Genomic DNA, 72,089 nt, shown 5'->3' on the forward strand with positions numbered 1-72,089 from the left:
ACAAATAAAAACTCAAAATATAAACAACTACGATAATATACAATTATAATTGCAATGGGATCAAAATTCGTTCTCAGGCAGACTAAGGAACACTTTTCAGTACGAGTCTAATCAAACTGGTCTATGCGATTGCCAATATGTTTGTCCACTTAAACTTTAACGCTCAACTTTCAATTTTTAACTTCGTGATATGCTTAAGGTAATATTATACTATTATACATGTGTGTCCCATTCCAAGGCATACCCCCGCGATCAAGGTAAGCACAACGATTCATCGTAACAAGTGAGTATACTGATGTCATCCTTTAAGATATCCTGACTGTGCAGTCTGCATATAATCTGTTTTATCATGTTTTGATTTCTTAACAATGAACACCCAAATAAATACTAATCAAATCCCGGAAATATAAACAGCACACTCTATCATGCAAGTATCTTCCCTACCACATATTTCACAAGTCCAATCCAGATTTCTGAAATCTTAACTGGGAATAGGTTGAGAAAAGAACATAATAGATTTTTTGCAGAGATGGTATAATATACAGATCAAATGAGTTTTTCTCAATTTGATATAGGTTTCTCGGGGTTTCTTTTGGGCACTAGAGGGCTCTTTCGGGTGCATTAGATCTATAGCGCGACAACGTACAGCTAGGTCAGCATGTATCTGGATGCAGCAGAAGCTGTCGTTGCCTAGCACCTCCAGGTCAGCATATATCTGGATGCAGCAGAGGAGGTACACGACTTTTTTCAGAGAAGATTTCAGAATCAGATCAAAATTGTGTGTATCGGGACAACATACAGACATTCAAATAGAAATGAGCTAATTCCAAGTGACTTTCTTTCCTCGGGTCATGTACAATTTTAGATTTGAACAGAAAAACAACCAAGATATCCCCGGATGATTCAACAATATAAAGACCCGAAACCTCAGATGTTGGCTATCTATCAACGCAAGATTTAAGACCATAAAATCATACGCCGTTGATATGTTACCCACATGATACCTAGTTCGTTATGTTTATATCACTTAGTATCTTTTATCATGTTGAGCGTCAAGCCTATCGACATATCGCAGTAGATCCTAGTCTTTCCAGCTATGGCACCTTACATGTGTTAGTCAAACCCTTTAACACGAACATTTATTTCACTTCCCATATCATGCAATTTATCTTTTTGGCTTTTTCATTTTTCTAATGTTTTTGTATTTTTCTCATTTTCTCCCCCTAAACTCTATATATGTCTCTCTCTCCCCCTAAATTTGTGCATAAATCTTGGATTTTTTGCGCAAATTTACCCTTTACAAGAGAAAGGACACTTTATATACAAGGTTATAAACTAAGAAAAAGAGAGAAAAATGTTTTTGCTTAACCGTTCTGTCATCAGATTGAAGACTAATCAAATTCAAATCAAAGTTCTGAATTTAAACGGTACCTTTTGCTGATCATTTCTTACTTCGTTTATCTCCTCCAAAGGAAACACGTCATCTGTAAAAAAAAATTGAACTTTTTGCAACAGTGAAATGTTACCCGTTTTATCTCTGGAACAACCGCTATCAATATTCCAGAGATTGTCAACAGCTCCTCCTTGGTTGTTCCTGAAAAGTAAGGAGATTAGTAATACATGGGTACCCAGGCCATCATGGTCCTGGGATTTCCTGAAGCATCAAAATAAGACACTTCCTTTATGTCACACCCCCAAAATCCACCTGCGGAGTATCACCGCTTGGGAGCGTGACTGACCAGGATCAAGCCACCAATCATATAGAACATTGTATAAAGTAAAAGTAATTGCAATATAATCCAAACCGAATCCATATGAAAGGTGTTTCCAAAACATAAGTACGTTATCATTGTTTAGCGGAAGCGTATAATCCAATCCCAACATAAGTAAGTACGAAATGTCATAAGTGTTTAATAAGATAATCACGATCCAAGCCCACAACGACCCGCTCCTCCATGTGCAAGCTCCATATACCTAACGACCTGCAAGGCATGTAACAGAGGATCAACAACTAGTTGAGCGAGTTCACAGAAAGTAAATACGTATTAGTAAGTTCGTTTGTAACAGGTGGCTCTACTGGGCCGTTAGTACGTTCTATTGGTGGGGGCTTCCCATGTTGTATAACCACTAGACTACTCGTAACCATAAGTATCCTTCACAACCGAGGATAGTAATAAGCATAAGTATCCTTCACATCCGAGGATAGTAATAAGTATAGGTACCCTTCCCAACCGAGGATAGTAGTGAGTATAAGTATCCTTCACAACCGAGGATATTAGTAAGTATAAGTTCACGTAGGTCTTACGTGAGTATCCTTCACATCCGAGGATAGTAATTTAGTATATGTATCCTTCACAACCGAGGATAGTAATTGATACATGTGTACGTAGACTGCACGTACGTGTCCTGCACAACCGAGGACGATGGTATGGTAGTCTAGTAATAGTGTAAGTACAGTTCTATTCGATCACAATCCATCAATCCCAATTCCCGTGCCCTGGGAATCCCATGCCTTAGTAAGGGTGTGAACTCACCTTGGTTTGCTCGGTATGTTATTGCTTCTAGGGTTTTGTTACTCGTCTAAGTCCGTTACACACGACCTAGGATATATTGCACATGATTCGATGTAAGTGTTTGCATCAAATTAGGGTTTTCAAATCCTTGATATTCGAGTAACTGTGCTTTGTGTGTTTATCGTGTACATGATGATTTCACATAGAATTATCACACATGCAGAATCATACAGTTGCATTCGACTTCATACAATCACATATCGAATCATACAGTCATACGTAGAAACAATCAGTTGCATGCACTTATATACAGAAGCATTCAGAAAGCTTAATTACTGGTGTTTGCCATAATCCACAATCCTTATTTATTTATTCATACGTACAGAATCAATAACTTTAACAACACAACCCACTTAAGTCAGGGTTACACACTTAACGGAAGTAACAGTACTTGGTCATGCATCATGTACAAAGCAGACTACAAGACACCACAATTGTTCGAATCACACGTGCGTACATTAAACATTGGACATCATATACAAAGCATACATAGATCGGGCCACCTTATCACAAGCAATCTCGGACAAGACACATTATATATAAACACTCGGACCCCTATATCGTATAAAAGTCGGATTCCCTTATATCTTTACATAAACTTGGGACTCCATTAACATACAAAGAAGTCGGGCAAGGAAGGCACTATATTAAACACTTAAAAGTCGGGCCACTTATAAGTATACAAACCTCTGATCAAAATAATGTAAACTCGGACCAAAGGGGGGGTTAGGGATTAAATAGTCGGACATGGGGGGGGGGGTTAACAAGGTGGGACAAAGGGGAGTGGGCTGCCCCCTTTCAAAACTCGGACTACACATGTGCTGGTAAAACTCGGACAAGCTTGCAAACTAAGAAAGTCGGACCTCTTTATATTAGAAAGGTCGGACCCCTCTTGTTTTTGTAAAACTCGGACATATGGCCCCCCTTAGACTCGGACCATCATGTCCTCTCACTAAACTCGGACCTTCTTGTTTTTGTAAGTCGGACAAGGTGGGGAAATAAACTCGGATCAGATTACACATTTGCCTATTAAACTCGGACATGCTTCATTACATTAAACTCGGACCCAAGTTCATTATAATAAACTCAGTCCACAATACACTATAATAAACTCGGTTATCTTCACTCTTGAACAAGGTCGGACCATGTGAACTCATTAAAGTCGGATCATGTGTGTTTCTTATACTCGGACTCTTTAATCATTCAATAAACTCGGTCCTTCAATAATCAATCAAACTCGGACATGATAACATTTTATAAATAAACTCGGGCACTTGATGTTTTCATTATAAACTCAGACGTTTTCATTGTAAACTCAGACATATGTTAATCATTAAACTCAGACGTTCAACTATGCACAGAAAGTCAGACAACAACTTAAATCCTACGATCTTTGTGATTCAAGCAGTTACGTATATCATCCTGCAGTTACGTTCTTATAATCAAGCAATCTCAAAACCCTAACTTTATACGTTTGTACAGTGCAATAATCAATCATCAATCTATCATTCAACCTATCTTGCTTCTAAATCATCAAGCAATGATTCCACAATAACTCAAATCATTTTCATGAATCAGAAACAATCAAACATGCAGAGATTATCATATGAGAAACTAGGGTTTTGACACCAATCAATCAATCAACAATTAACATCACACAATGATTAAACAATTACCTTGATTCGATTCTAGATGGATTTGCAATCAACCTTGATTCAAAAGACTTGTGATTCCAAGAATGATAAGAAGATGGTTGTAGAGGAGATTAGGGAATGTGGGTACGTGTTTTGATTCTTGTGATGATTAGTGAATGATTAGTAAAAGAGATTAGGGTTAAGCATGGTTTATTTTCACTAATTACACTATACACCCTGAATTTCCATATTCTACACAAGTACACCATCCCCTAATTATTTCACAATTCCACCACCATGTTCATATATTTACTAATTTCACAATTTACAAACAATCATGCACATTCACACAATTAAAACATATATAATTCCATGTCAATCAATTGCACAAATAAACGACTAGTCACTACATGAACGTGCAATAAATGCGAAATAGAATCTTGGAATTTCGAGTTGTTACATTATCCCCAACTTAAAAGAAATTTCGTCCCGAAATTTGGTACGCACTCACTGAGGAAGCTAGGTAAGTTATATCGTTCACTGGTTTTCCTGGGGTGTCACATCATCCCCCCGTTGATTTGGAATTTCGTCCCGAAATTCAGTAGTAGTAGCTTCAGCCTCAGTAGTGATTGCATTGGCTTCGAATAATTAGGGGTACTTTTCTGTCATCTGGTTTTCGCGTTCCCAGGTGTACTCTGGGCCACGTTTGGAGTTCCAACGAACTCGGACAAGAGGGATTCTCTTGTGTTTGAGGACCTTAACATCCCGGTCCGTGATTTCAACTGGTTCCTCGACGAACTGCAACCGCTCGTCGATAGTAAGTTCCTTAAAAGGAATTATGAGGGTCTCATCTGACAGACACTTCTTCAGATTCGACACATGAAATGCGTTGTGAACTGCACCGAGTTCAGCTGGCAGGTTTAGTCCGTAGGCTACTTGGCCTATTCTTTCAGTGATTTCGAACGGTCCAACGTACCGTGGATTGCGTTTGCCTCTTTTACCAAAACTAACCACACCCTTCCAGGGTGAGACTTTTAATAAAACCCGGTCCCCGACCTAAAATTCCAATGGCTTCCTACGCTTATCCGCGTAGCTTTTCTGGCGATCGCGAGCTGCCGCCATGCGTTGTCGTATCTGTGCAATTCGTTCAGTAGCGTCAACTACCATTTCTGGGCCTGTAATCTAACTATCCCCCACCTCTGCTCAACCGAGAGGTGACCGGCATTTACGTCCGTACAATGCCTCAAATGAAGCGGCTTGAATGCTGGCGTGGTAACTGTTATTGTACGAAAACTCCACTAAAGGAAGGTGCTTTTCCCAGCTGTTGCCGAGATCGATAACACATGCCCGAAGCATGTCTTCGAGAGTTTGGATTGTTCGCTCAGATTGCCCATAGGTCTGAGGATGGTACGCTGTGCTCATGTCTAATCGTGAGCCGAAAGATTTGTGCATCGCTTGCCATAATTCTGACGTGAATCGTGCATCCCGATCCGAAATGATGGAGGTGGGCACCCCCGTGCCTCGAAACAACTTCTTTAAGATAGATGTCTGCGAGAGTGGAGAACTTACCCGTTTCCTTTATAGCCAGGAAGTGTGCAGACTTGGTGAGTCGATCCACGATTTCCCCATATTGTATCATTCCCACCCTGGGATCTAGGTAAGCCCGTAACAAAATCCATGGAAATTTCTTCCCATTTCCACTGTGGTATCCTGGGTTGCTGAAGTAGACCTGCGGGTTTCTGATATTCAACCTTGACTCTCGCACAAGTCAAGCACTTGCCAACATAGGTGGCAATGTGGGCCTTCATGCCAGGCCACCAATAAGTAGTTCTGATGTCGTGGTACATTTTATCTGACCCTGGATGTACTGAGTAGCGAGACTTGTGTGCTTCGCCCATCACAAGCTCTCGTAAACCGCCATAAATTGGGACCCAAATACGCCCCGTTACATAGTAGGCGCCGTCTTCCTTTTGTTCCATTCGTTGCCTTGAACCGCGTAAGGCTTCAGCCATGACATTTTCAGGGTTTTAAAGCTTCTATCTGAGCAGTTCGTATCTGAGCAGGAAGGCTAGACTGAATCGTAAGCTGGAGCGCTCGCACGCGCTTCGGTAAAGTGTCCTTTCGACTGAGGGCGTCAGCCACAACATTGGCCTTGCCTGGATGATACTTGATAGCGCATTCATAATCATTGAGTAGCTCGACCCATCGTCGTTGACGCATGTTCAATTCCTTCTGCTTGAAGATATGCTCGAGACTCCTGTGATCGGTGTAAATAGTGCACTCGGTACCGTACAGGTAGTGTCGCCATATCTTAAGCGCAAAAACAATAGCTCCCAGCTCTAAATCGTGCGTCGTGTAGTTCCGTTCATGAACCTTGAGTTGACGAGAGGCGTAGGCAATAACTTTATCCCGCTGCATCAATACACCACCAAGCCCCTGTATCGATGCGTCACAATAAACCACGAAGTCATCCGTGCCCTTGGGCATAGGTGCGCTGCATAGTCTATCCTTCAGGTACTGAAAAGCAGTTTCCTGCGTACTACCCCATCTGTAAACGACACCTTTCTGTGTCAGCATAATAAGCGGCTGCGCGGTCTTAGAGAAGTCTTTGATAAACCGCCTGTAGTAACCCGCCAAACCCAAGAATTGGCGTATTTCCGTTGGTGTACGCGGTGCAGGCCAGTTCCTGATCGAACTTGTCTAGATAGGGTTTGCACACCCTGCTCATAAAATCCATGAAAACTGCAGGTGCGTTCGTAAACCCGAATGGTATGACAAGAAACTCGTAATGGCCGCAGCGAGCTCTGAATGTTGTCTTGGAGACGTCCTCATCCTGGACTCTCAGCTGATGATAACCAGACCTTAGATCAACCTTGGAGTAGTAACTCGACCTTTGCAACTGGTCGAATAAGTCGTCAATGCGTGAAAGAGGATAACGGTTCTTCACTTTGACCTTGTTCAGTTCACGGTAATCAATTTCACATCCTGAAGGTGCCATCCTTCTTTTTCACCGATAATTGGTATCTAATAGTTCTTGTAGCTCCCCAAGGCGAAGAGATAGGTCGGTTAAATCCCTTATCCAAAATTCCTGGTAGCTGCGTCGATAGTCCTTCCGACTCTAGTGGAGCTAAGCGATACGGTGCTCGAGCTATGGGTGCTGCTCCTGGAGCGAGCTCGATTTGAAATTCGTCCTGATGATGCGGCGGTAGACCAGGTAAATCCTTGCGAGACACCTGAGGAAAGTCGCGTACAACTGAATGGTCTTCCAACTTCTTTTCTTTCGCTGATGTGTCAGTAACGAGAGCCAAAATTGCGGTGTGGCCCTTCCGCAAACCTTTCTGAGCCTTCAAGAAAGAGGTGATGCCAACCACAGCACCACTCCTGTCGTCTTGAACTTCGAGAGGTTCTTGACCTGAACGAGGAATGTGAACAATCTTTTCTTTGCATAGGACTTCTGCTGTGCTCTGGTGATCACTATTCTTGCACTGCTGCTGTGCTTGAGACTGAACGGTAGCCGAACCCTTGCTGGAATACCCATCCCATTTCCGCTTGTTGTCACTAGGAGTAGCGGGGGTAGCAGAAGTGGTAGCGGTAGTAATAGCGCTGATACCACTAGGCAACATGTTCTGTTCCACTGCCTGATCCGTGAGGCGATAAGCAAGATGCTGAATGTCTTGGATATTGTCGTGGTTAGCCGATGAAGCATGGCTCTGAATCTCTGAGGCTAGACCCTTGAGGTAAAATTCGATACGCTTGCTTGAAGGGTCCACCATTGTTGGACACAAGATGGTCAGTTCGTTCGACCGTTTCGTATAAGCATCAATTCCTGACCCCGTCATTTTCAAATGGTAAGGCTCCACTTCCAACTTGTGGATGTCATCACGCGTGCAGTATTCCCTTCTAATGCGTTCTTTGAATTCGTTCCAGGGGTGGCGTTAGCAGCTGCCAACCCTAGGATCTGTACTTGCGCGTTCCACCAAGTCAACGCGATTCCTTCCAAAGTGCCAGTGGCGTACTTGACCCTGCGAGCCTCAGGGCATTCACACATTTCGAACACAGATTCTAGCTTCTCGAACCAATGGAGGAGTCCCACTGCCCCCTCGGTGCCACTGAATGAGCTTGGGCGACAGTCCATGAAGTTCTTGAAAGTGCAGACAGGTTGCTGTGCGTTCTGACCCGTTGCGCGAGAAGAATAGGTCAAGGTTAAGCGCGAGACTTGGGTCACGAGAGTAGAATCTAACATCCTAGGATAGGTCTGTAATAGCAGGTTATACCTCCTGCTTGTGCGGCTGCAAGCGCCGCAGCAACTTATTTGTTAATAAGAGCCGCCAACTGGGCTTGAGTCATGTCAACACGTCCAGACATGATCGAACAGTAAAGGTAGCATAAGTATGAATGGTTCGCTAGTAGGGCGATGACAGAAAAGGGTAGGCACATAGGTGTTCTTAAGCAGTAACAAGTAGTGAGCAAAGTAATGTAAGCATACTACGAGCAAAGTTCTATGCAATTCTAGCATGTAGGCAATAAACATAAACCTTATTACCTAAGATGTCGAGTCTTGCACGTGGAGCGAAGCGTCGTTGTGGATCGTTGAGAGCACTGTTCTGGTTATAGTCTGGTTTTAATAAAAACGTTTTCCCCATATTAAAACCAAGTTCTCTATAACCAATGGCTCTGATACCAATCTGTCACACCCCCAAAATCCACCTGCGGAGTATCACCGCTTGGGAGCGTGACTGACCAGGATCAAGCCACCAATCATATAGAACATTGTATAAAGTAAAAGTAATTGCAATATAATCCAAACCGAATCCATATGAAAGGTGTTTCCAAAACATAAGTACGTTATCATTGTTTAGCGGAAGCGTATAATCCAATCCCAACATAAGTAAGTACGAAATGTCATAAGTGTTTAATAAGATAATCACGATCCAAGCCCACAACGACCCGCTCCTCCATGTGCAAGCTCCATATACCTAACGACCTGCAAGGCATGTAACAGAGGATCAACAACTAGTTGAGCGAGTTCACAGAAAGTAAATACGTATTAGTAAGTTCGTTTGTAACAGGTGGCTCTACTGGGCCGTTAGTACGTTCTATTGGTGGGGGCTTCCCATGTTGTATAACCACTAGACTACTCGTAACCATAAGTATCCTTCACAACCGAGGATAGTAATAAGCATAAGTATCCTTCACATCCGAGGATAGTAATAAGTATAGGTACCCTTCCCAACCGAGGATAGTAGTGAGTATAAGTATCCTTCACAACCGAGGATATTAGTAAGTATAAGTTCACGTATGTCTTACGTGAGTATCCTTCACATCCGAGGATAGTAATTGATACATGTGTACGTAGACTGCACGTACGTGTCCTGCACAACCGAGGACGATGGTATGGTAGTCTAGTAATAGTGTAAGTACAGTTCTATTCGATCACAATCCATCAATCCCAATTCCCGTGCCCTGGGAATCCCATGCCTTAGTAAGGGTGTGAACTCACCTTGGTTTGCTCGGTATGTTATTGCTTCTAGGGTTTTGTTACTCGTCTAAGTCCGTTACACACGACCTAGGATATATTGCACATGATTCGATGTAAGTGTTTGCATCAAATTAGGGTTTTCAAATCCTTGATATTCGAGTAACTGTGCTTTGTGTGTTTATCGTGTACATGATGATTTCACATAGAATTATCACGCATGCAGAATCATACAGTTGCATTCGACTTCATACAATCACATATCAAATCATACAGTCATACGTAGAAACAATCAGTTGCATGCACTTATATACAGAAGCATTCAGAAAGCTTAATTACTGGTGTTTGCCATAATCCACAATCCTTATTTATTTATTCATACGTACAGAATCAATAACTTTAACAACACAACCCACTTAAGTCAGGGTTACACACTTAACGGAACTAACAGTACTTGGTCATGCATCATGTACAAAGCAGACTACAAGACACCACAATTGTTCGAATCACACGTGCGTACATTAAACATTGGACATCATATACAAAGCATACATAGATCGGGCCACCTTATCACAAGCAATCTCGGACAAGACACATTATATATAAACACTCGGACCCCTATATCGTATAAAAGTCGGATTCCCATATATCTTTACATAAACTTGGGACTCCATTAACATACAAAGAAGTCGGGCAAGGAAGGCACTATATTAAACACTTAAAAGAAGGGCCACTTATAAGTATACAAACCTCTGATCAAAATAATGTAAACTCGGACCAAAGGGGGGGTTAGGGATTAAATAGTCGGACATGGGGGGGGGGGGGTTAACAAGGTCGGACAAAGGGGAGTGGGCTGCCCCCTTTCAAAACTCGGACTACACATGTGCTGGTAAAACTCGGACAAGCTTGCAAACTAAGAAAGTCGGACCTCTTTATATTAGAAAGGTCGGACCCCTCTTGTTTTTGTAAAACTCGGACATATGGCCCCCCTTAGACTCGGACCATCATGTCCTCTCACTAAACTCGGACCTTCTTGTTTTTGTAAGTCGGACAAGGTGGGGAAATAAACTCGGATCAGATTACACATTTGCCTATTAAACTCGGACATGCTTCATTACATTAAACTCGGACCCAAGTTCATTATAATAAACTCAGTCCACAATACACTATAATAAACTCGGTTATCTTCACTCTTGAACAAGGTCGGACCATGTGAACTCATTAAAGTCGGATCATGTGTGTTTCTTATACCCGGACTCTTTAATCATTCAATAAACTCGGTCCTTCAATAATCAATCAAACTCGGACATGATAACATTTTATAAATAAACTCGGGCACTTGATGTTTTCATTATAAACTCAGACGTTTTCATTGTAAACTCAGACATATGTTAATCATTAAACTCAGACGTTCAACTATGCACAGAAAGTCAGACAACAACTTAAATCCTACGATCTTTGTGATTCAAGCAGTTACGTATATCATCCTGCAGTTACGTTCTTATAATCAAGCAATCTCAAAACCCTAACTTTATACGTTTGTACAGTGCAATAATCAATCATCAATCTATCATTCAACCTATCTTGCTTCTAAATCATCAAGCAATGATTCCACAACAACTCAAATCATTTTCATGAATCAGAAACAATCAAACATGCAGAGATTATCATATGAGAAACTAGGGTTTTGACACCAAATCAATCAACAATTAACATCACACAATGATTAAACAATTACCTTGATTCGATTCTAGATGGATTTGCAATCAACCTTGATTCAAAAGACTTGTGATTCCAAGAATGATAAGAAGATGGTTGTAGAGGAGATTAGGGAATGTGGGTACGTGTTTTGATTCTTGTGATGATTAGTGAATGATTAGTAAAAGAGATTAGGGTTAAGTATGGTTTATTTTCACTAATTACACTATACACCCTGAATTTCCATATTCTACACAAGTACACCATCCCCTAATTATTTCACAATTCCACCACCATGTTCATATATTTACTAATTTCACAATTTACAAACAATCATGCACATTCACACAATTAAAACATATATAATTCCATGTCAATCAATTGCACAAATAAACGACTAGTCACTACATGAACGTGCAATAAATGCGAAATAGAATCTTGGAATTTCGAGTTGTCACACTTTAGACACAAGTCCCCTTTCGTTTCAAGGATTGGAGACGTTGCTGCTTTGGATTTGGGTTTCCAAAACTGTTTCGGTCTATCAAACGCATTTGTTGCCTTCGGTTGAGCAACTTTAGCTGTTTCAGGTTTGTGAGTTTTGGAAACAGATTTTTGTTTTTGTTCCTGAACAGTTTTGCGTTTGTTTTTGGCAGCGTTCCAATCCCCATCAGAAGGTTTAACTTGGGATTCACATTCTTCATTGCCTTAGGTGATGATACCTTCATCGGCTTGGAATGGTAGTTACCCTTTGGTGTAACCCTCTGATTTTGCATATAATAGGGTACATAGGGACGATGTGTGCAGTTTCTTGCAATGTGACCAACAATGCCGCAATTGAAGCATGTTTGTCTCTTTACGTAGAAGGCATTCTGATCAGCTCGTGTAGCTCTTGCAGGCCCTGAAGGATGAACCGATCCTTTCTTTGCTTGATTTTGTTGCACATTTCTTGCAGACGACGATGAATTTGGATGCCTATACTTGTCGTTTGCAGGGGCCTTCTGTGGTGGAGATTTCATCTGAGTTTTCTTATTTTGTGTAGACTGCACGTCTTGTTTAGAAATCTCACCAGTCTTTCCGAAAGCTTTGTTAGCACAGTCAAATGCATATTTTTCACATTTGCCATTACTGACTGGCTTAACAAAGGTATTTTTCACATCACAGGCCTTTTGAGGACTATTGCTGCCCGTTGAGGACTGTGGAGAGCCTGCTTGTCGATGTTTAGGCTTCTTCTTCCCGCGGCCTTTACCTGCGCGCTTCGGCTCTTGTTGCTTGATCTGAACCTTTTCATCACTAACCGAAGGTTCAGATTGTTCAGCTTGTGCACTTGGAGCCTTGGTCATGTCAATCTTCACTTCTTTGTTCATGTCGTCAGCTTTGACAGAATTGGAGAGTTCTGGTTTATCGGATGAAATACCAGAAACTTTAGCAGAAACTTCAGCTGAAACATTTGACGAATTTTCAGCACAAGGCGGTTCTGCATATGACACTCTTGAGCTGAATTCACTAGAATCAACTGACAGAAATTATCTGGTATGAAGACAGAAATTATCTTTACACAACGCTTGTGCTGAAAAATATGCTGAAAATTATCTGTAATCGATAAATGACACCCTTGTGCTGAAAAATATGCTGAAAATTTTACTACAACGACATAAAAATTTTACTACAACCTCATTTCTTTCTCTACACTCAGGAGTGCAAAAGACAGAAATTATCTCTTCACGTTCTTTAGTAATTTCTCGAGCCAGGGGTTTGTTAAACATAAATGCTGAATTTTGTGATGAGTCAGCATTGCCATAGGATTTGATTAGTGAGATCAGCTCATCTGACTTCATTTTGTAACAGTTGCCGTCGGTTGTCACTATTAGCTGATTAACAATGCGAAACCAACTACAGTTCGCCTGATCTGGAATCCCTTTTATAGCCTCCAGAAGCTTTCTGTTGCTTATGCGAGTAGACAGCACCATTCCTGCCTTCTCCATTTCAGAGAGCAGTTCAGCAAACCGACCTGCAAGAGCTTCTATAGATTCACCGTATAAGTAACTGAATCCTTCGAATTTCTGCTCAAGCATTTCTCTTTTTGAAGACATTTTTTAAAATTTGATCCCCAAAAAATGTGATCCTTTTTAACAATTTCCTCAACACAAGCTCAAAGCGAGAACCCGTGTACTCGCTAACTCAAACCCGTTGAACGCGAAGGAACGAACTCGCTTTCTAAACCGCACCTCAAAACCTGTCAGACCGATATCACAAACAAACTCTTCCCTTTTTAATTTTTTTTTAAATTAATTTGTTTTTTTTTTAAAGAAAAACCTAATTATAATTATTATTATTATAATTAATATTTAGTATATTATTCTTATTATTATTAAAAACAATGATTAGGTAATTATGGAGTTATGATTATGATTATTATTATTATTATTATTATTATTATTATTATTATTATTATTATTATTATTATTATTATTATTATTATTATTATTATTATTATTATTATTAATGACCTAATGATTAGACAATGATGACCTATTGATTAGTAATTATTAATATAATTATTATTAAAACAAAACTAAACGACAAATAAAACCTTGTCGTCTGCTTCGTCCAAATAACCAACAGCAACCCTAATTTCAGACTTAACCGCCACTATAATTTTTCAAAATAAGATCACTGTTGCAGGTGGTGAGGAGGAAGAAGATAGTCGCCGGAAGTAATAAATGATGATGATGACGATGATTTATGATAGCGACGAAGGAAGATGGTTGCCGGAGAAAATGATGGGGAAGACGACAATGAGTTGCAGGTTAGATTCACCGGAGATCGATTTTGGCGAACGGAAGAAAACGGTGAACAACAGATCGTGAACGGAGGATGGTGATGCGGTTGCCGGAGAACTGTGGATTCCGGAGTTCACGATACGATGACGACGGTCGTCCGTGAAGATGAAAAGTGGTGGAGACAAAAGGTTATTGACGATGAACAACAGTGGTTGTTGTTGAACGATGATGGAGACAAAAGGTCTTTTGTCTTCTTCGTTATACCGTCTGCCGGAGATAGTGAAAGACCGGAGTGTCGACAACGGAGGTACAGTTGATCAGCGATGTATGACAGTCGAAGATCGGTATCGAGTCGGAGGTCTACAGAGAGAACGATGGTCAAATGATGATGATAACTAGAGTTGCAGGCGGTGTTCAGACATGAAGAAGGGTGACCGAAGACGGAAGTTAAACAAAGATGGTGATACGGTGATGAAGAAGAAGACGATGGTTGCGACTCAAAAAAAAACGTATGACTCGAAACCGTTGTTGAAACAATGGTTGCGACGCGGAACGGAACAACTCGAGACCTTGAACGATGAAGTGGAAGACTCGAGACCTTGAAGATTATTGTGAGTCAAAACCGTGGTTGCGATTCGGAATCTTGGTTGCTACTCGAGACCGGTTTTTCGAAGATGAATGGAGGTTGCGACTGAGAGATGATGAAAGTATGACGTGGTTACGAACAAGTTACGAATTGTTGCCGTGAACAGTTGCCGTGAACAGATGCCGGAGGTGTGATTGACAATGATAATGGACTCGAAACCTCAAACACGGAGACTCGAAACCGTGATGTAGCTGGTTGCGACTCGAGAACGATGACTCGAGACTCGAGACTGAAGGACTCGAGAACTAAGATGAAAGCAGATGTTGCCAGCTGTTTGTCGGAGAAGATGTTAGGGGAACTCAAAATCAGAACTTGACTCGAGACCTTGCAAGTGATGATGTTGATAGATGAGATTGCGACTCGAGACAGTAGAGATGAAGAATGACTCGAGACCAAAGGGATGGATATTTTCCAAATTTGAAAATTTTAAGCTGGACACGAGAACTGCGAAAGTTGAAAACAGATTTTGAAAATTTCCCCTTTTTTTTAATTTGGAAACAAAAATTCTCAAAAAAAAAAAAAACAACTAAACAACCAGATATTTCGAAAATTTTGGGATTGATTAAATCCTTCTTCAAACTTATCAAAAATTTCAAATCTTAACAACTTTAAGAAAAAATCAAAACACCAAAATATAGTGATTTTTGATAAATTTTCAATGAACACCACGAAGAACTTGAAAAACTCGAAGAACACCAAACCAAAAACAACGAAAATCTTGAATATTTGATACCAAACCGAGCCTAGAATTAGGTTCTAAAGGCTCTGATACCACTTCTAAGTCCCGTATTAACCGGATCTTTCAATTATATCAAACCTAATCTTGTGAGAGTGCGGAATCCAATCACAAGATGATTCAAGATAAATCGAAAAATATGAAAAGCAAGAACACCGAAATAACTTTTAACTCACACACGTTTCAATTACTTTAACAAGCAAAAACGTCTGGTATGAGTACACCACAATCGAATCGCCTCCCTCACTAGCTCTCTAGAATTTCTGTAACAATGGAGGTTCCAACCCTAAAACAAGTTAGAAACTTGTTTATATACATACCTAAGCCCAAGTCCCTACATGGGCTCCCCTTGGGCCTGCTTGGCCCACATGGCCTAAAGCTTGGCCCAAGTGACCTATAAAGGTCCAAAACCTAATATAAACTAACCCGGTAAAGCCCAGTTCGTAACCATAGTCCGTTGTATTAATTTGATGCGTCAGTCTCACACTTTAGGGCCTAACAAGTTCTCTCATGTATGATGCCTTCCTCTTCGCAGAATGCATCAAACTTTCGGTTAAAGTATTCTCCGCCTCTGTCCGAGCGAAGAATTTTAATGTGTTTCTCTCGTTGTTTTTCAACCTCAGCCTTATATATTTTAAATGCCTCAAAAGCTTCGTGTTTTGAATGCAATAAATAAACATATAAGTATCGACTCGAGTCATCGCAGAAAGTGATAAAGTATCTCTTACCCCCACGAGTAAGAACTCCATTCAACTCACAAATATCTGAATGAATTAGTTCTTGTAGTGATATATTGCGTTTATGGACACTTGGAAAAGGTTTCTTTGTAAATTTTGATTTCACACAAGTTTCGCATTTTTCAAAGTTTTTGTCTTTTAATTTTAATAAACCTTTAGTTTGCATTTTTTCAAAGTTTTTAATATTTGTATGAGCTAAACTTATGCCATAAAGAAATTGAACAAGCGATATAATCAGAAGACATAATTTCATTCAATTCAAAACCAATTGCATTACATTCACCAAAACTAGTACTATCACTACCACTATCACTTTCATTCCCAAACCCATCAATCACAGAAACGCCCCCTTCATCCGAGTCTACTTTTTCATCAATCCCATCTTCAGCTAAGTCAAGACGATATATTTCACCCGTGTTCTTTGCTTGACCCACATAGATGTCATTTAGAGAAAACTTCACACGGAGATTCTTGAGAACCAGCTTGTAACCATTTAGATCGAACGTATCAGTAGAAACAAGACCCTTGGTGATACCAGGAACATGCAACACATCGTGAAGGGTAACCACTTGACCATCTTCAAAGTTTAGTCGCATTGTGCCTTTACCACGAACTTCTACACGATGTCCATCAACACATACCACCACTGTTCCTTGAGGAACAGGACCATAAGTAAGAAACGAGCCACGATTCCCACAAACATGAACAGTGGCTCCAGAATCCAAAAACCATCCTCTACATGCCACAATACATGTATATTGAGAAAGCATGTTAACCTCTACAAGACCCACATTGGCCACTAGATTGGTGACTTTCTCAACATCAATAGCACCTGTAGAACCAACCGTAGATCCAGATTTCCTTTGAGAGCACTCTCGTGCATAATGCCCGGTTTCTCCACAAACATGACATTTACCAGACCTCTTTGGTTGATGGTTGGTAGTGTGTTGTGACTTCTTCAATTCCTTTTTCTTTGGTGTTGTAAACTTCTTATTCTTTGATGCCCCTTTTCCTTTTTGACCAGATCCTCCAGCAACATGATTCACACTCGATCCGACTTTCCTTCTTTTGTCCCTGTTGCGCGTTTCCTCCTCAATTCGGAGGTGCTTCAACAGTTTGTCAAAAGAGTAGTCCTCAGACTTGTGCATCATTCTCTTTGAGAAATCTTTCCAACTAGGAGGCGGTTTTGCAATAATAACCCCCACTTGAAATATTTCTGGCAATAGAATAGAAAGTGCGGTCAATTTGTTAACAAGAACTTGGAGTCATGCACTTGCTCCAGGATTGACTTGTCATCGACCATTTGAAAGTCTAAGTACTTGGAGATAAGGTATTTGTTATTACCTTCTTCATGAGCTTTGTACTTATCTTCCAAAGCTTTCCACAATTCTCTAGCACTTTTTACCGACGCATACAAATCATAGAGACGATCCGAAAGAGAATTTTTGATGTGGCCAAGGCAAAGGTCTTCAGCTTCCTTACGAACAAGTCTTTGCTTTGCCAAATCTTGATTCGGGACCTCACCTGGCTCAAGAGGATGGTCTTCAGGGATTTCAGGCAAGTCTTGATCAAGGATATAGTAGAGTTTCGGCACAACTAGCATAAACTTAACCTTGTCCGCGCAACGGGTATAGTTCTGACCATCGAATCTGTTCAACTTGACAAACTCTTGATTCATGAATCTCAGATTGGTTGATGGTAGTTCAGAGTCCATTAGTACTGTTGATTAAACACAAATAAAATCCTTTAAGAATGTTGAAAATATTTCAATCAAACAGTAAATTAATATAAACTTTATTAATTACCGAGTTATCAGCCTAACGAGTTTGTTCCAACTTGAGCAAACTGATTAAAGAAAGGTAGAAGGAGACTGTCCCGTTATCGGACGAATTAAAGAACACAAAATTAAAACCAACCTGGCGATTAAGAAAGGCGATCTTCGAACTGCACCGATGATTCCTGTCCTTAAAGGATTTTACGCGCTCGTATTGTTGTGAGCTGTAGCGTAAACTCCTAGGATTTAATGCAGAACTGATCCGGTATTCCAACAGCAATGGAAACCAGAAAAAACGCAGAAGTTGGAGAAGAAACTGAGAAGGCTGCGAAATTGTGTGTATTGAATGGGTAGCAGGAGGCTTTTATTTATAGGTTGTGATCACACCAACGAATGAGAAAAATGGGGAGTGGGATAACCATCCAGAACCAATTTCGGTTGCTGGAGATATCCCATACGAATTCGAATTACTAGAGATAATAAGATAACCCCACTGTTTCGAATTCATCTCTATCTCCTTATCTCATTCGATCCACAGATCTGATACACCTGAACCGGACCCTAGCTAAAAATAAAAGCTCCTCGCGACGATGCGTACGTGCGAAGTGCGAAGTGCAAAGTGCGCCTCAAACGCGCCCATTCGTGCCTCAAACGCGACCATTCACGAGCTCGCGGCTCGGCTCGGCACGCATGTGGGCTTTATCCACTTCTCAACCCATCTAATACTTTGGTGGCCCATACGGAATAATCCCTTATAAACCACTCAAACTTCACTGCCCTCACCAATGTGGGATGGAGGAAACATACCAACTTGTATGTTCACCTTCAATATTTCCAACAAGTTTCAACAGTACTAACTAAAATTCAAACATGAATTTTATCCGTTTTCAGTTTACATGGAATTTGTTTGAAAATTGATTGATGATTTTTTTTCAATGGCAAAGAACGACGTTCCAACCACCGTGACACCGGCACTGTGGCCAATGTCGACTACTCGACCGCCGCCAGCCCTTGGCTCTCTCATATGCGCGGAAACCCGACATCCACCCGCCCGAAGACACGACAATGGAATAATCAGTAAAACTCGCCTCCCATCCAAGACGAACCTGTGCCACCCGTATTCGCCCTTCACTTGAATGCCGCAGAAAATAATGGGGAGAGTAGGGGTCGAATCTAGGTCATAAGGAACACCAAGTTTTTCCCCAACCACTCCACCACTACCTCATTAGCATTGATTGATGAAATTTAGTTTCGATAGAAGAAACTAAGAATTTTGTTTGAACGTGTTTGCAAACCATCGTATCTCTATCGCATCTCCACCTATCTCTACCGCGGTTGATCTTTAGAAGATTAGGTACAAGTCTGAGGCCAGAAAAGAGAAATCAATGCAACTGAAACCCTAGCTCTTTGAATTGAACGTACGTTAATTTTATGTGCGCATTATGTTTTCATTTAATTGGACAAATATATCCATGTTCCCTAGTTTCTCACTTTTTTGGTGTTACACAATCCAACCCTATATAAGAAAATAAAAAAACTAGAACATTGCTTAGAACATTTGTATAATTGTAAATTTTATTGGGATTTATTTAATACAAAAATCAGATTAATATATTAATCAAAATTTGTATATTAAACGTTAAGCTTTTATCTACTGGTTTAAGATTATACACACACTACAATATTTTTCATAATCTTTAGTTATTTTATATTATAATAAAATCTCCGGTGAAAATATTTGTATAATTATTAATGATTAGTTTTCACTCTTTTTTAAAAAGTTGGTATTGAATCTTCATGGTACAATGTTCCCATGAAGCATGGTGCATTTAATAATAATAGTTTGTTAGCTTATATAAAGGATACTAGGTTATTCCTCGGGTAGATACCCGAATAGGAAAATTTAAATTACAATCAAAAGCAACAATAATATACGGGTTCAATAGTCATCAAAACACTCTTAAATCCTTTTATGAATATGTGTGTTGAGAAATGATATGTTTTTTTTTTTTGAAAAAAAAAATACATTTAAACATGAACCTTGAAATAAAGGAAACGTTCCGTTACTTATGTAGATATTAAATTACATTAAACTGAAAAATGTAGCTCCCAATCATGAATTTCTCAACTGATTCGTGTACATATAAAAATTATTCTAAGGTTCTTAATACACGATATTTTTCTAGCAAAATAAAGATACCTTGGATGTGGATCACCCTTGATAAACTCATATAAACTCAACTTGAATTGTTTTAGTTGCAAAAATATGTAACATATGTCGACCCGAACCTATTTTGTGACTGGTCATTCAACACACCCACTCTGCGGCTCCTGTTGTTCTTTATCTTCGTCATCATCTCCTTTACAACCTCTTCTTCCACATTCTCGGTCTCTATATACTCAAATGCAATTCTACAATAGTTAGTTTTCCTTCTTTAAATTCTCTCTGCGTTAACATTGAACAAAACCCATTATTACTATACTACCATTTTTTAATAAAAAAAGAAATTTAAAAGAATATACCTTGAAGCTATGGATCTCATTCCGAAGCCGATCCTGAATGCTCCTTAGCTCATATAGATAATGATACTCAAAGCTTTCGACATTTTCCTTTGACAACTTTGGTCCCACAAAGTAAATAGCAGGAAGTACAATCGGGCCTAATGCAAACGGCACGCAAACCACAGTAAAAATTTGATTAGTCACATTTAATGAAGAATACGGCTACATCTACATATGATTGTAAGGTAAGTTGCTATGTGCTTATGATCAATAACGAATTAATTTGATAAATAATCAAACTTTATGATTAATATTACGAATCGAACCGAGTAGATAATTTTCTATATTAATACAAAACTAAAAAAAAAGTCATTAGTTAACTTTTTTTATGTAGCTCAAGTGGGTGAAAACATATTTGATAACAATCAAATAAGTGCTAAATGGGTCTTTAAACATAGAACTTCCTAAATTATTTAGAACAATATATAACAAAAACAATGAAAAATATAATTTTTGTTCTGAATTAACTGATCCACCCTCTCTCCTATTATTTTTAGGGTGTCATTTCAAGTCCTAAATAAATTATAAACAAAAACAAAGGCAAAGTTACCGAAGTCGCTTTAGACTGAAGATCAGTAGTAAGGTGGTCTTTAAGAGTAATCACAACAGGGTACTCAGAAGCTATAAAAACATGATTCTTTATAGACTTTAAACGCTTGATCAGTTGAACCGGAGTAGTCAACGTCCTATGAAAACATAACCAAAAATTCATGATCAGCATACATGAATATATGATTAGCACAATAGTCATCAAAATCTCCTTTAAGAGTTTTGATCCATTTGACTTCTTTTTAAAGACTGATTATAATTTTCTTGTTATTGTTTTCAATTACAACAGGAATGGGTGTGGGTGCACAATTGTTCTTTCTTGTGAGCCAACTCCAGGTATAAGTATTGTAAAATGGGTACCAGTACCGAATATAACTGGTACGGTACCGGAATTTACCGGTAAATTAACCAAAATACCGGTATCAAAAAATAGAAAAATGGGTACCTGTATCAAAAATAATAGGTATGGTACGGCACCGGTACCCGGTACCAAATGCTCATCCCTAGCTAACTCCTTATAATTTTGCATGTGTTGTGAGCAAGCCAAACTTAGCCGTTCAAAAGCATTAGTTAGTTTGTATTCATTTACTACTGATAATAGAAATGATTGACTTCATATATTTACCTAAAAGTTGTATACATCAAATTTTTAGATAATCTTATTCACAAAAATGAAACTGTACCTCCTCGAATAGTAAATCACATTACAGAATAAGTATGATAATACCTCAATTGCTATGTTTACTTGAGCTGTGACATATTCATATACTTCAAATAGGCATTCCAAATGATTTTCACTACGAAATCAACTAACCCACAAAAAACCGCCATTAGAGACCTTAATCGATGACCAAAGGAATGGTAAATCGAAATCTTACACAATCAAATATCAAATAAATGGGAGGAAGTGACTCTTCCCCAAGTTGCTTCATAGCTACATTAAAAGAATCATCAAAAAAGGTTAGTATATCCACAAAACAATAAACAAACAGTCTGAAATAGAAAGCCAAACAAACTTTTCTTAAGTTTACAATATCTAACCATCCTATCATCCTCGAAATTAGCTTCAAGTGAACCACCATATGCGGCATAAAACAATCTTATATCAATAGTTAAAAACTCCAAAGGATTCCTTGATGCAAATTCAGAAACAACCTTAATCTCATCAGATTCAAAAATCTCCTTGTTCGCGTCTTAAGTTATTCCCCAGGAGGTTAGAAAAGTCTCCTTTGTTTCTGTAATTTTTTCATGATTATTTTTGTATCAAAGGCTCACATAATCTTCTTCTTATGTTCTCATAAAGTGATAACAGCCTTTGTGATACATCATATAATGTTCTTTTAAAAACACTAATCATAACCCTCTGTTTAAAACAAATATAAAAAAAGTGTGTCAAAATCACAAAGGAGATACCTTAAAAATACGCCACATGTCTAGCCTTATGTTCATTTGTTATACATAATAGAAATAGATAGTAGAGCATCGGAGATTAACCTACATAGCGTTTTAGAAGCGTGGTGTTTCACACTGTTAAAATATTATTTCTTACAATCGCCTGCTAGCTTTGCATTACAAAAAAAAGCTATGCATTCAGGGAATCCATTGCGTTGAGAAAAAGAAACGCATTTGTGGAGTCCGGTAGCGGACATTTGAGTTGTTATCATGGTGAGGCCTTCAACATCTATAAAAATCGTAGTAAGAAGTAGTGAGTTTTTTATGTTGCTACAAATTAGAATTATGTTGCGGCGGGGTTATTCGCGTTAGTCTTTTGCATACCATAAAACAACATTTAATTACCTGCCATAGAGTATTTACACCTATAATATGAAGTATCAAATACCTACCAAAGGATTTATTTCTGCCAGGTTGTATAATTTCGCATTTTTAAGTTGAAGCCGCTCCTGCAAACCACGAAAATGTATATTAAAATGAATATTGAAATCCAAATCATCACTCCATGGGTTCATTAGATGTAAAAGCGTGATAACGTTGGATTAATTAATCAAAGACTCTCGTATATACATCGCATAAAAGAAAAGCAAAATTAGATGAGATCACACATCTTTTTTTACTTCTTTATTATATAATAAACATGAATTTATTTTAGTTATTCAAATATAAATCTAAATCTGATGTTCTTTTCCCCAGAATCAAACACTCGAATAAGGCGAAGTATCTACGTAAGTAAAAGGATGGGTGCAAGGCTAAACGCAATTAGTACAGGTGCACTTAATAAAGGCAAAATGATTAAGGGGCACTTATGTGACAACCCGAAACCTAGAACCTTCGTTGTGTCTTGATGCGATATACTTGTACGTTATGTGATTAGTTGAATGATTAAACTTAATGATAACGTGAACTTTTATGTGCTTTGTTTTGTGTGCATTGTATGTATATATGTATGTGTGTTATTGTGAACCGAGAACCCGACACGAAACAACAAGGAACCCGACTCGAGACCATGAGGTCTCGAGTGACTAGTAATCGGTTTTGGACCTTGGGCCGAGAACCTTTGGCCGGTTAGGCCTTTGGGCCGTGAACCCCACTCGAAACCCACTAAGGGTGCACCATTTGGAACTTGACTATAAATACACCATCCTTAGTTAACTTTGCCATTTTGTTGAAACATTACACCCACACACTCTCCTACTTCTATCTCTCACCTAAACTCTAGAACACAAACACCCCATCATTCTTGGATCTTTGGACTTGGATCGGCTCACACACACACCCGGTTGGAAGCTTTTCACACACCCTCGAAACCCATAACCGGTTAGTGTTCTTAATGCTTTGTTGAATGTTAGTGTGTTCATGTTATGTTTGTAAGATGAGATTATGTGACAATATGTTAAGATGAGTTATACATAATGTTTTGAAAAGAAATCGGTTCATGAATGTTTCTTGTTATTAGTTGAACTATACATAAATATTTGATGATGAAAATGGGTTCATTGTATGTTAAAAAGGGTGGATGATGATATTGGTTGCACTTGGATTAGATCCGAAAAGTTTGGGTGTTTATACTAAGAAAATCGGCTAATGAATATGTTTGTCAAGTAGGATGCATGCTAGTAAAATTGTATCTTGATAGTTGTTCATGATTTTGGGTGAATAAGTGGTTAATATGTTATGAACTTGTTGAATATGTGTTTGAATATGTGAAGAACACTTTGAATGATAGTTAAGAATGTGAAAACCCTTGTGATTTTGATCCATCTTTGACTAGTAACCTGATTAGGAAAACTGTTAGTGGAATGCTATTGGTAGTTTCCTGATTTGGGCCTGATTATAATGTACCATTAATCTGACCATATCTGCATCAACACGTGAACTTGACAACGACAGCTTACCGACTCGCAATCACCCGTTGCGACTCGCAACCACAGCGTTACAACTCGAGACTACGCGGTTGCGACTCGCAACCATAACAGGACAAGCCGAAACCACAGGTTACGAGTCCCGTTGCGACTCGAGACCTTAGCATGATGAACCGAGACTACGGTTGCGACACCGGTTGCGACTCGCAACCATCCATGATCAACACACAGCATGACTTGAGACCATGCTTGCGAGTCCGGTTGCGACTCACTTTTGGGCCTAAGTTAGTGGGCCGAATTTATGTGCTACTGTTGATGTGTTACTTGGGCCTGTTATCACAAGCCCAACTGTTTGGGCCTTACACTTAGACTGTGGATTGTGTTTGAATGTTAACTGTGAACTGTTACTGATTATACGTGATTGCCAAACATACTGAACATTTGTGCACTACTTGGTTCGACTCTGATTATACGTGATAACCGTGATAGGACGTTATTGAATACTTGCGACTTGATTGACTTTCTGTGATTAACTGCCGAGCAAACCGAGGTGAGTTCACACCCTTTACAAAGCATGGGATTCCCTGGGTTGGGAACGGGGTTAAGGAACGTGGGTTCCTCGTCTACCTCGGGTAGGACGTCAGCGGTTCAGGAATGTGATTCCTCGTCCGGATGGACGGATAAACGTACTAGACTAAAACTCTATCACGAAGTCCCTCCTTTTTGTATCGACTAATCGCCGGGCCAATGGCGAGCGGGTCATTAGTTAGATAGCGCTATTTAGGTCTGACAAGCCTCACACCGTGCCGCAGAGGACGGGCGTGAACTAATGGATCTGGGGCACGTCAATGATGATAGACATTGATGTTTTCAGGGCACATAAACATGACTACAGTCAGCAATCGATACGGTAACGAGTCTAGTATACACATGGGGTAGCCCCCACGGCTGGAGAGCCAGATGATGTACATGGGGTAGCCCCCACGGCCGGAGTGCCGGAGTAACTGGGAATGAACTGGTCACGTTTTTAAAACTATGGGGTAACCCCCACGGCAGGATGCCAGATAAAGTAAACTGTTTTCGAAAACAACTAAAACGAACGCCCACCCGTGAACTCACTCAACTAGTTGTTGACTCGTTACTACATGCTTTGCAGGACCATAGGTACTGAGCTGGAGCTTGCATGGAGGAGGATCGTTGTGGGACAGGGATTGTTACATGTTATGTTAAAACTTGAAAACTTTTGGAACTTATGTTATAACTTTGAACTTATGCTTCCGCTTGCAACTTAACTTGTTTGTTTTGAAACACCAATTGTGATGGTTAAACTTTTATAACTACTTATATGTTTGTTCAGTATGATTGGTGGCTGGATCCTGGTCAGTCACGCCCTCGGAGCGGGCGTTATCCGCAGGTGGATTTTGGGGGTGTGACAGATTGGTATCAGAGCCATTGGTTATAGTGAACTTGGTTTTAATAAAGGAGAAACGTTTTTGTTAAAACCAGACTATAACCGGTATAGCGCTCGACGGTCCACAACGACACTTCGCTCCTCATGCAAGGCTCGATGTTCTAGGTAATATGATGTATATTGCCTACTTGTTAGTTGCGTAGTACACTGCTCATGGTATGCTTGATTAGTATAGCTACTGTTGTTTGAACACGTGCGTGCTTACTCTGTCCTACTATCGTGCTTTCGCGAACCTCTCTCACACGTGTTACTCTTGTTATGAAGAACCATGTCTGGACGCGTTAACATGACACAAGCCCAGTTGACGGCTTTGATCAACGAACGAGTTGCCGCAGCGCTCGCAGCTGCACACGCAGGAGGTATATCCTGCAGTCCGAAATTGTTCTAGGATCATTTGGATCCTACTCTCGTGAACCAACCTTTGTGATAATCTCTGTCTTTTCTTTCACCTACCTTAGGTCAGTATGCTCAGGCACCGGTGTGCACTTTTAAGACTTTTATGGACTGTCGACCCGCAACTTTTAGCGGCACTGAAGGAGCGGTAGGTCTCCTACACTGGTTTGAGAAACTGGAGTCTGTGTTCGAAATGTGTGAATGCCCTGAAGCGCGCAGGGTGAAGTATGCTACTGGTACTCTCGAGGGTTTGGCTCTCACGTGGTGGAATGCTCAAGTGCAGATGTTAGGGTTGGTTGCTGCCAACGCCACCCCATGGGAAAACTTCAAGGAAATGATCAGGGAGGAATACTGCAGTCGTGACGACATTCACAAACTGGAAGATGAGTTCTACAATCTTAAGATGTCAGGGTCAGAAATTGAGGCATACACTAAGAGATCGCATGAGCTTGCCTTGTTGTGTCCTACTATGGTGGATCCTCCCTACAAGCGAATTGAACTCTATCTCAAGGGCTTGGTGCCAGAGATCCAAAGTCATGTGACTTCAGCGAGGTTGACTACTATCCAGCAGGTTGTACAGTTGGCTCACCGTCTCACTGACCAAGCGGTGGAGCAGAACAAGTTACCGAAGCGTATAGGTGCTGCAACTACTTCTGGTGCTTCTAGTGGGGATAAACGGAAATGGGATGGAACTTCAAGCAGGGGTTCAACATCAGTGCAAACTCAGTCTCAGCAGAGAAAGACGGACGATCACAAGAGCCCCAGTCAGCAGTCGTCTGGTGGTCAAAGTCATGGTGGATACAAGGGGAATCACCCCAAGTGCAATCGCTGCAGCCTACACCACAGTGGGCCATGCACCAGGGGCAACTGTCATCGATGCAACAAGCCTGGTCATGTTGCAAAGGATTGCAGAAGCGCATACCCCGTCAACCAGAATCGTCAGCAACCTCAGCAGAACCAGCGACAGCAGCAGGGTAACAACAAAGGGTGCTTTCAGTGTGGAGCTGAAGGCCACTTCAAGAAGGATTGTCCCCAACTGAACCAGAACAACAACAATCAGGGGAATGGTAACAATGGGAACAACAACAACAATGGTGCTAGGGGACGTGTGTTCGTGATTGGTCAAGGTGAAGCAAGGAATGATCCCAACGTGGTGACGGGTAAGTTCCTTCTCGACGACTTTTATGTTACAGTCTTATTTGATTCGGGTGCCGATACTAGCTATGTGTCACTAGAAGTTAGTAAGATGCTTAAGCGTATTCCTACACCCCTGAGCAACAAGCACACCGTAGAGCTAGCTAATGGTAAGAGTTTGGAAGCCTCGCACGTAGTCAAGGGTTGCCAGCTTATTCTCGCTAATCAGACCTTCGCTATCGATCTTATTCCTATTGTCTTGGGTAGTTTCGACGTTGTCATTGGGATGGATTGGTTATCCCAACACCGAGCAGAGATTCTTTGCAACGAGAAGATCGTTCGTATTCCTGGTTTAGGTAGTGAACCTCTCATGATTCGTGGCGACAAGAGAAGTGCTGTTGAGAACATCATCTCTCTTCTTAAGGCTCAGAAATGCTTACGAAAGGGCCACACTGCGATTTTGGCTTTAGTTACTGATACCACAGAAAAGGAGAAGAAGTTAGAAGATTTTCCCGTTGTACGCGACTATCCTGAGGTATTCCCTGAGGAATTACCTGGTCTTCCGCCCCATCGCCAAGTCGAGTTTCAGATTGATTTAGCTCCTGGAGCCGCGCCTGTAGCCCGTGCACCTTATCGTTTAGCGCCATCAGAGTTGGAAGAACTCTCCACGCAACTACAAGAACTCTTGGATAAGGGTTTTATTCGTCCTAGCTCATCGCCTTGGGGAGCTCCAGTACTTTTTGTGAAAAAGAAGGATGGTACCTTCAGAATGTGTATCGACTATCGCGAACTCAACAAGGTGACTGTGAAGAATCGTTATCCTCTACCGCGTATTGACGACTTGTTCGACCAGTTGCAGGGGTCGAGCTACTATTCGAAGATCGATTTGAGATCGGGATATCACCAGCTGAGAGTTCGGGAAGAGGATGTCTCTAAGACGGCTTTTAGGACTCGATATGGGCACTATGAGTTTCTGGTCATGCCGTTTGGGCTGACGAACGCACCGGCAGTTTTTATGGATTTGATGAATCGAGTGTGCAAACCGTACCTGGACAAGTTTGTTATAGTCTTCATCGACGACATCCTGATCTATTCTAAGAGTAAAGAAGAGCACGAACAGCATCTACGACTTATTTTGGAACTCCTTCGGAAGGAACAGCTTTACGCAAAATTCTCGAAATGCGACTTCTGGCTTCGTGAAGTCCATTTCCTAGGGCATGTGGTGAACAAGGATGGGATTCACGTTGATCCATCCAAAGTGGAATCTATTAAGAACTGGCCTGCGCCTCGCACACCAAAGGAAATTCGCCAATTTTTGGGATTGGCAGGATATTACAGGAGATTCATTAAGGATTTTTCTAAGATCGCGCAGCCTCTCACCTTACTAACGCAGAAAGGCGTTGTTTATCATTGGGGAAATGCACAAGAGTTAGCTTTTCAGCATCTAAAGGATAGACTTTGCAGTGCACCTATCCTTTCACTGCCAGAAGGCACAGACGATTTTGTGGTTTACTGTGATGCATCAATTCAAGGTCTTGGTTGTGTATTGATGCAACGAGATAAAGTCATAGCTTACGCCTCACGACAACTTAAAGTTCACGAGAAGAACTACACGACACATGATTTAGAGCTGGGAGCGGTTGTTTTCGCACTTAAGTTATGGCGGCATTACCTTTACGGAACCAAGTGCGCCATCTACACCGACCACAGAAGTTTAGAACACATATTCAAACAGAAGGAACTGAATATGCGGCAGCGACGATGGGTCGAGCTGCTGAATGATTACGAGTGCTCTATCAGGTATCACCCGGGCAAGGCCAATGTAGTGGCGGACGCCCTGAGTCGAAAGGACACTACGCCTAAGCGTGTAAGAGCTTTACAACTCACGATACATTCTAGTCTACCTTCGCAAATACGAGCTGCTCAGATAGAAGCACTGAAACCAGAAAACGTTAGAGCAGAAGCTCTACGCGGGTCAAGGCAACGCTTAGAACAGAAGGAAGACGGTGCTTATTATGTAACAGGACGCATTTGGGTCCCACTCTATGGCGATTTACGAGAACTTGTGATGGATGAAGCGCACAAATCTCGCTACTCGGTACACCCTGGTTCGGACAAGATGTACCACGATATTAAAACTACGTATTGGTGGCCTAGCATGAAGGCCCACATAGCAACTTACGTCAGCAAGTGTTTGACTTGTGCGCGAGTCAAGACGGAATATCAGAAACCTTCAGGCCTACTTCAGCAACCAGAGATACCACAATGGAAATGGGAGCAAATTTCCATGGATTTCGTTACTGGCCTACCTAGATCCCAGCGCGGAAACGATACTATCTGGGTGATCGTGGATCGACTCACGAAATCCGCACACTTTTTGGCAATCAAGGAAACAGATAAGTTCTCCACTCTGGCGGAGATATACCTCAAGGAAGTTGTTTCGAGGCACGGGGTGCCCACTTCTATTATCTCTGATCGAGATGCACGTTTTACTTCGGAACTGTGGCAGGCAATGCACAAGTCTTTTGGCTCACGTCTAGATATGAGCACAGCGTATCACCCACAGACGGACGGGCAGTCCGAGCGAACTATTCAGACCTTAGAAGACATGCTTCGTGCATGTGTAATCGACTTTGGCAACAGCTGGGAAAGGCATCTGCCACTCGTGGAATTCTCGTATAATAACAGCTACCACACCAGCATTAAAGCTGCTCCGTTTGAGGCATTGTACGGACGTAAATGCCGGTCACCCCTCTGTTGGGCAGAGGTGGGGGATAGTCAGATCACTGGTCCAGAACATGTGGTAGACACTACTGAGCGGATTGCTCAAATACGACAACGCATGGCGGCCGCTCGTGACCGTCAGAAGGCCTACGCCGATAAGGGCAGGAAACCACTTGAGCTCCAGGTTGGGGAGCGGGTATTACTCAAAGTTTCACCCTGGAAGGGTGTGGTTCGTTTTGGTAAACGAGGAAAACTCAACCCACGATACGTTGGACCTTTCGAAATCCTTGAGAAAATAGGCAAGGTGGCCTACAGACTGAAATTACCAGCAGAACTCGGTGCAGTTCACAACGTTTTCCATGTGTCAAATCTGAAGAAGTGTCTGTCAGATGAGACGCACGTAGTTCCTCTGAAGGAACTCACGATCGATGAACAGTTGAAATTCGTCGAAGAACCTGTCGAGATCACGGACCGGGATGTTAAGGTCCTCAAGAACACTAGAATACCTCTTGTTCGAGTTCGTTGGAACTCACGTCGCGGCCCAGAGTTTACCTGGGAGCGCGAAGATCGGATGAAACAAAAGTATCCCCAACTGTTTGAGAACAGTACAAACGCTACTGAGGCTGAAGCTACGGAATTTCGGGACGAAATTCCAGATCAACGGGGGGTGGATGTGACACCCCAGGATAACCGGGAAAACCTTGCAACCTAACTAGCTTCCTCAGTGAGTGCCGTCAAATTTCGGGACGAAATTTCTTTCAACTTGGGGATGATGTGACAACCCGAAACCTAGAACCTTCGTTGTGTCTTGATGCGATATACTTGTACGTTATGTGATTAGTTGAATGATTAAACTTAATGATAACGTGAACTTTTATGTGCTTTGTTTTGTGTGCATTGTATGTATATATGTATGTGTGTTATTGTGAACCGAGAACCCGACACGAAACAACAAGGAACCCGACTCGAGACCATGAGGTCTCGAGTGACTAGTAATCGGTTTTGGACCTTGGGCCGAGAACCTTTGGCCGGTTAGGCCTTTGGGCCGTGAACCCCACTCGAAACCCACTAAGGGTGCACCATTTGGAACTTGACTATAAATACACCATCCTTAGTTAACTTTGCCATTTTGTTGAAACATTACACCCACACACTCTCCTACTTCTATCTCTCACCTAAACTCTAGAACACAAACACCCCATCATTCTTGGATCTTTGGACTTGGATCGGCTCACACACACACCCGGTTGGAAGCTTTTCACACACCCTCGAAACCCATAACCGGTTAGTGTTCTTAATGCTTTGTTGAATGTTAGTGTGTTCATGTTATGTTTGTAAGATGAGATTATGTGACAATATGTTAAGATGAGTTATACATAATGTTTTGAAAAGAAATCGGTTCATGAATGTTTCTTGTTATTAGTTGAACTATACATAAATATTTGATGATGAAAATGGGTTCATTGTATGTTAAAAAGGGTGGATGATGATATTGGTTGCACTTGGATTAGATCCGAAAAGTTTGGGTGTTTATACTAAGAAAATCGGCTAATGAATATGTTTGTCAAGTAGGATGCATGCTAGTAAAATTGTATCTTGATAGTTGTTCATGATTTTGGGTGAATAAGTGGTTAATATGTTATGAACTTGTTGAATATGTGTTTGAATATGTGAAGAACACTTTGAATGATAGTTAAGAATGTGAAAACCCTTGTGATTTTGATCCATCTTTGACTAGTAACCTGATTAGGAAAACTGTTAGTGGAATGCTATTGGTAGTTTCCTGATTTGGGCCTGATTATAATGTACCATTAATCTGACCATATCTGCATCAACACGTGAACTTGACAACGACAGCTTACCGACTCGCAATCACCCGTTGCGACTCGCAACCACAGCGTTACAACTCGAGACTACGCGGTTGCGACTCGCAACCATAACAGGACAAGCCGAAACCACAGGTTACGAGTCCCGTTGCGACTCGAGACCTTAGCATGATGAACCGAGACTACGGTTGCGACACCGGTTGCGACTCGCAACCATCCATGATCAACACACAGCATGACTTGAGACCATGCTTGCGAGTCCGGTTGCGACTCACTTTTGGGCCTAAGTTAGTGGGCCGAATTTATGTGCTACTGTTGATGTGTTACTTGGGCCTGTTATCACAAGCCCAACTGTTTGGGCCTTACACTTAGACTGTGGATTGTGTTTGAATGTTAACTGTGAACTGTTACTGATTATACGTGATTGCCAAACATACTGAACATTTGTGCACTACTTGGTTCGACTCTGATTATACGTGATAACCGTGATAGGACGTTATTGAATACTTGCGACTTGATTGACTTTCTGTGATTAACTGCCGAGCAAACCGAGGTGAGTTCACACCCTTTACAAAGCATGGGATTCCCTGGGTTGGGAACGGGGTTAAGGAACGTGGGTTCCTCGTCTACCTCGGGTAGGACGTCAGCGGTTCAGGAATGTGATTCCTCGTCCGGATGGACGGATAAACGTACTAGACTAAAACTCTATCACGAAGTCCCTCCTTTTTGTATCGACTAATCGCCGGGCCAATGGCGAGCGGGTCATTAGTTAGATAGCGCTATTTAGGTCTGACAAGCCTCACACCGTGCCGCAGAGGACGGGCGTGAACTAATGGATCTGGGGCACGTCAATGATGATAGACATTGATGTTTTCAGGGCACATAAACATGACTACAGTCAGCAATCGATACGGTAACGAGTCTAGTATACACATGGGGTAGCCCCCACGGCTGGAGAGCCAGATGATGTACATGGGGTAGCCCCCACGGCCGGAGTGCCGGAGTAACTGGGAATGAACTGGTCACGTTTTTAAAACTATGGGGTAACCCCCACGGCAGGATGCCAGATAAAGTAAACTGTTTTCGAAAACAACTAAAACGAACGCCCACCCGTGAACTCACTCAACTAGTTGTTGACTCGTTACTACATGCTTTGCAGGACCATAGGTACTGAGCTGGAGCTTGCATGGAGGAGGATCGTTGTGGGACAGGGATTGTTACATGTTATGTTAAAACTTGAAAACTTTTGGAACTTATGTTATAACTTTGAACTTATGCTTCCGCTTGCAACTTAACTTGTTTGTTTTGAAACACCAATTGTGATGGTTAAACTTTTATAACTACTTATATGTTTGTTCAGTATGATTGGTGGCTGGATCCTGGTCAGTCACGCCCTCGGAGCGGGCGTTATCCGCAGGTGGATTTTGGGGGTGTGACAACTTAATATTATATACATTTGAAAAACAACAATACATTTCACGAAGACACATACATTTTGAGTTAAATAAAATAAAAGAAAACCCATCACTTGCAAAATGCGATAGAGTAAACCCACTATTTGAGCAACATGGTAGAGATAATTGTTGTAACTTAACTTTATGTATGGATGTTTTCACAAATTTGAACACTTATAAGTTAAAAAGTCTTTGTTATTTTTTTTACCCAAATAACTTTCTTCGATAGTTTTAGTTTATAATTGATTTACATACTTTTTCAATTGTTTTGTTAGAATCATACATAGTTTATACCTGGACAAAATCATCCACATGAAGGTCCGATAGAAGGGGTCCGTACCAATTATCTCTTTTTTCTTTTCAAAACACTCGCAAAAACCCTTGATTTTTAAGACTTCCCAAGCTCTTTCGACCTCCCACAATACCTCGGTAGCTCCAACAATGCCAAATCTACCATTAATCACCAGAAACTATTACAAACTCAGCTCCAACTGCACCCTATGGAATCTCTTAGGGTCCTTAATAATACAAAGAAACAAAAAATCCATTTAACTGAAGGTAAAAAATAATTCTCAATAGATGGTTAAGAGTCTTCAAAAGGTTTTTACCTGACTTCAAAAACAATAACTGGCTTAAGCATAGGCATACCTATCTCCACACATAGACTTATAAGGTTTCTATTCTTTGCAAACCATAAGCTGCTTCAATGAAGAAAACAGTTTTGAACATTTATTTTTAAGATGATGGCGTTAGTCTACAATCTACACAAGTACAAAAATTCAGCAAAAAAATACATGTACCTGAAAATGTGAATTAATTAGAATTACCATTGAGCAAAGTCTCAGGAGATTTAGTAAACACTCAACACTTTTCATCTTTATCATCACCACAACAACATATCAATCTACTGCCATCAACACGGTATCCCCTATTTACAATCCTAATCACTTCGCATAATTTCTCCAAACAAAGAAGTTTAACATCAGTTTAAGATGTCAGTTTGTTACCTTCTTTAAAGGCAACTGTGTGTGACGGCATTTAGATGCTTTCTGGGGGATGCTGGGTTGCTGAACAAATATGAAACAGACGGACATGTTGCGCCACTGTAGTTACCGTTGTTGTCTTCGGCGCCAGTACATGTAGCGCCACTATGGATCCGATGAGCATGGAATGAGTCATAAGTTTATTTCCCTGGTAAAAATAACAAAACGCGTGTAAAAATCAGTACAAACTAATGAAAAATGTTTTAGAAGATATATATGTATAAAATCATATTCTTAGCACCTATTATTAATCAAACCTTTATCCCATAAAATTGTAATTATTTTATTCTACATCTGAGCCAACCTCGTTGCATCCTCTTTCTTAGATGTGAATATACACACACTGGTTTAAGATATTAATCAAATATTGTATATTAATCAAATTAATATATTAATTTAATACACGGGTCGCTCTTAGATGTAATTATTTTATTGGGATTTATTTAATACAAAAATCAGATTAATATATTAATCAAATTTTGTATATTAAACGTTAAGCTTTTATCTACTGGTTTAAGATTATACACACAATACAATATTTTTCATAATCTTTAGTTATTTTATATTATAATAAAATCTTCGGTGAAAATATTTGTATAATTATTAATGATTAGTTTTCACACTTTTTTAAAAAGTTGGTATTGAATCTTCATGGTACAATGTTCCCATGAAGCATGGTGCATTTAATAATAACAGTTTGTTAGCTTATATAAAGGATATGCATGATGAGGTTCCTATTGTGGTGATTATATTTGTCTATGAATTTAAAGACATCTTTCTTTATTTAGGGTAATATTTTATTAAAAAATATATATATATTTTTTGGGTTCTGTAATATATAAAATGTATGACAAAGTTTTCAGACGGTTGGTAATTATACTTCTGAGATTATTGTGTTACCAAAAAAATGTATTTGTAATGCTAGCAAGTAAGACAAACAGTTGTTACTTGTGCAAATTAGTTGTTGAAGTGAGTATTCTATACGTCTAATTATATTTTTAAGGAATAATGAAATTTAATAATCCCAATTTTTAGCAGTTGGCCGGCAACGGACCCAACTTCAAAAATAGTCACTGACGGTCCCAACTTTTGACATTTTGTAAAACATTGAACCCTTGCTAACACCGTCCAAGGGATGTTAGTGGTGACCGCCAGTGGTCCAATGTTTGAAGTTGGGACCACCCTCTCCTACTCTCCCAGCAAGGGTCCAATGTTTTACAAAATGTCAAAAGTTGGGACCGCCAGTGGTTATTTTTGAAGTTGGGTCCGTTGTCGGCCAACTGGTGAAAGTTGGGATTATTAAATTCCATTATTCCTATTTTTAGTGATGTGATTATGACATATGTTAGACATTAAACCCTATATAAAGAAGCAACATGGTTATGCATTGGTGGGTTGTAACTTGTGCTTGGGGAGTGTTTCAAAAAAAAACCTTGATGTTTCTGCTATGTGGTCTTGTACATTATGCTTGAAGAGTCTGTTGTGTTGTTAGGTGTTGTAAGTGATGTTAAATGGTTAACGTGTCTTCCACCTGTCTTCCTTCTCAACTCCTTCCAAGCACAATAGAGAGAGAAAAGCTTTCACCAACCCGTGCTACACAAAGCAGATCTGTCATATGAGAGAGGGGGAGATATGGAAGTCGATTAAAAAGGATCTGAAACAAAGTTTAGGCTTCCAATGAAGACGACATCTTTCCACTGCCACCACAACCCCTTTCTTTTCTCTCTGTTCGTCCAACAACACGTCATTAGTAAGGAATAGAGAGAGACTAAGAGAGAGAAAGGGTGCGCAAAGAGAGATAGAGAGGTCGGAGACGAGAATTAGAGGGACTACGCGACGGCAACAATGGTGGTTGATGGTTAGTATTCGGGGTTCCGCCACACGTGTTGGCGGAGATGGTGGAATCGGCGGCGATTTGGGAATTCTTGGAGTGGATCTTGCGGCGGCTGTGACTCAACCAGCAGCGACAACGAATTTTTGTGGTGTAATTCTGAAGTAAAATTACCCTCGAGTAAGTTTATTAGCTCGATTACAAAATGATATGTTACTTACATTTTTGGTTTGTTGTTAAATTTCTTGTAAAAGTCAAGCGTGCGTTGTTGTTGATATGAAACCGAAGCTTGATTATTTCTAAAGGTAGGGAGTTTGTACTTTGATAGTTTGATTCGTTGCAATCTTTGCTTGATATTTGTCGATTCTGATCAATTAATAATACCGATTTAAAGTACAAATAGCAAATCAAAGTTCTTCAAATCGTTAAGTAACTTCATTCTCCTTCTTTGCTGAATGATTTTGCCCTATCATCTGCAGGTAATTTGTGTTTTTAATCCTGCTATTTGAAATGAAAGCTTGCATGTGAAAAAATTTATTATGTAGTTGAATTTGTTGTTTGTTTGTCATTGAGTTTGATTCTATCAAACCCTAGCTGGACGAAATGATCTAGAAATGTAAATACTTGATGTATTGATCATCTGAAGTTGATAGTGCAGGACGATTCATTTTGAGAGACAAAAAGGCCTAAATCAACTCATTGCCTCATTTAATGGTTGTATGGAAGTTATGTAAAGCATTGCTCATAGGTTTACTAGCTGAAGCCCACTGTCCTCATAGGTTTAGCATTTAGGAACACAGATCAGGGGAAAGGATTTTTATTTATTTATTTTGTTTTTATAACTTCAAAAAACATGGTGGGAATTTCAAAAAAAATGGAATAAAGGTGGTGTTGTGTCGTGACCAAGAAGAAAGGAAAGAAAAATTACGATGGTGTTGGTAAAGTTTGATGCAACTGGAGTAGTGTGTTGCAAGTTATAAAAAATGTCATGGGAGTTGTAAGAGGACAACGTTTGTTGTTATAGAATGGATTTTATTATTATACAACTTAAAAAGTATTTGTGTTGAAAATGTCCGGTATAAAATAATATTATCGTCACGTCTCCGTTGTAACATATAGGTTGAAACATGTTCGCTAAGAAATCCCGGCCGCAACGCGGCGGGTGTTAAACCTAGTTTTATATTAAAAAGGAAAAAAAGGGTTTAGCCTGATACGATTAAAACTGGTTTTAACTCACATGGTTAGGGCGAGTATCAAAAATGAATAATTAAACCGAAAATAGCCAAGTTATGTGTTTTGTGATAGCCAACTTTTAAAATTCGGTTATGACTATGTATATAGATAACCAAACTTACCGACATTAAAACTCTTTTTATTTTTCATAAATAAATTTTTAAAAATAGTTATATTTTTTATAAATGATATATTACTTATCATTATTCTTTTCAAATCATTTTGTAGGAACCGTTCGCATAAATAAATAAAATAAAAACAAATTTTATTTAATTGATTACAATACAAAGAAATAAGAAAGCTGAAATACTATTACTATTACAACTGAAATAAGCAAAATACAAGAATGGGGTAGAAACAGAGGGCTGAGTCACGTGTTCAACACGCTTCCCTTAAAACAAATTCCGAGTCTCCCGAGAGTACTCGTTTTGTTTCCCAGGGTACAACAGCCGGAGCAGTAGTACTGCCGGAGTTCGCCTACAACCCGAAGGTTACCTTGAAAGCTGCAAGAAAAATTCTAGAGAGAAAGTTTGGATTGCTGTTGTGTTACTGGTGTCCTTCTGAAGTGGGTATGGAGCTGTATTTATACAGCTCCTAGGTTGAAACAGTCAAAATGAATTAAATGAGAGGTTTAAATTGCATTAAACGTCTTCAATGCAATTTAATACGTCATTTAATTCTCAGTCAAAGCCTATTAACTCGTCAGTTACGAAGCTGGACTGAAACTGCCCTGTCATTCAATGCTGGAAGCTTCTGCGCGCGCGCGCGCCCATGCGCGGTGCGCCATGCGGCGTGCGGCCTCTTGGCTCACTGCCATGCGGCGTGCGGCCTCTTGGCTCACTGCCGTGCGGCGTGCGGCCTCTTGGCTCACTGCCGTGCGGCGGTGCAGCTCAAGTCCGTCCATGCGGCATGCGGCGGTGCAGCTCAAGTCCGTCCATGCGGCGGTGCGGCGTGCGCCACGTCACCTGTGAGTCTATACGTGCGCGCCGTATTGGCTCACTCTGGTGCGCCGCACACGGCACAGTAGGACCCATGCACCATGCTCCCAACCGCGCGCCCCGTGTACCCGCGCGCGCATGCGCATGACTGCCACGTCATGCGCCGCATCACCTACCACTTGGTCCTTGCAACCCTTGTGCTTCACCACGCGCGCGCGGTCAAAAATACAAAGGCGGCTCTCAAGCGGCTCGCGGCGATGCGAAGTGCAAAGTGCGCCATCAAAGCGCCACATTGCGCCTCATCGCCCACGCCACGCGCGCGCGCGCGAGCGTGTGCGAGTGCGAGTGCGAGTTAGGGTGCTCCGCACCCTTCGCGAGGACACTAGTGAGTGCTTCCATGAAACAATAAGGATGGAGAGTTCCACCTTAAATACCCATTTAAGTTCCATCCCTCCTCCTATGTGGGACAAGGTGCTACTTTCCCTTTAGTTTCAACATTGAATGTTCCAAACACCCAACTTTGAGCATCGATATCTCATTCATCTTAGCTCGGTTTTGGACGTGGTTTAGTTCGTTGCGAAGCTCTTCCAACATAGAACACAAACCCACAAATAAATACATAAAACCCGCTCATTTTATTATATTTATTTCTAGTCCAAAATAGGAAAAAATCATTTTCCTATATTTGTGAAAAATGCTATTTTCACCTATTTTTCCAACAATCCCCCACATGAAAAATGCTATTTTCATCAAATTTCCAACAATCCCCCACATGTATGGAAATGGATCTTTTCCTTACACTTTTCAAAGATAAACTTCGACAGTTGAGTATTGCAAGATAGGTAGGTTGAAGCCTTTGAACCTTCTTTTGTGAAGCGCACTTAGCTTACTAGCGGTGTGTAGACGCGATGTCCTTGAACATACCCCCATTTGTGTAAACGACAATACACTTCACACAATACTCTCCCTGGTTTGGCCAACTCCTCATTGTCGTGTCCTATTATGGTCCTGGAACACTAGCCTGGTTCTGCGAGAGCTCTAGGATTTGCGCACCCCACAAATCCATTTGAAGCGACCCCACTTCTCTCTAACATAGGTGATTCCCATGAATCATTAAAAGCGTCATGGTTATTTGATTTCCCGAAATCATTAACCTTAATATGCTTAACCTCACTTCATGTCACTGATTGGAATGGACTAGGAAGTATATGTAACTCCCTTTTATTTAGTTTAGGGTACTCCCCCACAGTGACTCCGTTTTGGTAATATGATTAAGTTGTCCTATTGAACTTAGATCTTGGGATCTCCAGTCAACTAAGTTAGGTTTCCCTCATATTCCCATTAACCACGGGCTTTAGTCCCATTCCTCTTGATGACGTTTCTACTAACTCTCTGCTTAAGCCTTTTGTAAACGGGTCCGCAATGTTATCCGCTGATCTCACATAATCAATTGTGATAACACCCGTTGAGAGTAGTTGTCGTATCGTGTTATGTCTACGTCGCATATGCCTTGATCTGCCATTGTACATCAAGCTTTGAGCTCTACCAATCGCTGATTGGCTATCACAATGTACACATATGGCTGGCAAAGGCTTTGGCCATCTTGGAATATCTTCCACGAATTGACGTAGCCATTCCGCCTCCTCGCCTGACTTATCCAAGGCGATAAATTCAGATTCCATTGTGGATCTCGCTATGACCGTTTGCTTAGAAGACTTCCAAGCAATAGCAGCTCCTCCAAGTGTAAACACGTAACCACTTGTTGATTTGGAATCTTTATTATCCGATATCCAGTTTGCATCAGTGTATCCTTCGATCACTGCTGGTTGTCGGGTATAATGCAGTCCATAGTCTCTTGTGTATCGTATGTATCTAAGCACCCTCGTGATAGCCTTCCAATGATCCGCGCACGGATTGCTGGTGTATCTACTTAGCCTACTCACCGCGTAAGCCAAGTCGGGTCTAGTACATGTCATTAGATACATTAGACTGCCTATAATTCTTGAATACTCTAACTGAGCAACTCCATCTCCTTTATTCTTCTTGAGATGTTGGGAGGTATCAACTGGAGTTCGAGCGACACTCGTATCTCCCGAGTTGAATTTTTCAAGAATTTTATCCACATAGTGAGATTGACTTAACACAAGACCGTCTTGGGTTCTTATGATTTTTACTCCAAGAATCACATCCGCTAAACCCATGTCTTTCATGTCAAATCTCGCTTTCAACATGCTTTTAGTAGCTTTGATAATTTTATCATTACTCCCAATGATAAGCATATCATCTACATAGAGGCATAAGATCACATAACCTTCATTTGTGTCTTTGAAATAAACACATTTGTCGCACTCATTTATTTTGAAACCATTGTCAATCATGACATGATCAAACTTTTGGTGCCATTGTTTTGGTGCTTGCTTCAAGCCATACAAAGACTTGACGAGTTTACATACTTTGCCCTCTTGACCTGGGGCAGAGAAACCTTCAGGTTGCTCCATGTAAATCTCTTCTTCTAAATCACCATTTAGAAATGCGGTTTTAACATCCATTTGGTGAACTTCCAAATTTCTCAAAGCCGCTATAGCAAGAACCAATCTAATCGAGGTTATGCGCGTCACAGGCGAGTAGGTATCAAAGTAATCTAGACCTTCCTTTTGTCTAAATCCTTTAATCACCAACCTAGCCTTGTACTTATCAATACTTCCATCAGTTTTCATCTTCCTTTTGAATATCCAACGATATCCAAGTGGTTTGCAACCAGGTGGAAGATCTACTAACTCCCAAGTATGATTTTGCAATATAGAATCTATTTCATTTCTTATTGCTTCTTTCCATTGAGGTCCTTCTGAAGAGGAAACCGCTTCGCGATATGTATTGGGCTCGCCCTCAACCATATAGCTAACGAAGTCTGGACCGTAGGATTTTTCAACCCTTGGCCTTTTACTTCGCCTACGATCACTTTCTTCAACCTCAGGTTGTTCATGTGTCTTATCATGAACCACCTCATCAATTGGTGTTGATGAACTTTCACCTACTTCAAAATTAGGTGTTGATGACGTTGCATGTGTTTGTCTTCTCAAAGGAAACACATTTTCAAAGTAAGACACAACGTTAGAATTCACCTCCATAATAGTGTTTACGTGTACATCAGGATTCTTGGACTCATGTACAAGAAAGCGATGTGCACTACTTTGATGTGCATACCCAATAAATATGCAATCAACAGTTTTGGGTCCTATCCTAAGAGCCTTAGGAGGTGGTACAATCACCTTTGCTAGGCACCCCCACACTTTCAAGTATTTGTATGAAGGTTTCTTCCTTTTCCATAACTCATATGGAGTTTCGTCTCTCTTTTTGAGTGGTATCCTGTTCAAAAGATAATTAGCCGAGAGAATGGCTTCCCCCCACAGTTCGTGGCTCACCCCAGAACTTATCAACATGGCGTTCATCATTTCTTTCAATGTGCGGTTCTTTCGTTCCGCCACGCCATTTGATTGTGGAGAGTATGGAGGTGTACACTCATGTACAATGCCACTTTTTGCGCATAACTCGGCAAAAGGTGCAACATATTCGCCTCCTCGATCGCTTCGCAAAGCTTTTATCTTCTTTTGAAGTTGATTCTCAACTTCATTTTTATACAAGATAAATTTACTTATTGCTTCATCTTTACTTTTTAGTAAATATACATAGCAATATTTAGTACTATCGTCAATAAACGTGATGAAGTACTTATTTCCACCTGTTGTGGGTACCGCTTTTAAATCACAAATATCAGTGTGAATTAAATCAAGGGGTTCGGTTATTCGTTCAACCGATTTCGATGATGTTCTTGTAAGTTTGGATTCAACGCATGTTTCACATTTATAGTGTGAATCAATATGGAATGTTGGTATACAATTTAAATTGATTAAACGGCGTATTGAATTAAAATTAACGTGACCTAATCTACCATGCCATTTATTCGATTCAGAAAACTCAAGCATATAAGTAGAAGTAGTAGCAATTTTATTCATGTTCTTGATAGCCATTACATTCAATTTGAACATTCCATTTTGGGCATAACCCTTGCCTACATACGTTCCTCGTTTAGTTAGTACAAATTGATCGCTCTCAAAAACTAAACGAAAACCAAACTTGTTAAGCAACCATCCCGAGACTAGATTCTTGCGCAAGTCTGGGGCATACAACACGTTGCTTAGAGTGAGCTCCTTCCCCGAAGTCCACTTCAAGATCACCGTTCCTTCACCCATGATGTCAGCGGTGGCTGCATTTCCCATATACATCTTCTCTTCTCCAGAAAGCGCCTTGAAGGTGGTAAAGAGGCTTTTGTCTGCGCAAACGTGACGGGTCGCGCCCGTATCAACCCACCATCCTTTTGGAGTGTTGGTCACAGTATTGACCTCATCCATCATTGCGCTTTTGTCGGAAATCATTGCCACCAAAGGCATTCCGTCTTCATCCACCATGTGCGCACGCTCACGCTTTGGTTTCTTGCATTGGTTAGCCCGATGCCCCGGCTCGTCACAGTTGTAACAAGTCCCTTGGAATGTTTGAGGTTTCTTTTTCACAACCCCCTTCTTCGGTCCAAGGTTGCTAGCCTTTGCTTTCCCTTTCCCTTTGTTCTTTTTCCCCTTGCCCTTTGTGCCTTTAGAGGATTGCCCATGCTCAACCACGTTTGCACTAGCACTAGGCTGCACAAGGCTGTTTTTTAGGGCGATCCTATTCTCCTCTTCTATACGAAGACGAAGAACAAGGTCCTCCACCGACATTTCCTTCCGCTTGTGTTTAAGATAATTCTTAAAATCCAACCAAGCAGGAGGTAATTTCTCAATCATGGCTGCCACTTGAAATGTCTCGCTAAGTACCATTCCCTCGGCATGGATGTCATTTAGTATAATTTGCAACTCTTGGACTTGGTTCATAACCGGCTTGTTATCAACCATTTTGAAGTCCAAGAAACGGGCGACAACAAATTTCTTTGTTCCCGCATCCTCCGTTTTGTACTTTTTCTCCAAAGACTCCCACAACTCTTTGGAAGTCTTGATATTGTAGTACACATTATACAGTGCATCCGAGAGACCGTTGAGTACATAGCCTCGACATATGAAATCCGAATGCTTCTACGCATCTACCGCGCTCAGAGCCTGAGCGTCGGTCTCCCCTTCCGCAGGTTGGGGAGCGGTTTCCGTCAAGAACCTCGCAAGGTTCATGGTGGTCAAGTAGAAGAACATCTTCTGTTGCCACCGCTTGAAGTGTAGACCCGAGAACTTCTCAGGTCTTTCAGCATGATTTGCCACTGTGGACGCTCCCACAGTGTTGGCAGGGGTTCCAACTACAACATTCGTATTGTTGTTGTTTGAGGTCGACATTCTGAAAAAATTAAAATTAAAATTTTTAGTCAATAAATTCTGATTTACGCACAAACCAGAAGGAAACTACTAAATTTTAATTTTACCACAATTTACTGTTTTGGCTTCTAAGTCCAACTTTGAAGACCAAAGACAGAAAATTTATAATATTTAGAACTTACTAATCGGCTTCTAAGTCCAACTTTGAAGACCAAATCAGAAAGTTTAGCAAATTTTTAGGACAAATTCTGATGTAACCAAAAATAGTTTTCAACCAAAGTCGCTCCTTTGAAGATGAAAACTAAAAAAAAATCTGTTTTTAAAACACAAACTGAGTGAAATCAAAACTGGTTTGAATCACAAACAGAATGGTTTTGATTACACGAACGGTTTTAAAATTTTGTTTTAAGATTGTAAGAACCGTTCGCATAAATAAATAAAATAAAAACAAATTTTATTTAATTGATTACAATACAAAGAAATAAGAAAGCTGAAATACTATTACTATTACAACTGAAATAAGCAAAATACAAGAATGGGGTAGAAACAGAGGGCTGAGTCACGTGTTCAACACGCTTCCCTTAAAACAAATTCCGAGTCTCCCGAGAGTACTCGTTTTGTTTCCCAGGGTACAACAGCCGGAGCAGTAGTACTGCCGGAGTTCGCCTACAACCCGAAGGTTACCTTGAAAGCTGCAAGAAAAATTCTAGAGAGAAAGTTTGGATTGCTGTTGTGTTACTGGTGTCCTTCTGAAGTGGGTATGGAGCTGTATTTATACAGCTCCTAGGTTGAAACAGTCAAAATGAATTAAATGAGAGGTTTAAATTGCATTAAACGTCTTCAATGCAATTTAATACGTCATTTAATTCTCAGTCAAAGCCTATTAACTCGTCAGTTACGAAGCTGGACTGAAACTGCCCTGTCATTCAATGCTGGAAGCTTCTGCGCGCGCGCGCGCCCATGCGCGGTGCGCCATGCGGCGTGCGGCCTCTTGGCTCACTGCCATGCGGCGTGCGGCCTCTTGGCTCACTGTCGTGCGGCGTGCGGCCTCTTGGCTCACTGCCGTGCGGCGGTGCAGCTCAAGTCCGTCCATGCGGCGTGCGGCGGTGCAGCTCAAGTCCGTCCATGCGGCGGTGCGGCGTGCGCCACGTCACCTGTGAGTCTATACGTGCGCGCCGTATTGGCTCACTCTGGTGCGCCGCACACGGCACAGTAGGACCCATGCACCATGCTCCCAACCGCGCGCCCCGTGTACCCGCGCGCGCATGCGCATGACTGCCACGTCATGCGCCGCATCACCTACCACTTGGTCCTTGCAACCCTTGTGCTTCACCACGCGCGCGCGGTCAAAAATACAAAGGCGGCTCTCAAGCGGCGATGCGAAGTGCAAAGTGCGCCATCAAAGCGCCACATTGCGCCTCATCGCCCACGCCACACGCGCGCGCGCGAGCGAGCGTGTGCGAGTGCGAGTGCGAGTTAGGGTGCTCCGCACCCTTCGCGAGGACACTAGTGAGTGCTTCCATGAAACAATAAGGATGGAGAGTTCCACCTTAAATACCCATTTAAGTTCCATCCCTCCTCCTATGTGGGACAAGGTGCTACTTTCCCTTTAGTTTCAACATTGAATGTTCCAAACACCCAACTTTGAGCATCGATATCTCATTCATCTTAGCTCGGTTTTGGACGTGGTTTAGTTCGTTGCGAAGCTCTTCCAACATAGAACACAAACCCACAAATAAATACATAAAACCCGCTCATTTTATTATATTTATTTCTAGTCCAAAATAGGAAAAAATCATTTTCCTATATTTGTGAAAAATGCTATTTTCACCTATTTTTCCAACACATTTCATAATTGAAATTAGCTTAAATTTATCCATGTTCAAAGTTGGCATTTAACCAAATTAACCTAACCGTATTTTGAATAATATTAATCAGATGATCCAGAGTTAACTAATGGAAGAAAAGAAAAGGGAATGAAAAGAAAGTAGAAGTAATTTGCATTCTAGAATTTTATTTAAGGTAGAAAAGCAAAGGAAAATCAAACATGTTGTGTTCGCTAATTTCACTTAAAAAAGAAAATAGAAGGAAAACTAGACTAATTTTTTTAGTTTTTTTTTTTTTGTTACAATTTAGAATAAAAGACATCATTTCTTTTATACCTTTTACTTTCTTTTCTTTCTCCTTAGTGAATTGGGGAACAAATATGTTACTACAACAGATTTATTGTGAAAATCCAAAAACCAATTATCAGTTATATATTTGGTCTAAGCACATAACCATACCGAACCAGCCCAATTCTATGGATGGTATATTTGTGGAATTATATATTCACGTGTCTCTGATGTTAAACTTTTATATATGAGTTGGAATTTTCTAATGATAAAAATGATCCAAACATCACTTGAAATAATTGTGCTTCCTGTTTAATAATTATTTATTATTTGTCATTTTATATCTGTGGAGATATGATAGGAAGTTTATTTGGCTAAGAAGACTATGATTTGATCTTGACCATCCATTTAGTTAATCAATGGCTAAAATTAAATCAGGGAAATTAAAGGGAATAAAAGAGACGCATGCATGAGTTTGTTTAGGGGTATTCTAGTCAATGCAAGGCAATAGTTTCTCCCTTCTCAAATTCCCCCCTATTTTTTAAACGTTAATAACTCTTTCATACGACAATTTTTTTTATAAAATTGCACCAGAAAAACGAGCGTTTTTTTATCTTTAAAATGAGTATACTATTGTTATATTTTTGAAAAAAAAAATTTAAAAACCCAGTTGCGTAAAACGCAATAGAAAAATCCCCAGTTACGTAAAACGAAATAAAAAAACCTAAAAAATGACACTTTTTCTAAAATGCAATAGCCTAAAAAGTCAAAGAAATGTCTTATTTGTAAAACGCAATGGCCAGAAAACACAAAAAAAATGTCTTATTTCTAAAACGCAATAGCCTAAAAACTCAAAAGAAAATGTATTTTCTAAAACGCAATGGACTAAAAACAAATAAAAATGTGTTTTACCTAAAACGCAATGCACCAAAAACACAAACAAATGTCTTATTTCTAAAACGCAATGGCCAGAAAACACTTAAAATGTCTGTTTTCTAAAACGCAATGGACTGAAAACACATAAAAAAGTGTTTTACCTAAAACACAATGCACCAAAAACACAAAGAAATGTCTTATTTGTAAAACGCAATGGCCAGAAAACACTTAAAAATGACTCATTCTAAAACGCAATTGCCAAAAAAACAAAAGAAAGTGTTCTCTTAAAACACAATGCACTGAAAACACCTAAAAAAGTGTTTTACCTAAAACGCAATGCACAAAAAACACTTCAAGAATGTGTTTTTCAAAAACACAATGGCCAGAAAACACATAAAAATATTTTAGTTCTAAAACGCAATTGTCTAAAAACACCAAAGAAAGTGTTCTCTCTAAAACGCATTGAACCATTACAATAGTTTTGTCAGTGCTGTGAATTGTCTGTGCTGTGAACTATCTGAACCAATGAAGTTTACGAATGCAGTTTCCAGAGGCAATTTACAGAAAATTAATTTTCTAATGCATTTTCAACCCCAGCCAGGGGCTCTGCCCCTTGGACCCCGCCAGGGGCTGCCGCCCCTGGGACCCCGCTACCAGGGGCGCTGCCCCGGACCCCCACAAAGATCGTAAAATGCAATGACTAAATCAAAAACCCAGATCGTAAAAATGAAATTAAAGAATTTCTTACATGGATCGAAGTGATTTCTTTAACAATTGACGAATTTTGAAAGACTGAAACACTTATCTGCGCTCGAATCGAATGAATCGGGTGATTATCTTTAAAATCACCGGACAAAAAACGAGATTTTGTATGAAATTAAGCTGGGTTTTCTTCGAAAAAGCTGAAGAACACGTTGATCGGGTGTTTGAATCATTGATTGGTGACGAAAATCGCACTATAATGTAGTGATTCTTGAGATAGAAAGTGAAGAAATGGTTGAAGATGGTGGGTTTTGAAGTTACTGGGTTTTTGAAAAGGAAGAAGAAAGGGTTGGATTGACTAAAATACTCTTTCTCTTTATTTTAAATGTTGACACATGTCATAATTCTATTGCTTACTACACTTCCTAGCCAAAATAAACTTCCTATTTAATCATTTCCCATAAAATTTCAGGCTCTAAATGTAAAGGCTAAACTGCTACCCTAACTAGTATTTGTTGGGAAATATATGAATATTATACACACACATATAAAGAATATTAAATCTGGAATTAATGTGAATAAATTAACGTATAACTATATATATATATATATATGCTAAAGATAAATAGAAAACTACTTTTATTGAGAAAACCTGGGAAACACTAAGCTCCCGACTTTTTTTTTTGAAAAAATTACCACATGTAATATACATGCTTTTAAGAGTTTTGGGCAAAAAAAATCGAAAAAGCGCTGAAGGATTATTTTTAAAAAATATAAACAAATTTCAGCAACTTTGCTGTGTAACACGTGTTAGGCAAAAAATGCTGAAACTTGTTTATTTTTTTTTTAAATCCCTTCGGCGCTTTTTTGTTTTTTTTTTTGGCCCAAAAGTCTTAAAAACATGTATATTACATGTGTTATTTTTTACAAAAAAAAATGTCGGGAGCTTTGAGTTTCCCGGGTTTTCTCAATAAAAGTGGTTTTCTATATATCCTTACCCTATATATATATATATATATATATATATATATATATATATATATATATATATATATAGGGTAAGGTTCATGTGAGAACCACCCTTATTGCGAGAACCGCGAGAAACAATGTGAACACAAAATAAAATCTAAAAAAAATCAAAAAAGCACTCAAAATTTTTTTAATATTTTTCTTAAAAAAATTGTTATATTTCGTTACCATAAAAAATTCGAGTAACAGTTATCCATGCACAGGTGCATATGTATCATTACTTCGACAAATTCGGTAATACGTTATCAGGAATAGACAATTGCACTTTAATTTAAAATTTCATTCATAATACACTACTTTTTACATTACCAATATTCAAAATGCACATGTGCATCATTAGGTATAACCATGATATAACGTCTTTTAAAACAAAAAGTTTGTGATTTTGAATGGAGAAGTAGGCCCATATACATGTTTTTTGGTTAGTTATATCTAGTGGTTGATGGTTTGGTTATAGTTGTCAATTTATGATGTAATATGTTGATTGGATGGTATAAATGGTGTTTACATACATGTAATAAAGTGAAAATATTGGTAATGGTATTGTATTATGGATGGTAGGAGGTAATGGTAGTGTATTATGGATGGTATGATAAATGGAAGGGAAAGTGTATTCAAAGTAGTGTACCAAAATACCTTATTTCATGTTGATACATATAGATGCACATGTGCATTTCTAATATTGGTAATATAAAAAGTATTGTATTACACATGGTAGTGTAGATGAAAGTGCAATTGTCTAATAGTTGTAATGAATTACGAAATTTGTCAAAGAAATGACAAAAATGCACATGTGCATGTTTGTGTATTATGGATGGAATGATAGATGAAAGAGAAAGTAGTGTACCAAAACACCTTATTTCATGTTGATACATATAGATGCACATGTGCATTTCTAATATTGTTAACGTAAAAAGTAGTGTATTACACGTGATAGTGTAAATGAAATTGCAATTGTCTAGTATTTGTAATGAATTACGGAATTTGTCAAACAAATAATACAAATGCACATGTGCATGCATAACTGTGACTCGGAAATATTTTTTTTTTTTGAATTTTTTTATTGTAAACGAAATATAGCGATTTGTACAAAAAAAATAGTAAAAAACATTGAGGTGTTTTTCAGATTTTTTTTAGGTATTACTGTTTGTCTTCACACTGGTTCTCGCGGTTCTCGCAATAAAGGGTGGTTCCTAACGGATCCTTCTCCTATATATATATATATATATATGGTAAGGATAGTGTAAAAAGGGCCTAAAGTGTGACAGTGTATTATAACACTATATATAATACTATATAACACCATATAAACACCGTATAATAATTTGTAACACCGTATAATACCATATAACACTATGTAACACTATATATCATTATATAACAAATATAACACTATACATCTATCATAGACATGCTATCAGACAACCTATAGTGTTATATTTGTTATATAATGATATATAGTGTTATATGGTATTATATGGTGTTACATATTGTTATATGGTGTTTATATGGTGTTATATAGTATTATATATAGTGTTATAATACACTTCTCACACTTTGAGCACTTTTTACAGGATCATCTATATATATATATATATATATATATATATATATATATATAGGGAGAAGATCATGCAAGAACCACCTCTTATTGTGAGAACCGCAAGAATCAAGGTGAACACACAAAAAATGCCTAAAAATAGCTAAAAATCACAAAAAAAAAATTTTGAATTTTTTAATATTTTTATAAAAAAATCGCTACTTTTCGAAGCCAAAAAAATTTTTTTTTTTAACTTTTTTCTTTTTAAAAAAAAAAAATTTTTGGCTTTTAAAAGTAGCGATTTTAATATAAAAAATATTAAAAAATTTAGATTTTTTTTTATTTTTTTTGATTTTTTTTATTTTGTTAGATTTTTTTTAGGTTTTTTGGGGGTTTAGTTTTTAGCATTTTAGCTTGGGGGAGGGGGGGGGGTGTTAGGTTTTTGGGGGTGGGGGAGGGGGGTTTAGGTTTTTTTTAGGAAGGGGGGGGGGGTGTTAGGTTTTTGGGGGGTGGGGGGGGGGTTTAGGTTTTTTTTTTTGGGAGGGGGGGTGGGGTTAGGGTTTTTTTAGCATTTAGCTTGGGGGGGTTAGGTTTTTTTTATGTTTTTTTAGCTATTTTAGGTTGTGTTCACATTGGTTCTCAATAATAAGGGTGGTTCTCGCATGAGCCCCTCCCTATATATATATATTATCTTTCTCATGTTCAAGTGGTAAAATTGCTGCACAATTTGCAAGTAGAAACCACAAATATGTAGAAAGAGACTCATCGGATGATCGGGAGCAAAACCCTGAACGAGATAAAAAATTTCGGTACCAAACATGGGCGGGTGGTGTTCCCGCTGGTACCACGTGCCACATCATTCTTCTCCATTTCATCCTGGATGCATTCCATATACCCTAAATAATGTTTCAGTTAAATTCAAATCTAAGTAAGACATACTTCTAATATGCAACGAGTTCTCATTGTACTTTGTTATAATGTATCATAACCAATCATTGTTCTTATGCATTGCTTGACAAATGGCTCGGTCGCGCTTTTGCACGACATATTTTCAAAGTTTTCCGGACGGGTAAATGTTAAAATTATACATCCTAGACATCTCAATGACTATACATTAATTGTGTGTATGAGAAATAGACATTGTACACATACATTCACGTATATTATTTTTCAGTTTTGTAAATATATATTTGCTAATATGTGTTTTGTGGTGTTTTGTATGTGAGCGACTTATGGGAAATATGATGTTGGGCTTAGGAGTTATAACTGGACATGTTGGACCCGAGAAGACTTACTGATGGGCTTCGGATCTGCTGCTGCTGTTGATGGGCTTTAAAGACACGCATAAATATCATATACTTTCATCTCAGGATAGATGCTGTCTTCCAGAGCCTTCTTACATCACATACTTTCTCTCACTTAGGGTTTCTTAGATCTACTTGATTCTTGTGATCTCGTGTTGAGATATGTTGTTCGTTTCTTAGATCAGAAAGTGCAGATCATCGTGTGATGATTTGCGTGTGAGTTGAGAGTTTTTAGTCATGTGTTTTGTTCATCAGTTATGTTCATTCTTTGATTCTTACACATTACAGTTTGAAATAAAGGTTTCTTGGTATAGAACTATGTGTTTTGACATGGTATCAGAGCTACAAGGCTCGGGTCTATGATAGAGAATGATTCTCCTATTCTTCCGCTGGTGTTAATTGATTATCTTGTTATCTAGGGTTTACAGATTTGAAACCCTTGCTAGCAGATCTTTTATTCTCACCACACAATTCGGATTCCAACAAACCCCCAATTTTCACACACAAATTTCGATGTATTATCAAGAATTCAACTGGTCAACCGTCCTAGCGGCGGCGTCAATGTGGAGTCAATACGAAGACAAGCTATTTGAAGAAGCGTTGGAGACGTCATCTTCCTCGTTTACTGTTTTTTCTGTTTCTATTACAGATTCTTTACAGATTCTTAAGATGGGTTTTTCAAAATATCGAAATTGAATATTTCGTTGGTACTGGGGTCTAATTCTTGAGGGCTTTCGTGAGATAAAGAATCTGTTTCGTCGAAATTTAACCTGTTGATGTTTCTACTTCGGCTGTTGCTGTTGCTGCTGCTCCAGCGACGCTCACAATATGATTCACCTCTGCACTATCGATTCAATTTTCCCTTCAGATTACTGACCTCCGGTATCCTTACAGAATATGGTGGGCGTTTAGGCCAGCCTTCCTTGTACTTGGTCATTTGGGAGTAACGTGTGCGTTTTGAGAGGGCGGTATCGTAATGTTCCATGCTTTAGTGATTCGGGTGTAGGTCCTTCAGGTAGTAAATCAGTATTTCCAGAAACTGTACATTGTACACAGTTCTTGTATAGGTGAACGTTGGCGTCATATCTGTTCAAGTAAGATGGATGATGATGCAAAAAGAAATGATTCCGGTGACAGTGCAAATGAAGACGAGAGAAACAGTCATTTGTGTTCGTGGTAGAAAATGTCTACCGAAAATGGCAAAGGGAAGGTGATGTCTCTAGAAGTAGATGTAGATAAGGTTGTTCTAAAAGTCTCGGTAGAAGAAAAGTTTTTCGATTTTAGATCTCGTGAAAGGCCTGTGGATTTTGGAAGATGTTGATCTTGGAAGCTGCTATTCTGGGAGTACCCTAGCTTGGGTTTGCTTTCTGGTGAGATCATCCCTTGATTTATTTTATGTTTTTAATTCTTACATTTAGGCATTCTGTTGCCGGGGTAGTTGGACCGGTTTTGTGAACTTGGGGCACAGGAAGGGTACATCCTGTTGCATTTGTTTGTTTTTGTTTAATTCCTATTCTGATTGCTTCTTGTTTGTTGTGTTAGTTATACTCTGTGTTACTTGTTATTACTGTTTATCTCTGGTTGTTTAGATTGTGTCTAGGTCTAAAAGGCTTCCTTGATAAGGCTTGCAGAGGCACGTTTGAGTGATGAACCTCTGATCTGGTCCCTGTCAAGGTTTCGTCCTTGTTTCTTACTGTTTTATTGTGTGATCGATTTGTGCAATTGTTGGGACGTCCTATTTAATTGTTTCTTGATTGCTACATGTTTTTGTGTTTACAATGGGTGATGGTCTAAGTGGAACTCTTGTAAGTTAATTAGATGCAAGTTACCCTTTGTTACTTTGTACTTGCATGCATCCGATTCAAGTAGTTTAACAACTGTTTTTGTTAAACTTAAGTGAACTGAAAATTATGCAGTATGGTCAAATGTTATGATATTAGCTTTACAAGTGGAAAATAAATGGGGTTTCATTGATAAAACATGTAAGAAGTTTGAGAATAATGAGATTTTGGCTAGTCAATGGGATAAATGTAACTCAGTAGTATTATTTGTGTTTTTGTGATTCTCGTTATCTGTTTGTTTTGTTCTTTCTTGGGATCAAGGTCTTACACATGTTGTGTTGATCTTATATGTGACTGATTGTGTTGGTCATGTTATTTGTCTATTTTAATTGTTACACATGGTTATAAGGTTCTAAAGGATATGTTCATACATGTTGGGCCTTGATCAGTATGTTTTTTTTATTCTAAGAATGTGATTCTTGTTAGTGGTTCTTAATTGGTTTAAGTGTTTTTTTTTTCTTCTTTCTCGTCGCATTGTTTCTCTCTAGGGTTTCATATTGAAACTGTGATTTAGGACGTTACTTGTTCTCGTATGTTCAGATTTGTAGTGTGTCCGTTAAGTCTTGTTGAGAGTTAAAGCAGATCGTCGGGTTGAGGATCTGTATGTGTGAGATTGAATGTAGATCTGGCTGATTGAGTCTTATCTTGTACAAGCCATAATAAATGATATACTTCTGAAATCCTTATTTGAAAAGTCTAGTTATGGGAAATACCATGATAATTACCTCTCCGGTAAAACTGGGCATGGTGCGGTAGAGTCTCCAGCTTGTCCGGGTGAGATGGGGTTACCTCTCCGGCGAGACCGGGTAAGATGGGGTATGTGTGATAATAATGGAATTCTCTAAATAGTACCTTGACCTGATGTCTGACTTGTGAGTCTGTTTACATTATGGATAATTGTGCATACTACAGTATATGAAATATTATATGGATATGTATGTCTATAAGGAAATCCAAAGACTATATTGATTGACAATTAGGAATAAATCATGAACAAGTATGTCAATGATAATTTTAGATTTAGTTATCAGGAATCTCTCGTATACGTCTATAATTTCAATGTCAAACACTATTTCGTTTGATTATCAGTCTTAAAACTCGTGCGACAAGATGAACAACGGGAACCCTATAAGTTGGGACGCCATGGAAAGTATAAGATTTTCCTTTGCGATTATTAATGCATTAGGAAGCCTGTAACCAAAAGTTGTGCTAAGACACAAAACATCTAAACACTTATAAAGAGTCGTTTTACCTTTATTAAAGAGCTCTTGAGAAGATAAGAGTAACCACAAATAAATATACTTACAAGAACTCCTTTTTCCTACAATTCTACTAAGATTTACCATTCGAAACCCTTAAATTTATTTGAAATGACAGGAATACATACCTAACTGATAAATCTTTAGTTGTACCTCTTTAAAGTTATAGAAGTAAATGAAGAATTTAAATCCATTAAAAGATCATACAAATTAAAGGTAAGAATATCAAAGAATAGAGAATAGTTCTGGTCAAAGTGAAACTCAAAATAAAGACCAGAATATACCTAGAAACTAAACTAATTAAATATTCATCCATATTTTAGGGAATCTCGAGGACGAGATTTAAAACAAGGTGGGAAGGATGTAACATTCCCAAAAATTTTATCTATATAGAATATATCAAAACTTACGTTATTAAGGATGCATCATGGGTAAGTTGACCAATGAAAATATGAGATATTTTGGGCAACCGTAGGAACCGTTTATAACTAATTTTGAACCCACTCTGTTTTTAATGAAACTTGGTTCAAAATGTAGATACATATATTCTCGTTTTAATGACATATTCATTGTTTTAGAAAACATCATATTTTAAAAGTTATAAGCACCAAATAAGTAAAGCAGTTAAATTAACTATAAATAATAATAATACTAAATAATAAATAAACTAACATTTGAATATAATAAAAAGAAATGGACGTCAACATGAATAAAATAATCAAATATCCAAATTACATTTTGAATTCAAACAAAAAGAGAAGTGGACGTATGTGGTATACTAGTGTGTACGTGGAGCCAAGGCAATCATTTCTTGCTTTCTCCCTAAGTTTCCTACAAACTATAAATAGGAACATTCCTTCGTAGAAAATTGTTCATTCCTTGCTTTCTCTTGCATACCCTATTTCTTTTTCAATATATATATGATCAACTTTTTTACTTATTAATACTCTAAAGGTCCTGCCCCAATTTAAGTATTTTAACCCTTGACCACTGATACCCTGTCCAAGTGACGTAGGGCCCCGCAACGTATGTCAAGGCTATGCCTAAATTCGTTGGGGTTCTGTCTCGTGACGTAGGGATAAAGTGTAATTGGGTTACTATACTTAATGTGAGTGCACTATATATGTTATTAAATAACCCAGAAGTGATACCCAAAATATAACAACCCTCTCGAATATTTTTCTGATACCCTACACTTCCTAAAATACACCACATATGTGAAAACCGAGCCCGAAATATAATATAGCATTAAAAATAAATGAAAAACAATAAATAGTAAGTTGAGGCGGGCCGCGTAGACCCACCCCAACCATTCACGCGGGCCGTATGAAGGTGTAACCGGATTCCTTTGATTTCTTAAGTCCAGGCGGGCCGCGTAAGGCCACACCGTTAGTTTACGCGGGCCGCGAGTGTCCCTATTGGTGGCGCAGCCCGGTGATGACACGTGTCATCATCGTGGCGGGTCTAGAGGGTGAGCCGGACAAGCTAGTCCATTGACCAGGGTTGACGCGGGCCGCGTAATCCCTGTCCTTTCTTTACGCGGGCCGCGTGGGAACCAACTTCAGCAACTATATAAGCAGGCCATCGGATTTCATTCGAATTCGTTCAAACGTTCTTTCTCAATCTCAGTTTCTAAATAGTGGGCATTATACTCGGGTATTATACCCCCCTAATTAGCGAAGCTCTGCCTCGTTGTAAGTATCATAACCCCTGGATACGTATTAGATACTCTGCCCGATTGATCTAGGGTTCCGTAACGACTGTCGTGGTTCTGCCCGACGTAGTCGTTGGAATGCCGTCTCGGGGAGGGTATTACTAATGTTAAAATGGGTTATTATACTAACACGTGTGCATTGTTTATTTAATTAGACTATAACCAGGGAATCATAGAGGAAAGCCTTATAATAGCAATGTGAGTTAATCTCCTTTTTCAATACTCATTTTTGTGAGTAATCTCCTTTTTGTTAACAGTTTTTACAAAACCTTAACCTTTTTACAATGCAATTTAGCAGTGATTGAGTCTTTGTAATTCTACAATTACTGCCGGTATGTTGGGGTTTTGTATACAAAATTGTAGTAACGTTACCATTGGACGACGAGTTAGCCAATGTGTAATATGACCCTCAGTCAGACGTGACACTACTGAATGAGTAATTGGGTAGATATAAACATTGTAATCGCCCTCAATACTGTGAAATGATAAAACCTGTTTTGATTAAACTGGGATTCACTCACCAGTATTTCTTGCTGACAAAACCTTTTTAAAACGCGTTTCAGGTAACAAAATGTGAAAGCCAATCAGAATAAAGCCAGCTCGAGAGCACTGACGGCTTGGAAAAATGTGGCTATAAAAGTTACCTAAAAAGACGATGTTTTAAATTCAATAAAATAAGGGTTATCCCTATAAACCTGTTGTAATAAGAATCTTGGGTTTTACCCATGTGATTATAAAAATAAAATATGGTGGTTTTACTCTGATAAAATATTTCCTAACTACGGTCCTGATGAAATTTCCGCTGCCAAAATAATTAAACATACGGATACCACCGACACTGGCTCGCGGCCGCCCGTTCCCGGGAATTTGGATCGGGGGTTGTGACAGAAGGTGGTATCAGAGCCTAGCCACTGGTTCAAGCCAAAGAAGTGTTCCGCTGACACTTAAATTTTAATTTTGTGTTAGGAAATAACTTATGTGATTATGTGTTTTATATTATTTGCCTATTTGTTAGTCTACAGTATGGGTAAACAAAGAATTTCAGACATCTATCGTCAATTAGATAATTCACCAAAAGATAAGGGAACATCATTTCAACCAAATCCCTCAGGATACTCAACAGATACTAAGGAAGGAATATTCATTCGTAAGGCACAGTCTGAGAAACCATTTACCACAAAGAAGAGAAGTAAGATTATTAGCAAAAGTCGAGAAAAAAATATATATATATATATAATAACGAAGTCACGACCAAAGGAAGCGAAAATTTATAAGGAAATAAATGCACAAGCTTAGGAAACAGGCAATAAATTACTAGGGGAAGATAAATTAGATGGACAATGGGTAAATCTCCATATGTTAGCCACTACAGCAGTAAATGCTAACTTATATTAAATAGTCAAATGGCCAAACCAGTACCAGCACCCATGCCACCTATGAGCTAGAAACTTTAAAGGAACTTTGCCCATTAGATAACAACTTAGTAGAAACAGGAGATGGAATAAACTTTACATAAAAGCATGTTGAGCATAATACTCCTATAACCTAGACAGACTAAAATAAGTTATGGATTCGTAATCACTAGTATATTTTGAATTCCAGTTGTAGTTTGTAATAAATACAGATATAAGTTGCAATGTTAATCAATCTATTTTTATGATTGTACCCAAACATTTGTACTAGAAATTTGTCTGTGATAATAAATACCACCCACTCAAATAATATTATAAGATACCTCAAACTAAGTTCGTTATTAACAAAGCAGTTATAATTATGACTCTCTTTTTGGAACCAATTATTTACTTTGGTTTAAAATACATATTGAAATATATGGTATAAAGATTTAAAACTTTGTGGTTTTAATAATATTGTTCCAAAATAATTTATATTTAGATAAATAAAAACAGAAGCTATTAAATTAACTAAACAGATTTTAAGAAGTAATAAAATCTTTAAAAGATTGCTTTAGTGGATCTAGCCAAAGCAAGTTTTGAAACCCAGATGTACCAATTTCTCACTCTATTTTATCATTTCTGGTTTATAACTAGTTGACCAAAATACTTCATACTTTCATAATTTTATGAAATAATTGATGTTGGGATTACTTGTAAAAGTTTCTATTAAAATACTTAGTAATGAAATAGATGATTAAATGAATATGATGGGTATTCATGATTCAATAAAATCATTTATTTTTTTTGAGATTTGGGTTGGTTGGACTATGTAGAAAGAACTCACTAAATGTTGACAAACATTTCTACAAATCTTTAAGGTATGTCCAAGATAGGTCTTATGCTCGTAAATGATTAAGTATAAGATTTACAGCCATATTTGTTATAGGATTTTGTATCCTAAGTTATAAAGAAAAATATTCAAGTCAGCTGGTTAATATATAATAGTTAAATAATAAAATACTATTACATTTAAAATGTATATATATACACTATAATACAATATCAGTAAATGAGTGGAGTTGATAAATTGGATGTTAAACTTACCCTAAGTAGTTGCGAAATTTTTGATTTTGGTTTTTATATTAGCACATGGTTTGTTGGTTCGCTTAAAACCATAAACTAATTATTTTTATTAGGATATTCTTTCTCAACATAATTTATTAGTTTAAACTTAAATTTATTTTGTAGTACATCCTTGGGGTATCTTTAACAAAATACTTGAGAGAAATATATAAATTTGCAAACAGGTGTTAAAGTTTAACCAAGGATAGAAATCCAATAGTACATATGGGTATCTTTCCTACACGATTCTCGGTTGGAAAAATAATCTGATATCTAAAATCTAATATAAATTTTTTTTAAATATTCAACTCGTACAGTAAGTCAAATATATATTTTTGATTTATATATTACACTTATAATCTTATAACTCATAATATTTGAGTTCATCCGTACCTTTTATATTAATAGTATAATGATAAAACATTTTACAATAATATATGAATAGTATATTTTACTATAATATAGTAGAGTAAGTAAAAGATATATTTTATATCTAACAGTTAAAAAAAAAATCATGGTGTAATAAATTCTAATAAGTGTAATATAATATATAGAATATTATATGCACCTATGTTATAAGTCCGTCACGGGTTCATTAAAATGTAACAAGGTTATTAGATCTTTTTACTAGAATATGTATACAAATCTATTCTTCTCATAAGTATAAGTATATTATACTATACGAAAATAATATACTGTATATTTTGATCCTTGCACATTTACTTATGGTAAAAGATCAGATAATTAAATTTTTAAAAGTAGGAATATTGCAACAGTGAAAACATCTTTTCTTATCCTACTTAAATCAATAATTTAGTATGTATTTATTTATTTTACGTGGCACCTTAAAATGTTCCTAAACATTCATTTTTTTCACACTAGAATTAAAAATGGATGCCCCACATAAGAATAGTTGAATCAAATGTGTATTTAGTACGTTTGTCCTTTATAAAACTTTATATATATAAAAAAAAATCAGATTGCAATTTTAATATTGTAATATCTTTAAATAAATTATTTTTATATGGGATATACATGCATATTCCAATACATGTATACTACTCAAATATAGTTAGAATCAATTTTAGAAACGTCAAACTCTGTATTACTTACTATAAATAAATAATGTAATATACAATAAATTGATAGTTAAATATTGATACTTTATGGTTCAACCCACTAGTTAAAAATAAATTTATTCCCATAAGTTCAGAAAGTTCATATTTTGAGTAATTTATTTCCCTAAACTTTTGACAGAAATTTATTTCAATAAAAGGATAAAATAAAGTCATGGAAATAAGCTTGATGATGAGTACCATCGAATGTGTAGTATTATTTTCATAAAATAATTTAAGTGTGTAAATATTTCGTAAGTTAATATTAACTAGAAATTTGAAAATTCTATACACATATATGCATATACCTGATGGAATTTCTTAATAATATATCCAATATAATCTCTTCTGTAAGATAAACATAAGAGAAAATGTCATTGGTAATTCATATGAAAATATGAAGTTAGTATAAAAATAAACCATGAAACCTACTATGTTTTAAAATGCTATCTGTCTCAATAAAATATTCCTTGTAACGGAATCTAAGGTAATAAATACATAAATATAGTTAGTGTCAATGGAGACAATGATATATTTGAAACTTCATTCAAAAGAAAACCACAACCATAATAATATCTATGCTTAAATGAAAAAGTTGGGATATTGATATTCACTGGTAACAACCAGGACAGTATTTAGACTTGAATCTAAGAAAAATGCCTTAGTATAAAGCTTTGAGATAAGCCAATTACTTGCGTAGATAAAGTGTGATGGTTATTGGGATTCCGTGAGGATGATTACTAGAACAGTGCTTGTATGATAAATAAGCAATAACAACTGGCCACTGTTATTTCTTGTTTATTGATACTACTCGGTTCTAGAATATGATCCATCATGAGAAAACTGATTTCCTTATTACTTGATACAAGCCATAATAAATGATATACTTCTGAAATCCTTATTTGAAAAGTCTAGTTATGGGAAATACCATGATAATTACCTCTCCGGTAAAACTGGGCATGGTGCGGTAGACTCTCCAGCTTGTCCAGGTGAGATGGGGTTACCTCTCCGGCGAGACCGGGTAAGATGGGGTATGTGTGATAATAATGGAATTCTCTAAATAGTACCTTGACCTGATGTCTGACTTGTGAGTCTGTTTACATTATGGATAATTGTGCATACTACAGTATATGAAATATTATATGGATATGTATGTCTATAAGGAAATCCAAAGACTATATTGATTGACAATTAGGAATAAATCATGAACAAGTATGTCAATGATAATTTTAGATTTAGTTATCAGGAATCTCTCGTATACGTCTATAATTTCAATGTCAAACACTATTTCGTTTGATTATCAGTCTTAAAACTCGTGCGACAAGATGAACAACGGGAACCCTATAAGTTGGGACGCCATGGAAAGTATAAGATTTTCCTTTGCGATTATTAATGCATTAGGAAGCCTGTAACCAAAAGTTGTGCTAAGACACAAAACATCTAAACACTTATAAAGAGTCGTTTTACCTTTATTAAAGAGCTCTTGAGAAGATAAGAGTAACCACAAATAAATATACTTACAAGAACTCCTTTTTCCTACAATTCTACTAAGATTTACCATTCGAAACCCTTAAATTTATTTGAAATGACAGGAATACATACCTAACTGATAAATCTTTAGTTGTACCTCTTTAAAGTTATAGAAGTAAATGAAGAATTTAAATCCATTAAAAGATCATACAAATTAAAGGTAAGAATATCAAAGAATAGAGAATAGTTCTGGTCAAAGTGAAACTCAAAATAAAGACCAGAATATACCTAGAAACTAAACTAATTAAATATTCATCCATATTTTAGGGAATCTCGAGGACGAGATTTAAAACAAGGTGGGAAGGATGTAACATTCCCAAAAATTTTATCTATATAGAATATATCAAAACTTACGTTATTAAGGATGCATCATGGGTAAGTTGACCAATGAAAATATGAGATATTTTGGGCAACCGTAGGAACCGTTTATAACTAATTTTGAACCCACTCTGTTTTTAATGAAACTTGGTTCAAAATGTAGATACATATATTCTCGTTTTAATGACATATTCATTGTTTTAGAAAACATCATATTTTAAAAGTTATAAGCACCAAATAAGTAAAGCAGTTAAATTAACTATAAATAATAATAATACTAAATAATAAATAAACTAACATTTGAATATAATAAAAAGAAATGGACGTCAACATGAATAAAATAATCAAATATCCAAATTACATTTTGAATTCAAACAAAAAGAGAAGTGGACGTATGTGGTATACTAGTGTGTACGTGGAGCCAAGGCAATCATTTCTTGCTTTCTCCCTAAGTTTCCTACAAACTATAAATAGGAACATTCCTTCGTAGAAAATTGTTCATTCCTTGCTTTCTCTTGCAGACCCTATTTCTTTTTCAATATATATATGATCAACTTTTTTACTTATTAATACTCTAAAGGTCCTGCCCCAATTTAAGTATTTTAACCCTTGACCACTGATACCCTGTCCAAGTGACGTAGGGCCCCGCAACGTATGTCAAGGCTATGCCTAAATTCGTTGGGGTTCTGTCTCGTGACGTAGGGATAAAGTGTAATTGGGTTACTATACTTAATGTGAGTGCACTATATATGTTATTAAATAACCCAGAAGTGATACCCAAAATATAACAACCCTCTCGAATATTTTTCTGATACCCTACACTTCCTAAAATACACCACATATGTGAAAACCGAGCCCGAAATATAATATAGCATTAAAAATAAATGAAAAACAATAAATAGTAAGTTGAGGCGGGCCGCGTAGACCCACCCCAACCATTCACGCGGGCCGTATGAAGGTGTAACCGGATTCCTTTGATTTCTTAAGTCCAGGCGGGCTGCGTAAGGCCACACCGTTAGTTTACGCGGGCCGCGAGTGTCCCTATTGGTGGCGCAGCCCGGTGATGACACGTGTCATCATCGTGGCGGGTCTAGAGGGTGAGCCGGACAAGCTAGTCCATTGACCAGGGTTGACGCGGGCCGCGTAATCTGTCACACCCTAAAAATACCACCTAGGGAGTGTCCCTGTTAGGCGTGTGACCCACTAGCAACGAGCCACCAATTACATTGAATCCATAAGTATAAAGATAAAGTTTCATCATTTTATATTAAAATCCAAACATAAGTTATTCGAAACCAGCAAATTCAGCGGAAGCGTTAACGTATCACAATGTAAACATTTTCCAAACAATTATAAGAACCAAAGTTCAATAAATAAAACCAATCGTTGTGAACCATGACCACTCATGCCCTCCAGCCAGCAAGTTCCTGTTCCAAGATACCTAACGACCTGCGAGCATGTAACAAGTGTATCAGACAAAGCTGGCGAGTTCACAGTTTAAGAAAACATTTGTTACCAGTTGTACGTAAAACAGTTCACTGACAAATGCAAGTAATATTGTTAATATCTCATTTCCGAACAATGACGGCTCCTGAAATACACGACTGCCCTTCCCACGTACTCCTATCTAGTACTGGGCCAGACTGGGTCATTAGTTCACCTCCGTCCTCTACAGGCACGGGGTGAGGGTGCCAAACCTAAGTAGCGCTACTAACTAATACCCGATGAGGGACTTACAAAAGATGATAGGTGAGAATATTAACCAATATACCCGTTTTTACCCAAAGACTTATCACCCCCATGGGATACCCACTGACTGTCCCCAACCACTGGGACGCATGCTCGAATGTAGTGAACTCACCTTTGATTTGCTCGGTTTGCTACGTTACCCGTTCCAAGTTGGTCACCCCAAACCCTACAATGGTTACCAATCGTAGTCAGTCACGTATGCACATTATTCACTTATCTTTCATACACATTACCCACCTAGCGTACAAGTAACACACATCATCTAGCCAGTAGCGTACCAGAAATACACGTAGCATGTTGCAGTTTCCCACATAACTAACAGTTCATTGTCGTTTCGTAGAATATATTTCAAGTTATATCCAAATTCACATCACCAATTCCTAATATCATGCAACTAATATCAGTTAGTCATGCATCACATTTCCCTAGTTCACACATACTTACTCTAATCGTAACATATAACAACATCTAAGCCGAGTACGAAATCGTAACACATACTCCTGGTTCATGTATTCAGCTAATTAATTCATGGTTTCTCTTCACATAAATGTATGACCGGCCACTATACACAGTCATGTGTGACCCCCAGATTGCTCGGCCCAACATCTCCCTTAGCCCAAAGAAAGTGTGCGACCCATTACTTATATGATCTGATTTTTGTGTGAGTGTGACCCAACCATTAAAAACATGCCCAGCATTTATAAATTCTTAGAGCTCATGCGCGGCACATATCAATAGATCGATTGTAATTTAATTTAATTAGTGTGCATTGTGCCATGACATCCATTACCAGATTAGTATTTCACATAACAATTCGTGCATTCAACAGCTTGAAGTTCATAGAATTATCATCTAATACTCAACAAAACATTTAGATCACATGCTTTAGTGTGTCACAAACGTTTAACACAATTCTTGCCTAACTACCCATATCGGTGCTTCATGCCACTGTGCGGCCCGGTTATTATATTTGGCCTATTCCATTCACGTGGCCCATTGCACACCCCAAGCCAGCCACATATATCGACCCAAGTGACAGGCAATTTAAAGAAAACAAGTAACCTACTGAAGCCCTATTGAGTGCTTGGACAGGTGCCTCTCTTCAGTGTTTCTCACCGTTTGATAAGACATGAAAACAATTAATGCTACATCTTATGAACACATATTTCAACTTCAGTAATGGATTGTCATCTCATCATTTAATTTCATATAGTATCAACCATAGCAATCATAATGGATGGCATGTGCATGTGTACAGAATCATCACGTGTAAGCATCCCCCAAAGCATTCAGTAATCATCAGTCTATCCTATATGATTCATGCAATTTATTATACAATTAAACTTGGTTTTCATCATACATAATTTATACCAGCATGCATTCTATAAACAAACGTAAATCGGTAATCACATCTTCGGCCAGTAAACATGTGCTCGAGTAATCATCAGAAATAATATACTAATCAATTAACTTAGTTAATTCGCATTAGACTACACGTTGAACATTAAGCAAACGCGAACCAAACTCTAACCAACATATAACGAAATCAGGCAATTAAACACTAAACAAACGTGACTGAATTTACTAACCGGAAGACTTGGCTGAAGGAAGATGATATTGCGAGGGGGGGGGGGGTCTTGAGGTCCGCTGCCGTCACTCTCAATAGAAAACTAGGGTTTGTTGTGATATGTATTATTATTTTTTTTTGTAAAATGCTTTACAATTTATAAAGCCTATAAATTGATTAAACGTACAAGTGTGGGCCGATTACAATTTATTTGATAACACACAAGTGGGCCGATTGTCTAAGGCTTTGGCCAAGGTTTTAGTGAAATCACACAAGGAATATAATGGGCTCGTTTAGTTTTGTCCATGATATGCATTAGAGTGGCCCATGTGTAATATAACAAAGTGGCCCCGACGCAACTAGCCCAAAGGGTTTAGCTTTCTAAGCTTCTTACACGGCGCGCGATACTCAAGAGGGTTGGTTAGTTAAACGTACGAAATCGGATAAGTAATACGCAAAACAAGCACATAGATATAAAAACACACGCTAACAGTTGCGGGGTTTCGAGTAATGCTAACCTTAAATATTCGGGTTGTCACATCATCCCCAACTTAAAAGAAATTTCGTCCCGAAATTTGATAGGCAATCCAAGAGGAGTGAAGTGATAGATCAAGATGATTGTAGATTTTCCACAGGTGCCACATCATCCCCAACTTGAAAGGGAATTTCGCCCCGAAATTCGCCAATAACATCAAGAGTTGATTCAACCGTTTGAGCAACTGAGGATACTTGAGCTTCATCTGGTCTTTTTGTTCCCACGTGGACTCCAGTCCACGTCCCGAGTTCCAACGAACTTTCGTGATTAGAATTCGACTATATTGGCGGACCTTGACTTCCTGGTCCATGTTTTCGATAGATTCCTCGACAACTGCAACTTGTCGTTAACCTTAGGCTCTAGTAAGGGTATCACAAGTGTTTCATCGGACAAACACTTCTTTAGACTCGAGACATAGCTGACATCGTGGTCGTTACCCAGTTCATTGGGTAACTCGAGTTTGTAGACCATATCACCGATTCTTTCCAGAATTTTGAATGGCCCTACGTAGCGTTGATTACGCTTGTCACGCTCCCCAAGGTGTACCACACCCTCCCAGGGTGAGACTTTCAACATGACTCGCTCGCCTGCAGCGAACTCCCAGTGTTTTCTAACTTATCAGCTTTCCTGGCGGTCACGCGTTGCCGCCAAAAGATTTTCGATCTAACCAATCTTCCCGAGGGTTTCGAGTACAAGTCCTGGATCCGCGATTAGGTTGTTACCCACCATAGTCCAACAAGAAGATTGGTATTATCATCCCTGCAATACCCCAAACAGAGCTACCCGAATACTAGAATGGTAACTGTCCTAGTAGAACCCAACCAAGGGTAAATATCCCTTAAATTTTTCTAAAGTCAATCACACACATGCTCGCAGCATGTCTTTGAGTGTCGGGATGGTTCGTTTACTCTGGCCGTCTGTCCCATGGTGCTAAGCAATGCTCATGTCTAGACGTGAGCCAAGGGTGTGGTGTATTGCCTGTCATAAATCAGGTATAGCTCAATATCCAAGGTAACAGGAGTTGGCACCTCGTGCCTAAAAGTCGCCTCTCTAGGAGGAACATTCACAGCTGTGAAGACTTGTCAGTTTTCTTGATTGCAAGAAAGTGTGCTGGTAACGTGAGTCCATCAACGATCATCCAGGTGATAATGTTTCCGTTTCGAGTTATAAGTAGACCAATAATAAAATCCATGGCAGTCTGTTCCCATTTCCATATATGCGTTCCTGGTTGCTAATATCCCACCTTGACTTTCCCACAAGTCAAACATCGTTCTCATGCGTTGCTATGTGGGCCCTCAGGCCCGGTCATCCGTACATGGTCTTCAGGTTTTAATTCATCCTATCAAAACTCAAATGAATAGGATATCAAAACCCGTGTGCTTTGCCTGCACCAGTTCCCTAAGGTTGCTGTATAGTGAGGTCCATATTCGTTCCATGAAGTAGCAAATATCGTCCGACCTGCCAAAGGTTGCTTTCCCATACCCCACATGGGTCAATTCTGAGAAATCTCTTCCTTCAGTTCTTCAGTTTGAACAAGGCGAGTCTGATCAGGTATGTTAGAGTCGATAGTGGGCTGCAAAGCTCGTGTACGCTCAGGTTTCCCAGTGGCACACGTTCAAAAGTTCCATCCAGCGATGCTATTACATGTTTTGGCTCTTTCGAAACAACGGTGTGCGGGAGGCCCTTGCGATCGGTCTAAGTAGTGCATTTGGTACCGTCCAAGTAATGCCTCCAACTTAATTCCAAGGCCATGGTTTCCACTCCCAGGTTATGAGTAGTGAAATTCTTCCTACGTAATCCACTACGTGCGTCATCGTCTTCTCGTGTTGTATCGGCGTGTAACTGGGTCTCCGATTCGAACCATCATGGTACACCGCTAGATCACCCGTATCCTTGGGTAAAGACGTTGCTCAGTGCATTGTAGAGTTGGATTTCAAAAGCTGAAAGGACGTTCTCCCATTTTGTGTCCCATGAATTTACATCACCCTGCGGTGCTAAAGAGGTTTAAGCTGCGCAATCTTCGTAAATCCCGCAATGAATATGCGATAGTATCTAGCGAAACCAAGAAATTGCTTTTTCCCCGAAGGACTCTTTGGTGTCGATCAGTTACTAGTGAAATGGATCTTAGCGATATCCACGTGTACTTCTCCACTTCGTTGATTACATGGCCCCAAAAGGGTACCTCTCGAGTCCAGAAGTTACATTTATCAAGACTTCGCGTGGTGTGGCTCCTCCCTCAGGAGTTCTCAAATAAGATACAAAGTTGTCCATGATGTTCTTTTCTCCTGGGAAAGATTCATAACGTCACCCAATAGCATGGTTGGTTCACATGATCCTTAAGGTTGCGGGTGTGATGATTGCCCCAAAGGTCATGGAATACAAGGTCATATGGCCGAATTGCGTCTGATAAGTCGCTTTAATAACATTCTCCCCTTAGACTTCCATCTGTTAATAGCTCGTTTGTTACTCAACCCTCGAATGGAAGCTCGACCCCTGCAACTGGTCGTCAGGTTGTCAATATATGGTTGTGGCAAACGGTTCTCAACTGTCGCCTTATTGAGTTCTTGAAAATCAGAACACATACGAAAAGGCTTATCTTCACGGATATAACTTGGGCTCCCCAGCGCGAAAATCTAGGTCTGACAATACTCCTGTTCAACAATTCCTGCAGTTGATTAGACAGCTCTTGCAACCCTCCTGGTGCAAGACGGTAAGCGTGAGTGTAGTCAGGGCTGCCTCTGGCGCGAGATTAGACTAAGATTTCACCTAACAGTTGTGAAAGTAAACCCGAAAGTTCCTTGGGTAGCGCACCGAAAGGAATTACGTATGATTGGTGGATCCTCGATCCTCTGTTTCCTTAGCCCTAACACCAGTAACGGTTGCTAGTATAGCGGAGTAATCCCTCTGTAGACACTGCTGGCCTTCACAGCTGAAATGGCGCTAACCCTTGCACCACTCTGACGCTTAAGAACAAATCACGATTCTCCACAAAAAATTTTCTCCTCACTGGTGTATCTGCGCGATTTCTCGATAACCAATCCACACTAACTACTGTATTGCAACCATCAAGGGTAGTAGAAGGAAGGTTGATGTCGAACACTTGTCCCACCAGTTCGAGTTTACATCCCAGCGGACATATGAGGTTTCCTTTGACTTGCCATCCGTTGCTGCCACAACAAGTTCGGTTTCAAGCAACATCATGGAAAATAGATCGGAGACGGAGCGATTAGCTACCCATCCAGGCTATCGTGTTGCTATTACGCCTAGTATAGCCTATGCCAATACTAAATGTCGTTACCTGAGCTTCATTTCGAGTGTTGTTTTCGTCACGAGAATTTCCAGTACTTCCGTCGTTCCCTTGGTTGTTGTCACCTTAACTTAACACAGTCAATCCTTGTCGAGGTCACCTTCATTTCCATACTGTAAGCCATCGTTATACATATCTTGATGTCGCTGTGACTGTTGTTTCTAACATCGTCTCTTGAAACAGAGCCCTACGATTTTTCACCGTCAAAGTCCATCTTTTCACATTCTGCGCCATATCCTAATGCGCTACCCACTGTGACGGCAGTTTCACATACCATACTAAAGTCAGTTGCCATTGCTTATGCCCCGATGAACTCGTAAGAGTTGACTCCCACAAGTTGCTGACTAGGGTTAAAGATTCGATTGGAGTCAAATTGCTGATGTTCGTTACTGGTAGTCAGGGTCGTCCAACTACTGAAGTCGGTAAAGTACTACGTTTACTCTCTTGTCCATCGTTCTTGCAAGTCGACTGAGTAATACACGGTATGTCGCGAGAGTATTGTAGAAGTGATCGCACTTCGGGGTCTAAGACATCAACATGCTAAGTTCCAGCAAACAAAGATAAGTGAGGGAAGTATAGTCCAATCATTTGACGCTGAGCCATCCATCTCAGGGACGTTCGTACTAGCACCTAACATCCTACGCAGTTCGCTAGGCGTTCAGATATGTGATCAGGTGATACTCGATAGCATCGAGATTCGTAAGGATTCAGAGAGGAGTAAAGAATCACATTCAAGTAGGAGACAATCACTGCTATGACTCCTATAGGCTGTTATGTTTCACGTCAATCAAATAACGGAACCCCTTTTTCACTTGTTAAGCCTCACTGGGACTCGCATGCACCCCACATTATTATTATGTGTGCACCCACAATAATATTGTAATTTGCATGCTCATCTCAGCTCCACCTAACTCATGTCAAATGGTTCCTTAAACTTGAGTAGCAAACAAAGAGCATCACGAAACGTAAGCCACGAATGTTTAGGGAAATACCACCCTATCAGTCACATAACACATGTAAGTAATACATGAATTCATACTGTTGTGCTAAACGTGCAATCACATGCAATATCATATGTAAGTGTTCACTAGTTATGCAGTACAATGAGTATACGAGAGACGAACCTTGCAGTCTGGAGCTGAGTGTCATGGTCGTATTCACGTATTCAGAACTGTTTGGTTATAGCCTGGTTTTACAAAAACGTTTTAAAACCAAGTTCACTATAACCAGTGGCTCTGATACCAAACTGTCACACCCTAAAAATACCACCTAGGGAGTGTCCCTGTTAGGCGTGTGACCCACTAGCAACGAGCCACCAATTACATTGAATCCATAAGTATAAAGATAAAGTTTCATCATTTTATATTAAAATCCAAACATAAGTTATTCGAAACCAGCAAATTCAGCGGAAGCGTTAACGTATCACAATGTAAACATTTTCCAAACAATTATAAGAACCAAAGTTCAATAAATAAAACCAATCGTTGTGAACCATGACCACTCATGCCCTCCAGCCAGCAAGTTCCTGTTCCAAGATACCTAACGACCTGCGAGCATGTAACAAGTGTATCAGACAAAGCTGGCGAGTTCACAGTTTAAGAAAACGTTTGTTACCAGTTGTACGTAAAACAGTTCACTGACAAATGCAAGTAATATTGTTAATATCTCATTTCCGAACAATGACGGCTCCTGAAATACACGACTGCCCTTCCCACGTACTCCTATCTAGTACTGGGCCAGACTGGGTCATTAGTTCACCTCCGTCCTCTACAGGCACGGGGTGAGGGTGCCAAACCTAAGTAGCGCTACTAACTAATACCCGATGAGGGACTTACAAAAGATGATAGGTGAGAATATTAACCAATATACCCGTTTTTACCCAAAGACTTATCACCCCCATGGGATACCCACTGACTGTCCCCAACCACTGGGACGCATGCTCGAATGTAGTGAACTCACCTTTGATTTGCTCGGTTTGCTACGTTACCCGTTCCAAGTTGGTCACCCCAAACCCTACCATGGTTACCAATCGTAGTCAGTCACGTATGCACATTATTCACTTATCTTTCATACACATTACCCACCTAGCGTACAAGTAACACACATCATCTAGCCAGTAGCGTACCAGAAATACACGTAGCATGTTGCAGTTTCCCACATAACTAACAGTTCATTGTCGTTTCGTAGAATATATTTCAAGTTATATCCAAATTCACATCACCAATTCCTAATATCATACAACTAATATCAGTTAGTCATGCATCACATTTCCCTAGTTCACACATACTTACTCTAATCGTAACATATAACAACATCTAAGCCGAGTACGAAATCGTAACACATACTCCTGGTTCATGTATTCAGCTAATTAATTCATGGTTTCTCTTCACATAAATGTATGACCGGCCACTATACACAGTCATGTGTGACCCCCAGATTGCTCGGCCCAACATCTCCCTTAGCCCAAAGAAAGTGTGCGACCCATTACTTATATGATCTGATTTTTGTGTGAGTGTGACCCAACCATTAAAAACATGCCCAGCATTTATAAATTCTTAGAGCTCATGCGCGGCACATATCAATAGATCGATTGTAATTTAATTTAATTAGTGTGCATTGTGCCATGACATCCATTACCAGATTAGTATTTCACATAACAATTCGTGCATTCAACAGCTTGAAGTTCATAGAATTATCATCTAATACTCAACAAAACATTTAGATCACATGCTTTAGTGTGTCACAAACGTTTAACACAATTCTTGCCTAACTACCCATATCGGTGCTTCATGCCACTGTGCGGCCCGGTTATTATATTTGGCCTATTCCATTCACGTGGCCCATTGCACACCCCAAGCCAGCCACATATATCGACCCAAGTGACAGGCAATTTAAAGAAAACAAGTAACCTACTGAAGCCCTATTGAGTGCTTGGACAGGTGCCTCTCTTCAGTGTTTCTCACCGTTTGATAAGACATGAAAACAATTAATGCTACATCTTATGAACACATATTTCAACTTCAGTAATGGATTGTCATCTCATCATTTAATTTCATATAGTATCAACCATAGCAATCATAATGGATGGCATGTGCATGTGTACAGAATCATCACGTGTAAGCAGCCCCCAAAGCATTCAGTAATCATCAGTCTATCCTATATGATTCATGCAATTTATTATACAATTAAACTTGGT

General features: G+C 39.1%; 2 long non-coding RNA genes across 3 annotated transcripts; one reads left to right on the top strand and one right to left on the bottom strand.

Moving 5' to 3' along the window:
* Window positions 1–21,172: 21,172 nt before the first annotated feature.
* On the bottom strand, window positions 21,173–34,144 carry LOC110877867. Of its 2 annotated transcripts, XR_002557349.2 has the most exons (6): window positions 34,093–34,144; window positions 33,779–34,002; window positions 23,010–23,066; window positions 22,044–22,099; window positions 21,893–21,974; window positions 21,173–21,302 (listed from the first exon to the last, which is right to left on the bottom strand). It is a non-coding gene; the product is annotated as an uncharacterized LOC110877867 (long non-coding RNA). The 2 variants fall into 2 exon arrangements; XR_002557348.2 differs by having other exon boundaries at window positions 21,893–22,099.
* A 1,926-nt stretch (window positions 34,145–36,070) lies between these two features.
* LOC110877868 lies at window positions 36,071–37,399 on the top strand. Its single transcript, XR_002557350.2, has 2 exons — window positions 36,071–36,538; window positions 37,017–37,399. It is a non-coding gene; the product is annotated as an uncharacterized LOC110877868 (long non-coding RNA).
* Window positions 37,400–72,089: the final 34,690 nt, after the last annotated feature.

Source organism: Helianthus annuus, chromosome 9, assembly GCF_002127325.2.
Source record: "Helianthus annuus cultivar XRQ/B chromosome 9, HanXRQr2.0-SUNRISE, whole genome shotgun sequence".
In the NCBI taxonomy this organism is placed as follows: domain Eukaryota; kingdom Viridiplantae; phylum Streptophyta; class Magnoliopsida; order Asterales; family Asteraceae; genus Helianthus; species Helianthus annuus.